General features: G+C 50.8%; 1 protein-coding gene across 2 annotated transcripts; it reads left to right on the top strand.

The window, feature by feature from the left end:
- Positions 1 to 31,658: 31,658 nt before the first annotated feature.
- On the top strand, positions 31,659 to 65,366 carry PLS3 (plastin 3). Of its 2 annotated transcripts, XM_054388816.1 has the most exons (16): positions 31,659 to 31,728; positions 40,834 to 40,997; positions 45,697 to 45,826; positions 47,989 to 48,121; positions 50,523 to 50,604; positions 51,196 to 51,361; positions 53,841 to 53,983; positions 54,825 to 54,851; positions 54,948 to 55,043; positions 56,686 to 56,881; positions 58,066 to 58,144; positions 60,069 to 60,183; positions 61,082 to 61,215; positions 62,641 to 62,764; positions 63,671 to 63,795; positions 65,214 to 65,366. In XM_054388816.1, exons 1-16 carry the CDS (start codon positions 31,662 to 31,664, stop codon positions 65,344 to 65,346), a joined length of 1,914 nt encoding a protein of 637 aa, XP_054244791.1. In that variant the 5' UTR covers positions 31,659 to 31,661; the 3' UTR covers positions 65,347 to 65,366. The 2 variants fall into 2 exon arrangements, with proteins under 2 accessions (XP_054244791.1, XP_054244790.1); XM_054388815.1 differs by lacking the exon at positions 54,825 to 54,851.
- The last annotated feature ends 2,654 nt before the right edge of the window (positions 65,367 to 68,020 follow it).

Genomic DNA, 68,020 nt, shown 5'->3' with positions numbered 1-68,020 from the left:
TATTGCCCGTGAGCTCAAGGGAATAATTTGCTCATTTTTCCCCCCCCCCTCTTATTCCCTCTTCCTCACCCACCTCTTTGTGCCTTTCACATTTAATAAAGTGGGTGACTCAGTCCTAAATATAAAGCCTGCTTCCGGCATCATCTGCCTGTGGCTCATTTCCTGGAGCTGACATCAGTGGAGCCTCCGATTTCCTTATGAAATGGTGAGACATGAGATCTCCTTCTCCCCATGTTCTGGCCATCCTTTGCTGACTCTTTGCTGACTGCCTGGCTCCTTGCTCCAAGCTGTGAACAACTCTTTTTTTTTTTTTTTCAGTTAATTGCTAAGCTGAGCCTCGTTGGAGTGCGGGGGGTAAAAGCCGAGCGAGTCCTCGGATCTGTCCTGCTCTGCACAATCAGAGCTCTGCTTTGCAAATCCTTTTTTAATTTTTTTATTATTTTCCAAAGCACTGCAGTCCCCTGCTTGCATATGCAAGGTTTTTATTAAATAAGCATGAGCCTGACTAATGTCTTGCTTTCTTCCAGATGACAGGGTGGCTGAAAGAGCTGCTCAGGAAGCTTTTAGGGAGGAGCAGTGGTGGTGGTGGGGGGAAATGTAGGCAGATGTTGTTGTTTTGTTTGGAAGGTTTTCTTCAAAAGACTGAAAAATTGAGGAGTTCAGGTCAAATGGTTGCTAAACCTCAGCTGTCAACTCCTTCCATAGCTGTTGGCATTGATAGAAGGCACTCTGCAGGTGGGTCACAACTTGAAGGTGAAGGCAAGAAGTGTGTAAGCCTTCAACCTGCATTAAGAAAAGCCCAGGAGAGGCTGCTTGTATCCATCTGTGCATGATGGCATTAAAAGCCTTGTCTTAAAAAGGATAAAACTGGAGGAAGGGAGTGGCTGGCATATGGCAAATGGTCTCTGATCCCAGTCCAAAATGGGATGGTGGCTGGTCCCTCAGCTTTGCCCTCTAAAGCCCTGGCTCACCAAGAGTGGAGCTTTCTTTCTGATGGAGTGCACTAGGGTTAGATATTGTTTCAGATGAGATGAAGAGTATTAGCACAGAATGGAATTATTCAGAAGGGGTGGATAATTTCAACCCACCACACCTTGTTTCTCTTCCAGCTATAACCAACTATAATCTTTGACCTTGTCCCTTCTCTCTTTTTTTTTTTTTATTACTTTTTTTTTTTTTTTTGATAGAGGGAGTGTGCTCCTGAAGATGCTTGATATGCAGCACCACAACAGGCAGGGCCAGGCAAAGGCAGGAGCCTGAGCCACCTTCACCACTCCTGGAGGCCTGCTGAGGTCTGCTGATGCTCTGCTGGCTCCATGGCCCACCCCTCTGGCCATGGAGGTTCTCTAGCATGGGTATGCTGGAGGGGGCCAGCATGCCCTACAGCCTCATGGCTGGATGGTAGTGGAGTTGGCTGTATCCCAGTAAGAAGCTCTTGTAGGCAGGAGCTAGAGGTGCTTACAGGCAGCCCCTTTCCCATTAATCATGAGGGCTGATGTGGCATGCCAGGGACTTCTGCATTGCCATGGGTTTCATTAGTGTCTTGTACATAGGACCAGAGGATGTTAGGGGTTGGAAGGGACCTCCAGAGATCTTCCAGTCCAACCCTCCTGCCAGAGCAGGACCAGACAATCCAGCACAGGTCACACAGGAACACATCCAGATGGGGCTGCAAAGGCTCCAGAGAAGGAGACTCCACAACCTCTCTGGGCAGCCTGCTCCAGGGCTCTGGGACCCTCCCAGTGCAGAAGTTCCTCCTCATGGTGAGGTGGAACCTCCTGTGCTGGAGTTTCCCCTTGTTCTTTCTCCATTGCCCCTTGTCCTGACCCAGGGTGCAACTGAGCAGAGCCTGTCCCTGTCCCCTCCCTCCTGACCCCCAGCCCTCAGCTATTGATAGACATTGATCAGATCCCTCTCAGCCTTCTCCTCTCCAGACTAAACAGCCCCAGGGCTCTCAGCCTCTCCTCCCCAGGCAGTGCTCCAGGCCCTTCAGCATCCTTGGAGCCCTCCCTTGGACTCTCTCCAGCAGATCCCTGTCCCTCTGGAACTGGGGAGCCCAGAACTGGATGCCATATACCAGGTGAGGCCTTACCAGGGCAGAGTAGAGGGAGAGGAGAACCTCCCTCGTTTACAGCTTGCAATATTAGAATGGCATCTCTTGCCATTGCTAACTAGGGGTGGAAAAGTCTACTTCTGGAGCAGGAAGGAGAGCCTGGTGTCCAGGAGCCCTCCTGGGCAGTGAGACTGACTGGGGACAGCAGTGGGGCTGCACGGCTCACTGTAGCCAAAAGCCAGTGTGTTGGATGTGCTCCCTTTCTCCTCCAGAGCTTTGCCAGAGGGGCTGTTCTTGAAGGCAAGCAGGGAGAGGGACCAGGTGACTCCTGGATTTACTCTCTCTGCTCCCTCATCACCTGGAAGGCAGCAGCTGCGGCTCCCACAGCTGTGCCTGAGTCACCTCTGGAGGGTGAACAGGTATTAGTGGCCTCCCAGTGAAACTTGGCAGCTGGAGCTGGGGAGGAGTTGTGTCCTTGCTCAAGGATGTGCTGGAGGAGGTGCTGGCAGCCCCTCCTTGCGTGCATGGCTCCGTGCCCCGTGCAGGGGAGCGGAGGTGGCACCTGAGCAGAGCACCTTCTGAGCACCTCTGGGCAGGGTGTGCTTCCCTAAAAGGCTTTCTGAGGAAGAAGAAAACGCAGCGTGCTCTGCTGGCTTGACCAGGAAACTTCCTATTTTGGCAAAGGGCAGGGGGAGCAGTGCGCTGTGTGAGCTGAGCAGGCAGGCTGGAGGAAGCGTGCTGGGAGTGCCCGGGGAGCTGCACGTCCGCTGCCTGCCGTCACCACACCCCGGCCCGGCCAGTCTCGGGGCGTGGGGCGGGGATGGGTGGTGCTGGCACTGCCAAAGAGCTATTTTAGGTGTGAGTGTAATTGCAGGTTGGGCTGACAGGCTGGATTTGGGAGGATGGGGGGGAGAGGAGGAGTGCTGCCACTTGCTCCTCTGCAAGCAGGGGAGATGTGCTCTGTGTGTACCCCAGGGGAGCTTCTCCTCGTGGTGGAACTGCTCAGGAGCACTGCTGAGGGGGTTGGCAGTGCCCTTGCCCTTCCCAGCAGGGGGGAAGGAAAAGAGCTGCCAGCCCTGGAGGATGCATTGTGCTTACCTGAATAAATAGAAAAGGAGGCAAGCAGAGATTTGAAGATCCACGGGCTAGTGGCTGTCGGGGATCTGCTCTGCAGCTCCCTTCTCTCACCTGCACACCTGCAGGTGCTGCTACTCTATTCAAATAACACAGATGCCAGTGACATGGAGAGGAGGTTCTTCTTTTCTCCCCCTAAAGCAGGCACTGCACCTGTTGATAAGCATTCACAACCTCATTTGGAAGCTGGGCTTTCACAGAATCAGAGAACCATTTGGGTAGGAAAAGCCCTTTCAAATCATCCAGTCCAACCATTCTCTAACTCTACCAAGGCTGGGGCTAAACCATGGCCCTCAGCACCATATCTCTGCTTCTTTGAAACACCTTCAGGGATGGGGATTCAATCACCTCCCTGAGCAGCCTGTTCCAGTCTTTGAGAACCCCTCCAGTCAAGACTTCTACTATCTGACCTCAACCTCCCTTGGCACAACTTGAGGCCATTTCCTCTTGTCCTATCCCTTATTACTACAGAGAAGAAACCAGCCCCCACCTAGCTCCAACCTCCTCTCAGGGAGCTGTAGAGAGCAATGAGGTCTCCCTCAGCCTCCTCTTCTCCACACTGAACACCCCCAGCTCCCTCAGCTGCTCCTCCCCAGTCCTGTTCTCCAGCCCTTCCACCAGCTTTGTTGCCCCCTTCGGTAAGCTCTCACCAGGACCTATCAAGCCCCAAAAAGCCTCAGCATTTCCTTAACCTCACAGGATGAACTGACACTGTACAATGTGCTCACACAGAGCAAAAAGTGGAGGAATTTAAACTTCCTGGGATGTCTTCAGTTGTTCCTTAAGACTTTGGATGGTCACTGGTTTGAAACAGAACAGTCAGGTGGGCTTCTTGCACCCAGGGTCTGAAACCAGTTGCCACAGAGCCCTGGAGCAGGCTGCCCAGGGAGGTTGTGGAGTCTCCTTCTCTGGAGACTTTCAAGCCCCATCTGGATGTGTTCCTGTGTGACCTGTGCTGGATTCTATGGTTGGGGGGGGGTTGGACTTGATGAGCTTTGAAGGTCCCTTCCACCCCCTAACATCCTCTGAGCCTGTGAAACAGAGTCAGGGTTGCTCTCCCTTGGAGCTTGTCTGATGCACAGGCAGCCTGATTTTGGTGGAGTGCAGAAGAGTTTTTTCAAGCCAACTCCTTTCCTTTCATGTTACAGCTGCAGTTTTGGGCACAAACCCTTCTATTTTAGTTTCCATTCTCTTTACCATCCTGAGGAAGCTACTGGCAGGTTGTGGGTTTCAGGTTTGGTTGTGTTTTTTTGTTTTTTTTTTTTCTTAATATATATTGTTTGAAACTTTATAGCTGGAAGCTGGATTTTCAGGTGATAGCCAAGGAATGGATCCAGGCAATGATTCACTTTCCTGGCAGGCATGATTGTAAAAAAAGAAATAACACCCACCCACCCCCACCCCCCACCCCCTCCCCAAGGACCCTGGTGGTCAAATGGTTTTAATTTTTAGAACAGCCATGGCTTCTTCAAATTCTTCACTAACCCCTTGCATTGTGTTGATTACTGACATCTTTTCCTTTCAGTTAGGGGAGGGCTCAAGCATTATGGGCTTAGGAGGAGCAGAAATTCCTGGAATGTCACAGAAGCACAGAATGCATTGGGTTGGAAGGGACCCTCAGATGGCATCTTGTCCAACCCCCCCCCTTGCAGTCAGCAGGGATATCAACTAGCTCAGGTTGCTCAGGGGTACAGCAGCTTGACCTTGAATGTCTCCAGGGATAGGGCTTCCATCACATCCCTGTGCAACCTGTTCCAGTGCCTCACCACCCTCATTGTGCAGAACTTCCTCCCAATGTCCAACCTACACCTGCCCTGCTGCAGTTTCAAACCCTTGTCCTTAGTCCTGTCACTCCAGGCCCTTCTAAACAGTCTCTGCCCTTCCTGGAGGTCCCCTTCAGGTACTGGAAGGCTGCTTTAAGTTCTTCCTGGAGTCTTCTCATCTCCAGGCTGCACATCCCCAGTTCTTTCAGCCTGACTTTGTAGGTGAGGTTCTCCAGCTCTCTGATCATCTTAATGGCCTCCTCTGGTCCCACTCCAACAGTTCCATGTCCTTCTCAGGTTGGGTGCCCCAGAGCTGGACACGGCCTCACCTGGAGTACTTCTTGAGCAGGGCAGAGCAGAGGGGCAGAATCCCCTCTCTTGATCTGGTGGCTACTTAACCTTTTTGGTGCTTGATTGTGCTTCAGTGCTTTACATCAGCACCACCATAGTACATGAGGTTTCCGTTGCTTGTGTCTTCCTGGTTGGTAGCAGATGCTCTGAACTCTGCATTTGCCACCCTTAGGACCACTCTCTTTTTTTTTTTTTTTTTTTTTTTTTCCTTTGATGAGGAACTGTGGGGTGGAAGAGCAGGTGGCATCATCCTTCAGTGTGTACTGAGACTCTCATGTTCTGTTTGCAAGCTGCTGGTGGTTTTAAAGGCATCCATCTCTCAAAATAAGACCATAAACTGAAATACAAGCTCTGTATTGGGTTGAAAATAGCCCTGCAGAAAAAGCCTTGGGGGTGCTGGGTGCTGAGCAGCTCCCCAGGAGCCAGCAGTGCCCTCCTGCAGCCCAGCAGGCAGCTGTGTGCTGGGCTGCAGCCAGAGGAGTGTGGGCAGCAGGGCAGGAGAGGGGATTCTGCCCCTGGGCTCTGCTCTGCTCAGACCTCACCTCCAATCCTGCCTCCAGCTCTGGGGTCCCCAGCAGAAGAAGGACACAGAGCTGCTGGAGTGAGTCCAGAGGAGGCCACAAAGATGCTCCAAGGGCTGGAACAGCTCTGCTGTGAGGCCAGGCTGAGGGAGCTGGGGGTGTGCAGCCTGGAGAAAACTCTGGAGGGACCTTAGAGCTGCCTTCCAATGGCTGAAGGGATCCTGCAGGAAGGCTGCAGAGAGACTTTTGCTGAGGGTGTCTAGAGACAGGCCAAGGGGGAATGGTTTGAAGCTGAGGCAGAGCAGGGTTAGACTGGAGCTGAGGAAGAAGTTCTTCAGTATGAGAGTGGTGAGACTCTGGCACAGGCTGCCCAGGAAGGCTGTGGCTGCCTCCTGCCTGGAGGTGTTCAGTGTCAGGTTGGATGAGACCTTGAGCAACCTGGGCTAGTTGAGAGGTGTCCCTGCCCATGGCAGGGGGGTTGGAGGAGATGATCTCTGAGGTCCTTTCTATCCTAAACCCTTCTGTGTTGCTCTTTGGCTGAGAGAAGACAAGCTGAGAGCCAGCAACCCAAAATGTATTTAATTTAAAATATTCAAGGCAAAAGAGTTTTGTTTGGTTTGGTTTTTTTTTTTTTTTTCCCAGTAATAAAATAGTTTGCTTACCTCAAAAGTTTCTTATCTTTCTGCCTGCTGTTCCCTCTAAAAGAAACAAAAGCTGGATGGCTCTTGGGGGAGGATCCCTCATCCCAGCTGCCTGTCCCTCTGTGCCTTCCTTGCGACGCGTCTCTTGCTCCATGGCCATGACCGCATCCCTTCTGTGGCTCTCGAGAAGCGACCTCCCCTTTGCTGGGCGGGGATGGTGGGAGGAATGTTGGCTGTCTAGATCCCCGCTGTGGGCGTGCGAGAAGCTTCAGCGCTCGGCTCGGCTTGGCTTCCCCGGGAGAGGAGGAGGAGGAGAGGTAAGGGGATGGAGGAGGATGCTGCTGGTTGCTGCTGCTCGGGGCTCTGGCTGGCTGCGTGGATGCCGGCTGCACGCCAGGGGCTGTCCTGAAGCCGTTTGTTTTGCTTTTATTTTCTCAGGGAAACGTCTCAGGGATTCCTAATGCTGTTGTGGGGAAGGGGAAGTAGGCAAAGATGAATTTTTGGGTGTGGATGGGGTTTAAATTTGGGGTTTTCCCTGCAGTGGTCTGAGCAGTGCCTGCAAGCGGAGCAGCAGCAAGAGCTGCCCCTGACTTTGCAGCACCGAGCACTGAGTTTTTTCAAGTGAGGGCTGAGGGTGTGTCTGCTCAGAAATCTCAGTCTGGGGCACAGCTTGGCCCATCTCAGGCTTTTGAAAAGCAGAGCTGCTTCAACTTGCATGTTAGAAGTGCTAAATAATTAAAGCTTTGCCTGAGGAGCTCAGAGTACTGCTGGGAAATGGCTGCAGGCTGCTGCTACCTAACTTTTTTGTGGGGTCTTTCACCTGAGGAGGCTGGGCTCTGGGTGCTGCTCTGATGGGAATGGCATGTGGCATCACAGCCTGCAGGGAGTTTTGTTTCCAGTGTTTGGTAAATGCTGTACGTGATGCTGGAAGCCTATCTCCATATGCTTTAGCAGTTGCTACTGTCTTAAACACTTCTATATACTAATTCCTTTTAAGTATTGGACTGAAATGCTGATTTTTTTTTTTTAAAGTTTTTTTTTGGGGGTGCTGAAAAACTTAGGCTTGTCTGCAAACCTGTAAAACTCATCTAGTGTAGCTTCTCCATATCCAGATTTTGCTTGCACCCAATGCGTCGCTCTGAGGTTTTGCTCAGTTCTGTTTTACCCTCCATTTACTCTTTGCAAAACATCTGGCTGTGAGGAGTGATTTCCACAGCTGGAGGACTTTCACAGCCTCCTGAAATTCAGAGTGGCAATGAGGCTGTTTACTGTGCACACAACCCTTCAGCCACTACATCTGTCCTAAGGGTAATGGGCAGTGGCTGAACTGCTAAACCGAGGGAGGAGAAAGAGGTGGAGGCAAAGCAGCTCGAAGGGACCTAATGAGAAGTTAATTCTTGGCTCCAGAAGTGCTGGATGCACCTTGGAGATCCTGCTTGGCCTTGAAACCTGCTAATTAGAGTTCATTTAGCAGGAATTATTAATGCTTGTCCAAAATCCAAGAGTCACAGAGTAGAGGTTTGCCTGGTCCTGGACTGGAGGCTTTTGCTTCCTCCTGGGGTTAGGTGAAATGACACAGAAGTGTGTAGGGAACACCCTGCTGGCAGAGCAAACCCTGCTGGCACTGGCTGGGAGGTTTCTGGGAGGCAAAGGCAGCAGCTCCCCTGCTCTTCTAGCTAATTCACATTAATCTTTGATTAATGTTTCTGCTTTTTTTTTTTTTTTTTTTAAGAATAGGTAGCATCTGTCCCATCTTCTCTAGAGGAAAGGGGTGTGGAATTTACAGGGTTTTCTTCTGCTTCCAGAAGCAGCTAGCAATAGCCACACAGTGACAATGATTTATTGCAGCCTACTGTTCCTTACTTGCCCTCAAATCAAATTATTTTGGCTTTTCCTTTTTTTTTTTTCTTTCTTTCTTTCTTTCCCCAAGTGCTTTCTAAACAAGTTTGTAAGCAACAGGAGAAGGATGGGAAAGGGTTTTTCTTCTTTTATCTGTAGCTCTTTCTATTTACAGCATCATGGAATGGTTTAGGCTGGAAGGGACCTTAAAGATCATCTAGTTCCAGGGACACCTCCCACCAGCCCAGGTTGCTCAAGGCCTCATTCAGCCTGAGAGGGCATCCACAGCCTCCCTGGGTAACCTATTGAGAGAAGTTGCTGAAATTGCTGGCTTTTAAAAGACTTTTAAAACGCAATTCCAAGGCTTAGAGTATGGTTTGTAGTTTCTAGAGGTTTGTTTCTTATTTTAAGCAAGCATTTGTTGACACACTTCTCTGGCTGTTTTATCTCCTGGGCAGCAGCAGCCTCCTGCTGTTGGGATCTCACCCCTGGCAGTGCCATTTCAGGTCACCTCTGTTTGCCTTCAGACTGATAGAAGAGTCTGCAAAATTGCTCCACCAAAGCTGTGCCTTCTCAGAGGTTGCACAGATCCCACCCTGCCAAAGTGAATTGGTGAGACTCCCTCTTGTCCAGCTCACCAGGGACTGGCACCATCACGCTGGGGGTTTGGCTTGCAGCAGCTTGTTTGCTGGCATGGAGCAGGCAGTGACTGTACTGGGATGGAAGTTAGGCATGGGGCTGATGCCCATTCCTGGGCTGGAGGGAAGTTCAGCAAACTGAGTAATGCTTCCTGCTTTACCATGGCATTGAATATCAGTCTCTTATCTGCCAGTGTGTTGAGGTCTCTTTACCCACAGTCGTAGCAGGTTCAACAAGGCCAAGGGCTGGGTCCTGCACTTGGCTCACAACCAACCCCAGGAAGGCTCTAGGCTTGGGACACAGTGGCTGGAAACTGCCCAGCAGAGAAAGACCTGGAGGTGCTGGGTGACAGCAGCTGAAAATGAGCCAGGATGTGGCCAGGTGGCCAAGAAGGCCACCAGCAGCCTGGCCTGGATCAGCAATGGTGTGGCCAGCAGGATGATTGTCCTCCTGTAATCAGCACTGGTGAAACCACACCTGGAGTACTGCAGAGCTAAAGTTTGGGTCCCTCACTCCAAGAAGGACATTGAGGAGCTGGAGCAGGTCCAGAGAAGGGCAACAAAGCTGGGGAAGGGTCTGGAGAACAGGGCTGGGGAGGAGCAGCTGAGGGACCTGGAGGTGTTCAGTGTGGAGAAGAGGAGGCTGAGGAGAGACCTCATTGCTCTCTACAGCTCCCTGAGAGGAGGTAGGAGTGAGGTGGGGGCTGGTTTGTTCTCCAAAGCAGGTAGCTATAGAATGAAAGGAGATGGCCTCAAGTTGCACCAGGGAGGTTTAGGTTGGAGATTAGGAAAAATGTCTTTGCTGCAGGTGTGGTCAAACATTGGTACAGGCTGCCCAGGGAGGTGGTGGAGTCCCCATCCCTGGAGGTGTTCAGAAAGCATCCAGACATGACACTTGGGAACATGGTGGTGTGGGCAAGATAGGGTTGGGTTGGGTGTTCAGAGGGTTGGTGTTGGTGCTGATGATCTTAGAGGTCTTTTGCAACCTTTATGATGCTGTGATTCTACCTGAGAGTGGAGGCTGGAGGTGAAGAGGGGTGTGGGCTGCATGGGAATTGACTGCCTTGGAAGGGCTTTATCCAGGTGCTGGGAACTAGGGCACAGGCTGAGATCTGCAGCTCACCCCAGTAAGGAACTGGGCTCCTTTTGGGCTGAACATTGGGAAATGGACTCATGCTGAAAGCATCTGGAGGGTGAGCTGCAGGTCTCAGCAGGCAGGTCCGAATCGCTTCAGGGGAAGGATATTCAAAATGATTCAGCCCTGGGATCCTCATCCCTCCTCCCTTATGCAGGCAGAGGACCTGTTGCCCTGGGAGGTGAGAGGTGGGTCCTTTCTTGGAGTCATGTATGGTTAGGATGGTAAGCAGGAGGAAGTGTTTAATGCTCCTTTTTATTTGGGAGGCTACACAAAGAATTACTATCAGTGTAAGAATTTCCTGAGAGGCTAAGCATGATTTTTTTTTAATCTGAGCCAGAGCCAGGAATATAAATGGAGCTTTCTGAGTCCATTAGCTGACATCTGACCCCCTGCCTGCCCTCTCTTTTGCACTCTTCTTGCACTTAGGTTTAAAGTATTCCAGAACATGACTTGCTTTTGCAGCCCAGGCAGGATGGGTGTTCAGCTTTTCCTGTTCCTTGAGAGCTCCTGGAAGGATCACCTGTTTGATGATAGAGTGATTGGTTAATAATGGGAGCAGTATTGCTGTTTCCACTGATGGGAGCAACCTCTTGAAATTTAAAAGTGAGCTGAACCACTCTGATGGGTGATGGTCTCTAATCCTGGAGTGGTTGCTCTGCTAAACTTGGTGGTGTGCCAAAAGGCATCCTTCAGGAGAAGTATCTGGCAGAGAGGCTTAAAAGCCTCTTTGTCAGATGCTTCTCCTAAATGTTGCATTAGTGCCTGATCATTAAGGCCTCAAGCAGGATTTTATCTCTTTTCTACTGGGCCCTACAGGTTCTGAGTACTCTGTAGATGGATGTATCAGAGTGGGAGCAGCAAGCTGGTTGGTACTGCCTGGCCATGAATCTGCAGCTTGCTGTGTGTGTGTGAGTGCAGCTGCAGGCTCTAGCAGGCAGCTGCCCTCCTCAAAAGCTGGCACAGCCCCTGCTTGGAGCATCCATCCAGTCCACCTCAGCCTGCTCTTCCATGTTTAGGGGGATATCAACTCCAGCACAGGAGGTTCCACCTCAACATGAGGAGGAACTTCTTGACTGGGAGGGTCCCAGAGCACTGGAGCAGGCTGCCCAGAGAGGTTGTGGTTGAGGTCTGGAGCCTTTCCAGCCCCATCTGGATGTGTTCCTGAGTTATCTGTGCTGGATTCTCTGGTCCTGCTCTGGCAGGGGTTGGACTTGATCTTTGGAGGTCCCTTCCAACCCCTAACATCCTGTGAGCCTCTGATTCTGTGAGGCTTCAGAGTGTAGGGCTGCAGAAAACCTTCTGTGCTTCTCCCTTCCATTTAAGTCCCAAACAGGTTTTACCTTTCTGTCTGCCCAACCTCCTTGTAGTAAATACTGATCATGGGAGCAGGCAAGCATCAAACTGTTTGCTTCAGGATTCTGTGCCAAACCTTCATGGGCAGCATCAGGGACAGCTCTGGCTCTTAGTCCTTCAGGGTTGGATGGAGCTGTGTTGGGAGGACTGCACTGAGATCTAGGGAAGCTTTGTGGTTTGGGTTTTTATTGTTGTTGGTTTGGTTTTATTGTTTGTTTGGGGTTTTTTTTGTGTTGTTTGTGTTGGTTTTGTGTTGTTGTTTTTTTTTTCCCCCCTCCCATGTGCAGCTGAAGTGGAGACATTTGTGTTACTCCAGCTTGTGCTCTCCTCCAGCCTTTGGGCAATCTGATATCAGGTGGCTGAGCATCCTCAGCTGCCTGCTCTCCCTTCTGTTTCCTGTGTCTGCAAGGCAGTGATTTGTGTACTCATCCCTCCACCTTTCTGTGGCATGTCCCCAGCCTTCAGTGTTCTGGGTGCTGCCCATGGCTTTCCTGGGCTTTTAGCAAGGGGCTGATTCTTATTTGGTGCTGTGAGGGGGTTTGGTGCTGATTTGGGGTTTTCTGTGGCTGTAGCTTGGTTCTGGGTCAGGGTGCTGAATGTGCTCACCATTATCCAGACCTAGCTGCACCCCAGAAAGTCTCCTTGGCTGTGCAGGGGGGTAAGAGGCATGGGAAGTGGCTGATGGGGCAGCAGCTGTTTTGAAGAAGGGTTTAAGATGACTGCAGCTAATGAATTTGTTTCTGTCTTGGAAGGAGAGAGGACACTTTGAGCAGCATGCAGACAGTGAAGGATCAGGGTGTCCAGGCTGTCCATGGATGTTGGGGCAGCAGCTGCAGTCTAAGCAGAAAGCATAGGAAAGCTTGGCTGGTGGTTCTCCTGTGTGGCCTGCCCTGGGTGACCCTGCTTTGGCAGGGGGGGTTGGACCTGATGATCTCTGGAGGTCCCTTCCAACCCCTACCATTCTGTGATTCCCATACCAATGGAGCGCCCCTGCCTCTGTGTGGCCCAGATCCCTGCTGAGCACCTACCCGAGCACTGATCAGGAAAAGCTCTGGGGTTCTCCTCCCTAGGTGAATTTCTCTTCCCTAGGTGAATTTCTCCTCCCCAGGTGAATTTTCCCCTCCTAGGTGAATTTTCCCCTCCTAGGAGAATTTTTCCTCCCTAGGAGAATTTTTCCTCCCTAGGAGAATTTTTCCTCCCTAGGTGAATTTTCCCTTCCTAGGAGAATTTTTCCTCCCTAGGTGAATTTTCCCTTCCTAGGAGAATTTTTCCTCCCTAGGAAGAATTGGGTTTTTAAGCTGGACCTGCTGGAGGGGAGGGTACATGTCCAGAGGTGGATACCCTACAGAGACATTGCTTCCAAATCCAGAGAGAGCTGCTGGCAAGCCAAGAGTGGTGACTAAGTCCAGCATTTGTCTCTGCTCCTGATGTGTTTAACAGATCTTTTCCTTTGCAGTGAGTTGTGTAACAACAGGGGCAAAGCCTCACAGTCTGCTCCCAGGTGAAAACAAGCCTAGCAGGGAGCCTGCCTCTCCCTGCAGGCCAGCTCCAGCTTCCTAATGAAATATTATTTCATATTTGAAAGAATGTAAAGCAAAACTTCCTCACAGGAATTCTGCTGGTTCAGAGATGCTTCAAAAGTAGCAGCAGGAGATAATCTCCACATGACAGAATCACAGAATTGTCAGGGTTGGAAGGGACCTCAAGGCTCATCCAGTTCCAACCCCTTGCCATGGGCAGGGACACCTCACACTACAGCAGGTTGCTCACAGCCACATCCAGCCTGGCTGCAAAAACCTCCAGGGATGAGGCTTCCACCACCTCCCTGGGCAACCTCTGCCAGTCTCTTACCACCCTCATGGGGAACAACTTCTTCCTAACATCCAATCTGAATCTCCCCACTTCTAGTTTTGCTCCATTCCCCCCAGTCCTATCACTCCCTGACACCCTCCAAAGTCCCTCCCCAGCTTTCTTGGAGCCCCCTTCAGATGCTGGAAGGCCACAAGAAGGTCTCCTGGGAGCCTTCTCCTCTCCAGACTGCACAACCCCAACTCTCTCAGGCTGTCTCCAGAGCAGAGCAGCTCCAGCCCTCTGCTCATCCTCATGGCCCTTCTCTGGACACCTTCCAGCACCTCCAGATCCTTCCTGTAACAGAGGCTCCAGAACTGGACCCAGAGCTCCAGGTGTGGTCTCAGCAGAGTGGAGCAGAGGGGCAGAATCCCCTCCCTGGCCCTGCTGGCCACACTTCATATGGGGCTAGGAATTGCTATGTGTGGTTCTGGTCCTTGCCCTGTGGCTGTACAGCAGATGAGGAGTGGGCTGCACAATCAGCATGGATGATCCAAAGTGTGTCCTGGGTGTAAAGGCAGCAGCTTGAGGCAGCAGGAGAGCTGGGAGGTGAGAGGTGCTTCCTTTGAACAGCAAGGCAAGCTGAAAGGAATTCAGTGTGAAAACTCGGATTGTGTGTACTTGCTCCTTGGCCTGATGAGGTGAGTAGCTTGCTGTGTGCATGGGCAGGGAAAGCTGGGTTAACAAGGGAGTGAAGGTGAGGTGGGATGATGGCTCTGCAGGTGTTGGCTGCCTGCTGTTCAGTAGCTAAAACACTGCAGAGTTGTAGTTCATCTGCTTTGTGCCCAGCATGCAAGGGGCTGGGGAAGCTTGGTTGAAGGGGAAGATGAATATCAAAATAATCCAGGCCAGGAGGTGACTCTTCCCCTCTGGTCCACTCTGGAGAGACCTCACCTGGAGTACTGTGTCCAAGTCTGGGATTCTCAGCATCAGGAAGACCTGGAGCTGTTGGAGCAGGTGCAGAGTTAGGCCACAAAAGTGATGGAATTATGAGGACAGGTTTATTTGTAGCAGGGTAAGGGGTTCAGACTCAAGAAGGGTAAATTCTAACTAGACATGAGGAAGAAATGTTTTACAGTGAGAGTGGTGAAGCACTGCAACCAGAGTTGCCTAGAGAATTGGCAGATGCCCCATCCCTGGAGACATTCGAGGTCAGGCTGGATGAGGTTCTGAGCAACCTGATCTAGTTGAAGATGTCTCTGGTTATTGCAGGAAGGCTGGACTAAATGACCTTTCAAGGTCCCTTCCAACCCAGACTGTTCTCTAATTCTATGAGGGATGCAGCTACTCAGCCAAGTCTGGCACTGCAAAGAAATCCCTGCTCAAAGCTTTGTGCAGCCCTCTCCTCACAGGCTCACAGGATGTCAGGGGTTGGAAGGGATCTCTGGAGATCTTCCAGTCCAAGCCCCCTGCCAGAGCAGGACCAGAGAATCCAGCACAGATCACACAGGAACACATCCAGGTGGGGTTGGAAAGTCTCCAGAGGAGGAGACTCCACAACATTCTCTGGGCAGCCTGCTCCGGGGCTCTGGGACCCAAAGCTGTGTGCTCCAGGTGAGGCAGGCAGAGGAAGCAGCTAACAGCAGTTGATAGGAACACCTCTGTTTTGCATGCCTGAGCACCACATCCATGCAAAGAGCAAGAGAGAAGTGATCTGTGGGGGTGCAGTGGTTTGCAGCAGAGTCATGCTCTTGGTAAAGGTGCTGGCCAACCACAGCAGTGCAGTCTCTGCAGGTGGGGAAGCATCTTCTAATCACTGCTCTGATCAGGAGAGGCACTTACCACGGTGGGATGGAAAGAGGAAGTGTGGCCAAGGTCTGGTTCACCCTCTGCCTCTGACTTGTCTGCAAAGGAATCGCTAAATAGAAGTTTGTAAGGCGATAGAGACTGGGAGAGAAGGGGATAGAAAGCAGCCCTGAGGAAAAGGGCTTGGGGGTGCTGGTGGGGGAGAAGCTGGCCAGGAGCAGGCAGTGTGAGACTGCAGCACAGAAGGCAAATCACAGCCTGGGCTGCATCCAAAGCAGCATTGCCAGAGAGCCAGAGAGGTGATTCTGCCACTTTGCTCTGCTCTGCTGAGACCTCCCCTGGAGTGCTGTGTGCAGGTCTGGAGCCCTCAATACAGGAAGGACCTGGACCTGATGGAGAGGGTCCAGAGGAGGGTCATGAAAATGCTCAGGGGGTTGGAGCAGCTCTGCTGTGAGGACAGGCTGAGGGAGCTGGGGGTGTTCAGCCTGGAGAAGAGGAGGCTCTGGGGAGACCTAATAGCAGCCTGCCAGGACCTGAAGGAGGCTACAAGAAGGCTGCAGAGAGACTGTTTGCAAAGGCCTGCAGGGACAGGACCAGGGGCAATGGCTTCAAACTAGAGCAGAGCAGATTGAGATTGGATATCAGGAAGAAGTTCTTGACTATGAGGGTGGTGGAACACTGGAACAGGTTGCCCAGGGAGGTGGTTGAGGCCCCATCCCTGGAGATATTCAAGGTGAGGCTTGATGGGGTCCTGGGCAACCTCATGTAGGTGGGGATGTCCGTGCTGATTGTAGAGAGGTCAGACTGGATGAGCTTTGGAGGTCCCCTCTAGCCTGGACCATGCTATGATTCTGTGTGCTCCCAGCAGCCTGGTGCTTGGCTACTAACCACCACAAGTAACCAGTGGGTGATGTCTTGGAGGGAGGGGAAAAAAGCCAACATTGTTTGAAACACACAAACTGATTGTGAGCAGCAGAGGATGGATTGCATAGTGGCTGCTCATTTACAGGCCACCAATCCCTGAACATCCCTGTCTCCCCTCAAAGCAGTGGGAAATGTCTTGGGGGAACTCATCAGATCAAGCCTCTACACCATGAGCTTTCAGATCTTGTTGTTGTCAAGTTTGAAGAGGTCTGTAAAACCCCCAGGGCTTTGCTTTGGACTGGAGCAGAAAAAGGAGCCAGCAGAGCTGCTGGCTGCAGCTGACAACGGTGGTGGTGGGGGAGGGGATGTGTGCTCTCCCCTCCTGCAACTGGGCAAACCTACAGCTGCCCAGTGTCCATGGAGGAGAGGTCCTGCAGTGCCAGGAGATCCCTGCAGCATCCCAGTCACCTGGGAAGGGATGCACAGCATCCTCAGGCTTTAGCACTCAGCAGGGGCTCTCTCCCCTCACTGCTTTGCCCTGGACAGAGTGGCTGTCCTGGGCTGGCCCAGCCGCTCTGCAGCTTGCAGAGGCATGGCAGGGGTTAGCCACTGGCCTGGTGGAAGGGCTCTGTGTGGCAGTGGGGGAGCAGCCCCTGCAGCAGAGCATTTTGTGGTCACCCACAGCTTGTGAAAGGAGCTGGGAGGGGTGAAGGGGGGCAAAGGAAGCAGGGGAGTGTGGATGGCCACACCATTCTCTGATGTCCAGCCCTGCCTGCAGGACAGGGAGGAAGAGGAGGATGGGGTGAGCCACAGGAAGCCTGAGGGCTGAGTCCTACGTCAGCTGAATGACAGAATGGGTTGGGCTAGAAGGGATATTAAAGCTCATCCAGTTCCAACCATCCTGCCACAGGCAGGGACACCTCCCACCAGCCCAGCTTGCTCAAGGCCTCCTCCAGCCTGGTTTTAAACACCTCCAGGGGTGATGTGTCTGCAGCCTCCCTGGGCAACTTGTTCCAGTGTCTCCCCACCCACACTGTTAAGAATTCCTCCCTAATCTCCAGTCTCAATCTCCCCTCTCCCAGCTCAAAGCCATTGTCCCTCATCCTGTTACTCCTAGCCCTTGGCAAAAGTCCCTCCCCAGCTCTCCTGGAGTCCTTTCAGGTCCTGGAAGGCTGCTCTGAGTTCTCCCTGGAGCCTTCTCTTCTCCAGGCTGAGCAGCCCCAACTCTCTCAGCCTGTCACCATAGGGAAGGTTTTCCAGCCCTCTGATCATCTTCCTGGTGTTCTCTGGACCCTCTCCAGCAGGTCCGTATCCTCCTTATGCTGGGGGCCCTGGAATCACCTGGATTCTCGCCAGGATCCCCTCCAAGTTGTCGAGGTGGCTGTGGCAGAGCTGCAAGCCTGGGGTTCTGGCCATGGGTTGCAGGGGCATTGGGTGCCTGGCAGTGCCCTTCATAACTGCTAAAGCAAGCCTGAGGTGTGCTGGGGTAGTGGTCAGGGGTCTGGGGGTTTTGAAGTAGCTTTAATTAGCTAATGCTGACTGAGTTGGCTTCCTGTGTCTGGAGCCCTGTTCATGGGAAGGCAGCAAAACCACAGGTTCCTCTGGCAGGGGGAATGCAGAGGGGGTGAGTCACTGCTCCAGCCTGGGCCTGGTGCACTCTTTTTTTTGTTGTTGTTGTTTAAATTGAATGGAAAAAGGAGATCTTAATTGCTTTTTGTTGACACTTCAGTGTGTCTCTGGGATTGCCTGCTGGAGCACACAAATGGGTGCTGTTCATCAGTCAGCTGTAGAGATCCTGGAAGAGGGCAGGGCTGGAGGGGACAGGTTGGGCTTGGCTCTTCACAAGCTAACACCAAGCTGCTAGGAAAGCAAATTCTTCCATTTGAATCAGCAGCAAATTCCAGCTCTGTTTCTGTTGGAAGTGCTCAAGTGGCTGTCAGGAAATACTTGGTTGCTGTGTGCTTTCAGGATCCAACCAATTCTCCAGCTCTCAAGGAGATGTGCCAGTGCCTGGATGCTCCTTTCCTTTGCCCTCCCTAATTTTTTCCACCCATCCCTGTGCAGGATGCATCTCCTCCTCTTGGGAAAGAGCCCTGGGGACTTTTTCCTCCCCCCCTTTCTCTGGGCTTGAATGCTTTTAAGTTTCTATCTCAGCAGCTAATCTACCCAAGCGACCTGGATATCTTCTGTCACTCTGCGGGAAGCACTGAGTGCTGCCATCAGTGGCATTCCTCCCTCCCTTGACAGTCCCCAGTGGTGTGTCTCCAGGTGGCTTACAGCTGTTTAAACCACACTGGGGTTTAACAGTGGCTGGGGCAGCTTTCTGTGACCTGCCTCTCTTGCAGTTCAGTCTGGAGAGCAAATAAACTAATCCCCCTTCAGTTTAGAAGCTGTAAAAGTTGTTTGCACTGAAACTTACACAGCCCCTCTCTGGGAAGGGAGTCGAGATTTGCAAACCTGCGGTGCCCTCAGAGCAGCTCTGAGCTGCTGCACCAAGTCTGCAGAGGACAGGGATGATGCAGGTGACACCCAGCTGGGGCAGGAGCCGTGATCTGCTCGAATGTAGGAAGGCTCTGCAGATGGACAGCCTGAAGTCAGTGGCATGAGACTCAGCAAGCCAAGTGCCAGCTCACAGCCACCCCAGGAATGCTCTTGGGAAGACACAGTGGCTGGAAACTGCCCAGCAGAGAAAGACCTGGAGGTGCTGGCTGCCAGCAGCTGAGCATGACCCAGGGGTGCCCAGGTGGTCAAGAAGACCACCAGCAGCCTGGCCTGGATCAGCAACAGTGTGGCCAGCAGGAGCAGGGCAGGGATTGTCCCTCTGGACTCAGCACTGGTGAGGCCACAACTGGAGTACTGCAGAGTTCAGTTTTGGGTCCCTCACTCCATTGAGGGGCTGGAGCAGGTCCAGAGAAGGGCAACAAAGCTGGGGAAGGGTCTGGAGAACAGGGCTGGGGAGGAGCAGCTGAGGGACCTGGGGAGGAGCAGCTGAGGGACCTGGGGGTGTGCAGTGTGGAGAAGAGGAGGCTGAGGAGAGACCTCATTGCTCTCTACAGCTCCCTGAAAGGACTTTGGAGTGAGGTGGGGGTTGGGCTCTTCTCCAAAGTAGGTAGCTATAGGATGAGAGGAGATGGCCTCAAGTTGCACCAAGGGAGGTTTAGGCTGGAGATTAGGAAAAATGTCAGTGGTCAGGGATTGGCACAGGCTGCCCAGGGAGGTGGTGGAGTCGCCATCCCTGGAGATGTTGAAGGAAATGTGTGGCCATGGCACCTGGGGCCATGGTTTGGTGCCATGGTGATGTTGGGTTGCTGGTCAGTGCTGATGGTCTTAGGAGTCTTTTCCAACCTTAATGATTCTATAAATGGGCAGCGTTCTGCCATCCCCTCTCTTCTGTGAAGCTGCTTTTGTGTACCCATGTGTGGTGGAGTGGCTTTGCTTTGTGTCCTGCAGGTTGGGGGATGAAGGCAGGAGCAGGATCTGAAGTGGGAGCTGCTTTCTTAGACACTCTGTTTATGTGCACTGGCTGATTTGGCAGGAGAGTGTAAAATAGGTGTGGGATCTTTGGCTCACTGCTGTCTCTCCTTTCACAGCATCACAGAATTCACCAGGTTGGAAAAGAACTTTGAGATCATCCAGTCCAACTTATCACCCCACACCACCTGATCAACTAAACCATGGCACTGAGTGCCTCATCCAGGCTTATTTGAAACTCTTCCAGGGACAGTGACACCACCACCTCCCTGGGCAGCACATTCCAAGGGCCAATCTCTCTGTCTGGGAAGAATTTCTTCCTCACACCCTGCACAAACCTCCCCTGGTGCAGTTTGAGACTGTGTCCTCTCCTCCTGTCACTGGTGCCTGGGAGAGGAGACCAACCCCCACCTGGCTACAGCCTCCCCTCAGGGAGTTGTAGAGAGCAATGATGTCTGCCCTGAGCCTCCTCTTCTCCAGGCTGAACACCCTCAGCTCCCTCAGCCTCTCCTCATAGGGTTTGTGCTCCAGACCCCTCCCCAGCCTTGTTGCCCAGACCCCTCCCCAGCCTTGTTGCCCAGACCCCTCCCCAGCCTTGTGCCCCAGACCCCTCCCCAGCCTTGTGCTCCAGACCCCTCCCCAGCCTTCTTGCCCTTCTCTGGACACCTTCCAGCATCTCAACATCTCTCCTGAACTGAGGAGCCCAGAACTGGACACAGCACTCAAGGTGTGGCCTGAGCAGTGCTGAGCACAGGGCAGGATGACTTCCCTGCTCCTGCTGCCCACACTATTCCTGATCCAGGCCAGGATGCCATTGGCTCTCCTGGCCACCTGGGCACACTGCTGGCTCCTGTTCAGCTGCTGTCACCCAGCACCCCCAGGTCCCTCTCTGCCTGGCTGCTCTCCAGCCACTCTGTCTCCAGCCTGCAGCACTGCCTGGGGTTGGTGTGGCCAATGTCTAGAACCTGGCACTTGGACTTGTTCAATCTCATGCCCTTGGGCTCTGCCCTTCTGTCCAGCCTGTCAAGGTCCCTCTGCAGAGCCCTCCTGCCCTCTAACAGCTCAACTCCTACTTCCAGCTTGGTGTCATCTGCAAACTTACTGATGATGGACTCAATCCCCTCGTCCAGATCATCAATAAAGATACTAACCAGGCCCCTCCCCCGCCTTGTTCTCTCTGCCTTCCCCTGGCACGGGTCTGTGTGTGTGGTTTGTCTCTGGCTGTCAGGGGCTGGCCTGGCAGAGGCAGGAGGGGTGAAGGTGCTGTTTGGAGGCGTGAGCATCGTGGGGCTGTGCTGCCCCAGGGCTGGGCAGGAGGCAGCTGCTGTGTGAGCCCTGTGGCAGCCTGATGAAAGAGCTTTTCATGCCCCTGGAGACAAAGCCTCTTGTTTGAAAATGCAACTGAATGAAAAACAGGATTCTGAATGCCCTCGACTCAGCTATTAAAAACAAACAATCCCTCCTCCTCCCCCCCCTTAAAAACCCACCACAACCCCCCCCCCAAAAAAAAACCTGAAAAGCTTCCCCAGCAAGGCCAGTGTGCCAATGCTGCTGTCACAGCTCTCAGTGCAATACAAAACAACCAACCCAAAGAGCTTGGAGAGCTTACAGTTCCTTGCCAACCTGGAATAGGTTGCCCAGGGAGGTGGTGGAATCCCCGTCCCTGGAGGTGTTCAAGAACTGTGTGGCCATGGCACTGTGGGCCATGGTTTGATGGCGCTGGTGGTGCTGGGTTGATGGTTGGGCTGGATGACCTGAGAGGTCTCTTCCAGTCCAAACAATTCTATGATCTACTATGATTTAAGATACTTTTCCCCTTTCCAGACAGCTTTCATGGCCATGGCACTTGGGGACATGATTTGATTGCCCTGATGGTGTTGGGCTGATGGTTGGGCTGGATGACCTGAGAGGTCTCTTCCAACCCAAACAATTCTATGACGTTTTGTTTTGTTATAAAATACTTTCCCCTTCCCAGACAGCTTTCATACAGTCAGGTGTCTGGTTTTTCTATGTTGGTTCAGATTCTCTTCTCCTCTCTTCTCCTCTCTTTCTTCTCCTCTCTTCTCTCTTTCTTCTCCTCTCTTTCTTCTCCTCTCTTTCTTCTCCTCTCTTTCTTCTCCTCTCTCTCTTCTCCTCTCTTTCTTCTCCTCTCTTTCTCTCTCTCTTCTTCTCCTCTCTTTCTTCTCCTCTCTTTCTTCTCCTCTCTTCTTCTCCTCTCTTTCTTCTCCTCTCTTCTTCTCTCTCTTCTTCTCCTCTCTTTCTTCTCCTCTCTTTCTTCTCCTCTCTTTCTTCTCCTCTCTTTCTCTCCTCTCTTCTTCTCCTCTCTTTCTTCTCCTCTCTTTCTTCTCCTCTCTTTCTTCTCCTCTCTTTCTTCTCCTCTCTCTCTTCTCCTCTCTCTCTTCTCCTCTCTCTCTTCTCCTCTCTTTCTTCTCCTCTCTTTCTTCTCTCTTCTCCGTCTTCTTTTCTCTTCTCTCAAGCAGAGAAGAAAAACAAAAAAGAAGAAATGATTTGGGGAAAAAAAACCAAGAGTGGTAAACCTGTTTTGTAGAATTCCTGAGTGAGCTGAACAGCACAGGGGCTGGAAAGGAGATTTGTTTTGAAGTGAAGTCCAATAGAGAAAGCTCTCAGCTCCTGCTGGTGCTTTGCTGCTTGTTTTGGTGTTGGAGATGTTAAAGATAGTCAGCAGCAAAAGAAATTCTAATAAAGTGGTTAGCTAATGATGCTTTTGGAGATCCCTTTTCAAGGGAAATCCTCATGGTTTGGAAATGAATTGGTGCAAATGAGGGATTAGGAAGAAGACAGGAGTTGTGTGGGAGGGTTGGCTGAGTTTTCAGTCTCCTAGCTCAGCCTGTCCTGCCTGGCAGCTCATGCCACCTGCCTGTGCAGTCAAAACTCTCTGTTCCTGAGAGTGTTCCCCAAGTGTTTCTGCCAGTTGTGAAATCTGCCACTTGTAGCATGCACTGGACCTGCTCAGAGCTGACTTTCTTGCTGAGCAACTCCTTTATCCTCTGGAAATAACAGCCAGGTTTGGCTGCCACTGAGGCTTGGGCTGCTGGGGCACCTGTGGTGTGCTGCAGGGAAGGGGCTGTGCCAGGAATGGGATTCATAGATTCATGGAATGGTTTGGGTTGAAGGAACCTTTAAAGATCATCCAGTTCCAATACCCTGTTGTGTACAGGGACGCCTTTCACCAGCCCAGGTTGCTGAAAGGCCTCTGGGATAGGTCCCAGAGCAGCAGCCTGGGCATCCAGCAGGATGGGCAGTGCTGCCCCCAGCAATTCCTGCACCAGCAAAGGACCTGCATGGTAGCACTTCCTGAGGCAATTATCTAACTTACCAAAACAGTATAAACAAACTCACCCTGGTTCCTCCCTTTTATTGGTGTTCTGTGCCAGTCTGATGCAGTTTGGCTGCAATTCCTACCCCTGCCCCACTCCTGCAGTACCAGCCCTTGGCTGCCTTGCTGCTGGTGGCTTTTCCTGCCTGTGTACCACCTTGCCCTGCCTGCTGGCAGCTCAGCAGAAGCTGGGAGGTGGGGTCTGATGTGCTTGCCTTCATGTCTCTGCAGTGAGGCAACTTCTTGTTGACTTTCTGTGCTGCTGGCACCTGTCTGAGCTGCTTTCCCAGGCAGCCACACCTGCCCCTTTGCTCTCATCTCCAACAGTTTCTTTCCTCCCAGACCCACTGAAGTGCTACAGAAAATGAATATTTGCAGCTACAGGCAAGGCTGTGTTCCTAAGCTAGCAGGTACTGGTGAAGGCAGCCCAGAGCCTCAGACAACAGAGGCTTTGCTAAGCAGAGCCCAGGCATTTGTGAAGCTGAGTCTCTTTCGCCTTGCTCAGCAAGCCAGCTCTAGCCAGTCCCCTGCCTTCTGACAGGCTGGAAACCTGGAGTCACCCCTCTTGCATGGAGCAGGACAGGTTGGGGACTGAGCTGCCGGAGAGCAGTGAAGGGGAAAGGGACCTGGGGGTCCTGGTGTATGGGAGATTGACCATGAGCCAGCAATGTGCTCTGGTGGCCAAGAAGGCCAACTGGCATTTGGCAGGGGGGTTGGGCTACATGATCTCCAGACCTGATGCTGCTGTCACAAATGCCATGGGAAAGGGATGTGGGCAGCCCTTTTGGCCATCTTTATGGTGATACCTCCTGCACAGACTGCTCAGGGGACACCTAATCAGTACTGGGAAAGGAGGATTACAGCAGATGAGTGTAGGAACTCCATGCTTCATCTCTTCCTGCTTCTTAACCACCAAGCAGATCTGGTCAAAGCAGAGTTTCAGCATCCTTGAGGGTGTGAGTGTAGCCAGTGCTTGCTGTTCTTCCTTGGCTGGTGGTGCTCTTGCTGGGGCAGGGGGGATGGGGGGAATGGAAGGGTGAGTGGTTGTGCAAACAGCTTGTGGCTAGCAAGGGTTGTTGAGAGGCTGACTGGGGAAGCAGGTTAAGTGTTTGTGCAAACAGGTTGCTTGTAAGGAAGCAGGTTGTTTTGCTTGCCACAAATGATGTCAGGTATACAACTTGGTGGGAAGGGAAGGGGAAAAGGAAAGGAAAGGGGAAAGAGGAAAGGAAAAGCAAAGGAAAGAGGAAAGGAAAAGGAAAGGAAAGAGGAAAGGAAAGGAAAAGGAAAGGCAAGAGGAAAGAAAAGGAAAAGGAAAGGCAAGAGGAAAGAAAAGGAAAAGGCAAGGCAAGAGGAAAGAAAAGGAAAAGGCAAGGCAAGAGGAAAGAAAAGGAAAAGGCAAGGCAAGAGGAAAGAAAAGGAAAAGGCAAGGCAAGAGGAAAGAAAAGGAAAAGGCAAGGCAAGAGGAAAGAAAAGGAAAAGGCAAGGCAAGAGGAAAGAAAAGGAAAAGGCAAGGCAAGAGGAAAGAAAAGGAAAAGGCAAGGCAAGAGGAAAGAAAAGGAAAAGGCAAGGCAAGAGGAAAGAAAAGGAAAAGGCAAGGCAAGAGGAAAGAAAAGGAAAAGGCAAGGCAAGAGGAAAGAAAAGGAAAAGGCAAGGCAAGAGGAAAGAAAAGGAAAAGGCAAGGCAAGAGGAAAGAAAAGGAAAAGGCAAGGCAAGAGGAAAGAAAAGGAAAAGGCAAGGCAAGAGGAAAGAAAAGGAAAAGGCAAGGCAAGAGGAAAGAAAAGGAAAAGGCAAGGCAAGAGGAAAGAAAAGGAAAAGGCAAGGCAAGAGGAAAGAAAAGGAAAAGGCAAGGCAAGAGGAAAGAAAAGGAAAAGGCAAGGCAAGAGGAAAGAAAAGGAAAAGGCAAGGCAAGAGGAAAGAAAAGGAAAAGGCAAGGCAAGAGGAAAGAAAAGGAAAAGGCAAGGCAAGAGGAAAGAAAAGGAAAAGGCAAGGCAAGAGGAAAGAAAAGGAAAAGGCAAGGCAAGAGGAAAGAAAAGGAAAAGGCAAGGCAAGAGGAAAGAAAAGGAAAAGGCAAGGCAAGAGGAAAGAAAAGGAAAAGGCAAGGCAAGAGGAAAGAAAAGGAAAAGGCAAGGCAAGAGGAAAGAAAAGGAAAAGGCAAGGCAAGAGGAAAGAAAAGGAAAAGGCAAGGCAAGAGGAAAGAAAAGGAAAAGGCAAGGCAAGAGGAAAGAAAAGGAAAAGGCAAGGCAAGAGGAAAGAAAAGGAAAAGGCAAGGCAAGAGGAAAGAAAAGGAAAAGGCAAGGCAAGAGGAAAGAAAAGGAAAAGGCAAGGCAAGAGGAAAGAAAAGGAAAAGGCAAGGCAAGAGGAAAGAAAAGGAAAAGGCAAGGCAAGAGGAAAGAAAAGGAAAAGGCAAGGCAAGAGGAAAGAAAAGGAAAAGGCAAGGCAAGAGGAAAGAAAAGGAAAAGGCAAGGCAAGAGGAAAGAAAAGGAAAAGGCAAGGCAAGAGGAAAGAAAAGGAAAAGGCAAGGCAAGAGGAAAGAAAAGGAAAAGGCAAGGCAAGAGGAAAGAAAAGGAAAAGGCAAGGCAAGAGGAAAGAAAAGGAAAAGGCAAGGCAAGAGGAAAGAAAAGGAAAAGGCAAGGCAAGAGGAAAGAAAAGGAAAAGGCAAGGCAAGAGGAAAGAAAAGGAAAAGGCAAGGCAAGAGGAAAGAAAAGGAAAAGGCAAGGCAAGAGGAAAGAAAAGGAAAAGGCAAGGCAAGAGGAAAGAAAAGGAAAAGGCAAGGCAAGAGGAAAGAAAAGGAAAAGGCAAGGCAAGAGGAAAGAAAAGGAAAAGGCAAGGCAAGAGGAAAGAAAAGGAAAAGGCAAGGCAAGAGGAAAGAAAAGGAAAAGGCAAGGCAAGAGGAAAGAAAAGGAAAAGGCAAGGCAAGAGGAAAGAAAAGGAAAAGGCAAGGCAAGAGGAAAGAAAAGGAAAAGGCAAGGCAAGAGGAAAGAAAAGGAAAAGGCAAGGCAAGAGGAAAGAGAAAGGAAAAGGCAAGGCAAGAGGAAAGAGAAAGGAAAAGGCAAGGCAAGAGGAAAGAAAAGGAAAAGGCAAGGCAAGAGGAAAGAAAAGGAAAAGGCAAGGCAAGAGGAAAGAAAAGGAAAAGGCAAGGCAAGAGGAAAGAAAAGGAAAAGGCAAGGCAAGAGGAAAGAAAAGGGAAAGGCAAGGCAAGAGGAAAGAAAAGGGAAAGGCAAGGCAAGAGGAAAGAAAAGGGAAAGGCAAGAGGAAAGAAAAGGGAAAGGCAAGGCAAGAGGAAAGAAAAGGGAAAGGCAAGGCAAGAGGAAAGAAAAGGAAAAGGCAAGGAAAGAGGAAAGAAAAGGAAAAGGCAAGGCAAGAGGAAAGAAAAGGAAAAGGCAAGGCAAGAGGAAAGAGAAAGGGAAAGGCAAGGCAAGAGGAAAGAGAAAGGAAAAGGCAAGGCAAGAGGAAAGAGAAAGGAAAAGGAAAGGCAAGAGGAAAGAGAAAGGGAAAGGAAAGGCAAGAGGAAAGAGAAAGGAAAAGGAAAGGCAAGAGGAAAGAAAAGGAAAAGGAAAGGCAAGAGGAAAGAGAAAGGAAAAGGAAAGGCAAGAGGAAAGAAAAGGAAAAGGAAAGGCAAGAGGAAAGAAAAGGAAAAGGAAAGGCAAGAGGAAAGAAAAGGAAAAGGAAAGGAAAGAGGAAAGAAAAGGAAAAGGAAAGGAAAGAGGAAAGAAAAGGAAAAGGAAAGGAAAGAGGAAAGAAAAGGAAAAGGAAAGGAAAGAGGAAAGAAAAGGAAAAGGAAAGGGAAAAGGAAAAGGAAAGAGGAAAGAAAAGGAAAAGGAAAGGAAAGAGGAAAGAAAAGGAAAAGGAAAGGAAAGAAAAGGAAAAGGAAAGAGGAAAGAAAAGGAAAAGGAAAGGGAAAAGGAAAAGGAAAGGAAAGAGGAAAGAAAAGGAAAAGGAAAGAGGAAAGAAAAGGAAAAGGAAAGGGAAAAGGAAAAGGAAAGGAAAGAGGAAAGAAAAGGAAAAGGAAAGAGGAAAGAAAAGGAAAAGGAAAGGGAAAAAGGAAAAGGAAAGGAAAGAGGAAAGAAAAGGAAAAGGAAAGGAAAGAGGAAAGAAAAGGAAAAGGAAAGGAAAGAGGAAAGAAAAGGAAAAGGAAAGGAAAGAGGAAAGAAAAGGAAAAGGAAAGGAAAGAGGAAAGAAAAGGAAAAGGAAAGGAAAGAGGAAAGAAAAGGAAAAGGAAAGGAAAGAGGAAAGAAAAGGAAAAGGAAAGGAAAGAGGAAAGAAAAGGAAAAGGAAAGGAAAGAGGAAAGAAAAGGAAAAGGAAAGGAAAGAGGAAAGAAAAGGAAAAGGAAAGGAAAGAGGAAAGAAAAGGAAAAGGAAAGGAAAGAGGAAAGAAAAGGAAAAGGAAAGGAAAGAGGAAAGAAAAGGAAAAGGAAAGGGAAAAGGAAAAGGAAAGGAAAGAGGAAAGAAAAGGAAAAGGAAAGGAAAGAGGAAAGAAAAGGAAAAGGAAAGGAAAGAGGAAAGAAAAGGAAAAGGAAAGAGGAAAGAAAAGGAAAAGGAAAGGAAAGAGGAAAGAAAAGGAAAAGGCAAGAGGAAAGAAAAGGAAAAGGAAAGGCAAGAGGAAAGAAAAGGAAAAGGAAAGGCAAGAGGAAAGAAAAGGAAAAGGAAAGGCAAGAGGAAAGAAAAGGAAAAGGAAAGGCAAGAGGAAAGAAAAGGAAAAGGAAAGGAAAGAGGAAAGAAAAGGAAAAGGAAAGGAAAGAGGAAAGAAAAGGAAAAGGAAATGGCAAGAGGAAAGAAAAGGAAAAGGAAAGGCAAGAGGAAAGAAAAGGAAAAGGCAAGAGGAAAGAAAAGGAAAAGGCAAGGCAAGAGGAAAGAAAAGGAAAAGGCAAGGCAAGAGGAAAGAAAAGGAAAAGGCAAGGCAAGAGGAAAGAAAAGGAAAAGGAAAGGCAAGAGGAAAGAAAAGGAAAAGGCAAGGCAAGAGGAAAGAAAAGGAAAAGGCAAGGCAAGAGGAAAGAAAAGGAAAAGGCAAGGCAAGAGGAAAGAAAAGGAAAAGGCAAGGCAAGAGGAAAGAAAAGGAAAAGGCAAGGCAAGAGGAAAGAAAAGGAAAAGGCAAGGCAAGAGGAAAGAAAAGGAAAAGGCAAGGCAAGAGGAAAGAAAAGGAAAAGGCAAGGCAAGAGGAAAGAAAAGGAAAAGGCAAGGAAAGAGGAAAGAAAAGGAAAAGGCAAGGAAGAGGAAAGAAAAGGAAAAGGCAAGGCAAGAGGAAAGAAAAGGAAAAGGCAAGGAAAGAGGAAAGAAAAGGAAAAGGCAAGGAAAGAGGAAAGAAAAGGAAAAGGCAAGGAAAGAGGAAAGAAAAGGAAAAGGCAAGGAAAGAGGAAAGAAAAGGAAAAGGCAAGGAAAGAGGAAAGAAAAGGAAAAGGCAAGGAAAGAGGAAAGAAAAGGAAAAGGCAAAAAGAAAGTAAAGGCAAAAGGAAAGTAAAGGCAAAAGGAAAGTAAAGGCAAAAGGAAAGTAAAGGCGAAAGGAAAGGAAAGAGGAAAGGAAAGGAAAAGGCAAAAGGAAAGTAAAGGCGAAAGGAAAGGAAAGAGGAAAGGAAAGGAAAAGGGAAAGGAAAGAAAGGCAAAGGAAAGTAAAGGCGAAAGGAAAGGAAAGAGGAAAGGAAAGGAAAAGGCAAAAGGAAAGTAAAGGAAAGGAAAGGAAAGAGGAAAGGAAAGGAAAAGGCAAAAGGAAAGTAAAGGCGAAAGGAAGGAAAGAGGAAAGGAAAGGAAAAGGCAAAAGGAAAGAAAGGAAAAGGCAAGGAAGAGGAAAGGAAAGGAAAAGGCAAAAGGAAAGTAAAGGCGAAAGGAAAGGAAAGAGGAAAGGAAAGGAAAAGGCAAAGGAAAGTAAGGCGAAAGGAAAGGAAAGAGGAAAGGAAAGGAAAAGGCAAAAGGAAAGTAAAGGCGAAAGGAAAGGAAAGAGGAAAGGAAAGGAAAAGGCAAAAGGAAAGTAAAGGCGAAAGGAAAGGAAAGAGGAAAGGAAAGGAAAAGGCAAAAGGAAAGTAAAGGCGAAAGGAAAGGAAAGAGGAAAGGAAAGGAAAAGGCAAAAGGAAAGTAAAGGCAAAGGAAGGAAAGAGGAAAGGAAAGGAAAAGGCAAAAGGAAAGTAAAGGCGAAAGGAAAGGAAAGAGGAAAGGAAAGGAAAAGGCAAAAGGAAAGTAAAGGAAAGGAAAGGAAGAGGAAAGGAAAGGAAAAGGCAAAAGGAAAGTAAAGGCAAAGGAAAGGAAAGAGGAAAGGAAAGGAAAAGGCAAAGGAAAGAGGAAAGGAAAAGGCAAAAGGAAAGGAAAGGCAAAAGGAAAGTAAAGGCAAAAGGAAAGGAAGAGGAAAGGAAAGGAAAAGGAAAGGAAAGGCAAAAGGAAAGTAAAGGCAAAAGGAAAGGAAAGAGGAAAGGAAAAGGCAAAAGGAAAGGAAAGAGGAAAGGAAAAGGCAAAAGGAAAGTAAAGGCAAAAGGAAAGGAAAGAGGAAAGTAAAGGCAAAAGGAAAGGAAAGAGGAAAGGAAAAGGCAAAAGGAAAGGAAAGAGGAAAGGAAAAGGCAAAAGGAAAGGAAAGAGGAAAGGAAAAGGCAAAAGGAAAGGAAAGAGGAAAGGAAAAGGCAAAAGGAAAGTAAAGGCAAAAGGAAAGGAAAGAGGAAAGGAAAAGGCAAAAGGAAAGTAAAGGCAAAAGGAAAGGAAAGAGGAAAGGAAAAGGCAAAAGGAAAGTAAAGGCAAAGGAAAGGAAAGAGGAAAGGAAAAGGCAAAAGGAAAGTAAAGGCAAAAGGAAAGGAAAGAGGAAAGGAAAAGGCAAAAGGAAAGTAAAGGCAAAGGAAAGGAAAGAGGAAAGGAAAAGGCAAAAGGAAAGTAAAGGCAAAAGGAAAGGAAAGAGGAAAGGAAAAGGCAAAAGGAAAGTAAAGGCAAAAGGAAAGGAAAGAGGAAAGGAAAAGGCAAAAGGAAAGTAAAGGCAAAGGAAAGGAAAGAGGAAAGGAAAAGGCAAAAGGAAAGTAAAGGCAAAAGGAAAGGAAAGAGGAAAGGAAAAGGCAAAAGGAAAGTAAAGGCAAAAGGAAAGGAAAGAGGAAAGGAAAAGGCAAAAGGAAAGAGGAAAGGAAAAGGCAAAAGGAAAGGAAAGGAAAAGGAAAGGAAAGAGGAAAGGAAAAGGCAAAAGGAAAGAGGAAAGGAAAAGGCAAAGGAAAGTAAAGGAAAAAGGAAAGGAAAGAGGATAGGAAAAGGAAAAAGGAAAGGAAAGAGGAAAGGAAAAGGCAAAAGGAAAGAGGAAAGGAAAAGGCAAAAGGAAAGGAAAGGAAAAACTAAAGGAAAGAGGAAAGGAAAAGGCAAAAGGAAAGAGGAAAGGAAAAGGCAAAAGGAAAGTAAAGGAAAAAGGAAAGGAAAGAGGATAGGAAAAGGAAAAAGGAAAGGAAAGAGGAAAGGAAAAGGCAAAAGGAAAGCAAAGGAAAGAGGAAAGGAAAGAGGAAAGGAAAGGAAAAGGCAAAAGGAAAGCAAAGGAAAGAGGAAAGGAAAGAGGAAAGGAAAGGAAAAGGCAAAAGGAAAGCAAAGGAAAGAGGAAAGGAAAGAGGAAAGGAAAGGAAAAGGCAAAAGGAAAGCAAAGGAAAGAGGAAAGGAAAGAGGAAAGGAAAGGAAAAGGCAAAAGGAAAGCAAAGGAAAGAGGAAAGGAAAGAGGAAAGGAAAGGAAAAGGCAAAAGGAAAGCAAAGGAAGAAGGAAAGGAAAGAGGAAAGGAAAAGGCAAAAGGAAAGTAAAGGAAGAAGGAAAGGAAAGGAAAGGAAAATCAAAAGGAAAGTAAAGGGGAAAGGAAAGGAAAAGGCAAAAGGAAAGTAAAGGAAGAAGGAAAGGAATGGAAAGGAAAAGGCAAAAGGAAAGTAAAGGGGAAAGGAAAAGGCAAAAGGAAAGTAAAGGGGAAAGGAAAAGGCAAAAGGAAAGTAAAGGGGAAAGGAAAGAGGAAAGAATGGAAAGGAAAAGGCAAAAGGAAAGTAAAGGGAAAGGAAAAGGCAAAAGGAAAGTAAAGGGGAAAGGAAAGAGGAAAGGAATGGAAAGGAAAAGGCAAAAGGAAAGTAAAGGGGAAAGGAAAAGGCAAAAGGAAAGTAAAGGGGAAAGGAAAGAGGAAAGGAATGGAAAGGAAAAGGCAAAAGGAAAGTAAAGGGGAAAGGAAAGAGGAAAGGAATGGAAAGGAAAAGGCAAAAGGAAAGTAAAGGGGAAAGGAAAGAGGAAAGGAATGGAAAGGAAAAGGCAAAAGGAAAGTAAAGGGGAAAGGAAAGAGGAAAGGAATGGAAAGGAAAAGGCAAAAGGAAAGTAAAGGGGAAAGGAAAGAGGAAAGGAATGGAAAGGAAAAGGCAAAAGGAAAGTAAAGGGGAAAGGAAAAGGCAAAAGGAAAGTAAAGGGGAAAGGAAAGAGGAAAGGAAAGGAAAGGAAAAGGCAAAAGGAAAGTAAAGGGGAAAGGAAGTAGGAAAGGAAAGGAAAGGAAAGGAAAAGGCAAAGGGAAAGTAAAGGGGAAAGGAAAGGAAAGAGGAAAGGAAAAAGGAAAGCAAAGAAAAAAGAAAATGAAAGGAAAAAGGAAAGGAGAAAGGAAAGGAAAGGAAAAAGGGTCTCCTTGGAGCCTTCTCCTCTCCAGGCTGCACAGCCCCAACTCTCTCAGTCTCTGGAGATCAGAACTTTTCTGACCTGCAGCACTCACTGGGTAGCAGCAGGTACATGAACATGTCCAGAAGAGCATAGCCCATAAAACAAATAACCAGGGGTAAATATTAATGAGGCTAATAGCTTTTTGGACTTGTTAAGGAGTGCATTTCCCATCTTCCAGCTTCACACATCTGTTTGCTGAGTGGAAAGATAAACGTGGCTCCAGGAGCTGGAGTGACCTTGGTGCTGGTTGTTGCTGTCCTGCTGTTCAGAGCTGGAGGTGTCTCAGTGGTAGCCTGGTTTCACTCAGTGTCCCTTTCTCTCCCCTTTTAGGTACTCCCTAAATTCATGAGATGGCCAACACCACACAAATCTCCAAGGATGAGCTGGAGGAACTCAAGGAGGCCTTTGCTAAAGTTGGTAAGTCACAGTGAGGACTGCACCTCGCTCCTGTGCTCAGCACTGGTAAGACCACAGCTTGAGTGCTGTGTCCAGTTCTGGGCTCCTCAGATCAGGAAAGATGTTGAGATGCTGGAAGGTGTCCAGAGAAGGACAACAAGGCTGGGGAGGGGTCTGGAGCAGAAGGCTGGGGAGGGGTCTGGAGCACAGCCCTGTGAGGAGAGGCTGAGGGAGCTGGGGGTGTTCAGCTTGGAGAAGAGGAGGCTCAGGGCAGACCTCATTGCTCTCTACAACTCCCTGCAGGGAGGCTGTAGCCAGGTGGGGGTTGGGCTCTTCTCCCAGGCACCAGTGACAGAAGGAGAGGACACAGTCTCAAGCTCTGCAGGGGAGGTTTGGGCTGGGTGTGAGGAAGAAATTCTTCCCAGCAAGAGAGATTGGCCATTGGGATGTGCTGCCCAGGAGGTGGTGGAGTCACTGTCCCTGGAAGCGTTTCAGATAAGCCTGGATGAGGCCTTTGGTACCATGGTTCAGTTGATCAGGTGGTGTTGGGTGACAGGTTGGACTGGATGATCTCCAAGGTCTTTTCCAACCTGGTGAATTCTGTGATGCTGTGATTCTGTCTGCTGTGACTTTGACATGGATTCATCCCAGCCCTGCCAGCAGGATGTGGGCAGTCTGCTGCTTTTGTGGTCTCCTCTGTGCCAAGGAGTTGCCTTGGCAGCCTTCTTGCTTCTGGCTTGTCAGCTCCGGACAAGGAGCACAAAGGGAGGGACTCTGGCAGTCTGGCTGCCACTGAGCCTTGCCCCCTTGCTCCAGGGTGGGCTTTGTGGATTCCTGAGGGCAGGAGAAGCATCCCAACAAGTACTGCATTCCAGGCAGCACTTCAGGGCTTGCACAGTGCTTGGGTTTGATGCTGTTGTTTGGGCAGGGTGGCTGAGCCATGTAAGTGGAGCTGCTGCCTTTCTGGTTTGTGCAGGGGCGTTTGAGGCACTCTGCTTGGTGAGCTTGGAGGCAAAGGCTAATGGGTGTCTGGTTACCTGGCCATTAGGCAACTGCTTGTGGTGCCAATCCAATGCTTTGTGGCTGCCTTGCATGTGCATTGCCCTCTGGTGGCTCTCTTTCTTCTCTGGTTCTCACTTCCCTAACAGACACTTGGGTGCTGGAAGGGTTGCACAGCCCGAGTTGCTCTGCCTGCCTTCCAGCTTTGGCATTGCAGAGGTCTCTTGGCCTGGCATTGCAAGAGGTCTCTTGGCCTGGCATTGCAAGAGGTCTTCTGCCCTGGCAATACAGAATTCTCCTGTCCTGGCAATGCAGAGGTGTCTTGGCCTGGCATTGCAGAGGTCTTCTGCCCTGGCAATGCAGAGGTCTCTTGGGCTGGCATTGCAGAAGTCTCCTGGCAGGCTGCTGCAGGAAGCTGAACTGGGCAGCAAACTGACATCACGGGGAAAATAGTTTTCTGCTGATTGAGTTTCTTGATATGGCTTAGAGGAGGGTCAGAGGAAAGCCAGCGAGGGGTGGGATGGGAGGTGGACCTCAGCAGCATGGACTGAGGTCAGTGTATGCAGCTAAGGAACCACACCCAGGACTGGCACAGGCCAGGAGTGAGTTGCACAAGTGATGAGAGGCAGTGTTTTGTTTTCTTAAGTGGACATCTTTGCTTGAGCACTGGTTATAAACACAGGCTGGGCACTGCCTGGCAGCTATCTGGGCTGAGCTGCCCTCTGGAGCAAGGTGGCTCTGAAAACTCTTCCAGCAAGTTCAGTTTGCAGTCTGTAGGGAGAAGCAGGAATTTTCAGAGGCAGCTGATTGTCAAGGAGCAGTGCACCCTGCTGGGACTTGCTTCAAGCTGCATGTCAGGCAGTTCCCTTTCCCTCTTGCCAGGACGTCTCCAGCAGGTGGAAGGGAGCTGCTGCAGAAGGAGAGCATCGTGCTTCTCACTGCCTAATCTGCCTCTGAGTGCCAGCCTTGATGAAGCTGGGATGTAGGAAGCCCACTCTGTCCTTGGATACACTTACCTTGGCTGGAATGTGGTGTTAGTGTGTGTGGAAATTATGGAGATGAGCTTGGCTGGCTGCCTTTGCACTGGAAGCATGGAGAAGCCCAAGTCAGGTCTTGCTTTGTGTTAGGGAACCAGCTTGACCTGCTCAGGAGGTGGGTCCTGCCCTGGTTTTTAAATGATAAAAGCAGTGTCAAAAGCTGGCTGTTAGCTGAGCAATGGGACATCCCCACAAGTGAGATCAGATCTGCTAGTCCTCCTCAGCTGCCTCCTGTTTTGTGTGCTTTAGGCATGCCACAGCCCCCAGGCCTTGCTGAGGGATGTGCCTGGCAGGAGAGTCTCTGACAAGAGCAGAGTCCTGCACCTGGACAGGAAGAATAAACTGCAGCAGGACAGGCTGGGAGAGGATCTGCTGGAGAGCAGCCCCAAGGAGAAGGAGCTGGGAGTGCTGGTGGGCAGCAAGTTCTGCATGGGACAGCAATGTGCCCTGGGGGCCAAGAAGGCCAAGGGGGTCCTGGGGGGCATTCAGAGGAGAGTGTCCAGCAGAGCCTGGGAGGTTCTGCTGCCCCTCTGCTCTGCCCTGCTGAGACCTCACCTGGAATATTGCATCCAGTTCTGGGCTCCCCAGTTCAGGAGGGACAGGGATCTGCTGGAGAGAGTCCAAGGGAGGGCTCCAAGGACGCTGAAGGGCCTGGAGCACTGCCTGGGGAGGAGAGGCTGAGAGCCCTGGGGGTGTTTAGTCTGGAGAGGAGAAGGCTGAGAGGGATCTGATCAATGTCTATCAATAGCTGAGGGCTGGGGGTCAGGAGGGAGGGGACAGGGACAGGCTCTGCTCAGTTGCACCCTGGGATAGGACAAGGGGCAATGGATGGAAACTGCAGCACAGGAGGTTCCACCTCACCATGAGGAGGAACTTCTGCACTGGGAGGGTCCCAGAGCCCTGGAGCAGGCTGCCCAGAGAGGTTGTGGAGCCTCCTTTTCTGGAGCCTTTGCAGCCCCATCTGGATGTGTTCCTGTGTGACCTGTGCTGGATTCTCTGGTCCTGCTCTGGCAGGAGGGGTTGGACTTGATGATCTCTGGTGGGCCCTTCCAAACCCTAGCATCATGTGAGCCTGTGACTTCCCAGGTGTATGTCTGTCCAGCTGGACCAGACTGAGACATCTGGGGGTGCTGGAAGGCAGTGAGCTGTGTTGCTGTGTACTCTCTTACCATTGGCTCTCCATGACAGTTGAAGAGAGGCTGCCCAGAACGTTTGTGGAGCCTCCTTCTCTGGAGGCTTTCAAAACCCACCTGGATGTGTTCCTGGGTGGTTTACTCTGTGTGATCCTACTCCAGCATGGGAAACAGACAGGATGGTCTTCAAGACCATCAATTCACGCCATTGTGTGACCCTCTGAGAAACCATGGTCTGAAGTCTGCTACAGTTCAGACAAGCAGCTCCCAGCATCCTATGGCCAGGTATTTGTATTGGAAATACTCCAAATGGTAAACAGTAGTGGGGAAAAAAGGCAGTTTAAAATCTGAAAGAAAGTAATTGAGTGGGGGCATGAGGACCATTGAGGCCTTGAATGACCTGCAGGGTAGTGGGAGAAGAGCAAGGACACTGAACTGCTGGAGTGGGTCCAGAGGAGGCCACAAGGCTGGAGAACCTCCCCTGTAGGGACAGGCTGAGAGAGTTGGGGCTGTTCAGCCTAGTGAAGAGAAGTCTCTGGGGAGACCTCAGAGCAGCCTTCCAGTACCTGAAGGGGCTCCAGGAGAGCTGGGGAGGGACTTTTGCCAAGGTCTGGGAGTGCCAGGATGAGGAACAATGGCTTTGAGCTGGGAGAGGGGAGATTGAGACTGAAGATTAGTAAGAAATTCTTTGCAGTGAGGGTGGTGAGACACTGGCACAGGTTGCCCAGGGAGGTGTTCAAGGCCAGGCTGGATGAGGCAGGAATATTTACAGTCCTGTTGTGTTTGTAATGCAAAGGGAAGCATTGGCCTAATCAACACAGACAAGGAACTGTTTGAGCAGGTCCAGTGGAGGCCACCAAGATGATCAGAGGGCTGGAGAACCTCCCTATGGGGACAGGCTGAGAGAGTTGGGGCTGTTCAGCCTGGAGAAGAGAAGGCTCCAGGGAGACCTTAGAGCAGCCTTCCAGTACCTGAAGGGGCTCCAGGAGAGCTGTGGAGGGACTTTTGCCAAGGTCTGGGAGTGCCAGGATGAGGGACAATGGCTTTGAGCTGGGAGAGGGGAGATTGAGATGAGGAAGAAGTTCTTTAGAGTGAGGATGGGGAGACACTGGCACAGGTTGCCCAGGGAAGTGTTCAAGGCCAGGTTGGATGAGGCCTTGAGCAACCTGGAGTAGTATGAGGTGTCCCTGCCCATGGCAGGGGGGTTGGAACTGGATGATCTTTAAGATCCTTTCCAACCCAACCCATTCTGTGGTTCTCTGCACTCTCAGCTGGTTCCAGAACCTGTCCTGCAGAGCAGGTGCCTGTACAGACATGGCCAGAGAGTGGCCCTTGGTAGGGCAGGCATGGCAGAGCAGAATCTGCAGTTTTGCTCTATTTCTTGGTCCTCTCCCTGCTCCACTAGCAGAGATAATCGTCTCCTCCTTCTGGAAACAGGCAGTACTTAAAAGCTGAACACTTTGTTCACTGCTGCTGCTGCAAGGTGGGAAACAATGCCCTGAGCCTTACGGGGCTCTGCGATCCGGCTGGAGTGTGTCCTGCTCAGCCTTTCTCCTTAAAAGGCAACGTGTGGGTTACTTTCCCCTCACATCCTGTTATTTCAGCTATTTTAAGGACTTGTTGGGAGGAAGCTGAGCCAGAGCTGGCAGCAGCTTTGGGGTTTTAGTTGCTGCAGCCCCGGCAGATGGGCAGGAGGTGGTGGCCGCGCGGCGCTGCGGTGACCTTTCCCGGTGCTGGTACCCCGGCAGGCATGCATCTTTCAGTGGAAATAGGAACCTTCTTGCTGTGCTGTACTTTCCTTTCCACCAGGCAGATTGCCATGGAGCCAGGCTGGAGCTTGCCTGCTAAAACCATTTTCAGTTTCTTCCATTAGTAATCGTGGGATGAGCGTCCCCGTTCTGGACAGCTTCTGTTCTGATAGCCTCTGCAGCTGTCCAGCACCGTGTCAGGCTTTGTCAGGCAGGGCTTTTACACCACCTCTTGCCTGAAGGCTGGCCCTGCTGCAGGACATCCAGCAAGGTCCATGTCCAAGTGGAGTCCCTCAGGGATCAGCACTGGGACCAGGCTTGTTTAATTTCTTTGTTGGTGCCATGGACAGAGGCATTGAGGCAGCCTCGGCACCAAGCTGTGTGGTGCAGCTGACAGCTGGAGGGAAGGATCCATCCAGAGGGACCTGCACAGGCTGCAGAGCTGGGCACAAGCACTGTGTCAAATTGGCAGAGCCTGTGGCAGAATGACTTTTGCACCTCCACCTCCTCAACCCACCGAAGTATTCACAGAACCAACCAGGTTGGAAGAGACCTCCAAGATCACCAAGTCCAACTGAGCACCCAGCCCTAACTAATTCACCAGGCCATGGCACTGAGTGCCTCATCCAGGCTCTTCTTGAACACCTCCAGGGATGCTGACTCCACCCCCTCCCTGAGCAGCACATTCCAAAGGCAAATCTCTCTGTCTGGGAAGAAATTCTTTCCAAGATCAAGCCTAAACTTCCCCCTGCACATCTTGAGACTGTGTCCTCTTGTTCTGGTGCTGCTTGCCTGGGAGAAGAGCCCAACCCCCACCTGGCTACAGCCTTCCCTCAGGGAGTTGTAGACAGCAATGAGGTCTGCCCTGAGCCTCCTCTTCTCCAGGCTGAACACCCTCAGCTCCCTCAGCCTCTCCTCACAGGGCTGTGCTCCAGACCTCTCCCCAGCCTTGTGCCCCAGACCCCTCTCCAGCCTTGTGCCCCAGACCCCTCCCCAGCCTTCCTGCCCTTCTCTGGACACCTTCCAGCATCTCAACATCTCTCTTGAATTGAGGAGCCCAGAACTGGGCACAGCACTCAAGGTGTGGCCTGAGCAATGCTGAGTACAGGGGAAGAATAACCTCCCTTGTCCTGCTGGCCACACTATTCCTGATCCAGGCCAGGATGCCATTGGCCTTCTTGGCCACCTGGGCACACTGCTGGCTCCTGTTCAGCTGCAGTCACCCAGCACCCCCAGGTCCCTCTCTGCCTGGCTGCTCTCCAGCCACTCTGTCCCCAGCCTGTGGCACTGCCTGGGGTTGGTGTGGCCAAAGTGTAGAACCTGGCACTACAGTAGCATTCCCCACGAGCAACAGCAGCCCAGGGTTGGTATCTCCTCATGGCTCCAGCCCTGGGGAGGAGATGGCAGCTCAGGCACTGAATTAACCTCCCTGGGCTGTCTGTAGCACTTGGCTGCAGCAAAGGGTTACCAGTGAGTGCTGTCAGTGGCTCAGCACTACAGAGCACTAACAGCACAAGATGCCTTAAGTCTCTGCCTCAGAACATGCTGGAGGGTCCTGCCTGCACCTTTGGCTGTGAATCTGGACCATCTGACTGCTTCAAATGCTCTGGCTGCTTGCAGACCCAGCTCTGCTGAAGTCTGAGTGCCAGCCACGCTGTGTACCCTCCTGTCTGCTCATCTTGGTCACCCTGGGAGGCACCCAGCTCGTGCCTGGCCATGGTGGCAGCAAAATGTTCCTTGCCTGAAGAAAGGCTGGGGCTTGGGGGGTTTGCCCTGTGCATTCAGTGGATGTGCTGATGTCCCTGAAGGGGTTCTGATGTCTCTGAAGGGGTCAGGGTTTGTTGATGTGGAAAGGAGCAGGTTCATGCTAAATTCTCATTCTCTTTCTCCCCAAATCTAGTAAGGATCATGCCCCACCAAGCTTGCAGTGCAGCTGTGGCTTGGTGGTGGTTGGGTGTCAAAGCAAATGTACCTGCAGAGCATTGTTGGGCAGCATGAAAATATCTGCATGCAGTTTTCCATCAGTGATAAAGAGAAGGCTCCAGGCTGACCTAACTGCCACGTTTCAGAACCTGAAAGGGGCTACAAGAAGGCTGCAGGGGGACTGTTTGCAAAGGCCTGCAGGGACAGGACAAGGGGCAATGGTTTGAAATTATGAGGAGAGCCTGAGGGAGCTGAGGGCTCTGGAGCTTGGAGAGGAGGAGCCTGAGGGTGACCTCATTGCTGGTGCTAAAGATGTGCAGGGGGAGTGCCCAGAGGCTGGAGCCAGGCTCTGCTGGGGGATGCCCAATGCCAGCACCAGGGGCAGTGGCAGAAGCTGAGCCATAGGAAGTTCCATGGAAACAGGAGGAAAGATTTTGTCACAGTGAGGGTGACAGAGCCCTGGAACAGGCTGCCCAGGGGGGTTATGGGGTGTCCCTCTCTGGAGATATTCCAACCCCACCTGGATGTGTTCCTGGTTGCCCCTGCTCTGGCAGGGGGGTTGGATTGGATGAGCTTTGGAGGTCCCTTCCAACCCCTAACATTCTGTGATTAGAGCAGAGCAGATTTAGATTGGATGTGAAGAGCAGGTTCTGTACAATGAGGGTGGTGGAACACTGGAACAGTTTGCCCAGGGAGGTGGTTGAGGCTCCATCCCTGCAGATATTCAGGCTGAGGCTGAACAGGGCTCTGGGCAACCTGATCTAGTTGGGGATGTCCCTGCTGACTGCAGGGGGGTTGGACTGGGTGACCTTTGGAGGTCCCTTCCAATCCAGGCCATTCTGTGCTTCTATGACACTGAAGTGTAGGTGTGGAGCTGCCCTGGGGTTTTCAGTTCCTCAGTGAGCAGTGCTGTGTCTCATGGCTGTTTCAACATGCTGCAGTTGAGTGTAAAAAGCAGTGCCCTGGGGATCCTTCCTGAAAGCACAGGTGCTCTGCTGTGGAACTTCCACTCCCAGCTTGGTCATCTCTGCTGAGAGCTCTGCTGGGCAGCTCTGCTTTGAAGCTGCTCTTGCCCAAAGCTGGGGAGATGATCTGGACTGAGCTGAGCTCCTCTCTGAGGAGGTGCTGAGCCTGCTTGCCACACAACCTGTGCTTCCTGGTGTGTTCTTGGGGGTGCCCACTGAGCAGTGTACCACTCAGCCTTGGTATTTGGGGTGAGCATCCCCTGGGGTGTCTGAGATGAATGCTCCCCACAGGGTGCCCCCAGAAAGGGACAGCACTGTGCCCTCATGGCCAAGAGGGCCAAGGGGATCCTGGGGTGCATCAAGAAGAGTGGGGCCAGCAGGTCAAGGGAGGGTCTCCTCCCCTTCCACTCAGCCCTGGTGTGGCCACATCCGGAGTGCTGTGTCCAGTTCTGGGCTCCTCTGTTCAGGAGGGACAGGGATGGACTAGAGAGTGTCCAAGGGAGGGTGTGGGGGTGAGGAAGGGACTGCAACATCTGTGTGTGGAGGAAAGGCTGAGAGCCCTGGGGCTGCTGAGCCTGGAGAAGAGAAGGCTGGGAGGGGATCTGATCAGAGTGGGTGTCAAGAAGGGGCCAGGCTCTTTTCAGTGATGTCCTGTGATAGCACAAGGGGCAATGGACACAAAGTGGAGCACAGGAAGTTTCATCTCCACGTGAGGAGAACCTTTTTTGGTTTGAGGGTGCTGGAGGCCTGGAGCAGGCTGCCCAGAGAGGTTGTGGAGTCTCCTTCTCTGGAGCCTTTCCAGCCCCATCTGGATGTGTTCCTGTGTGACCTGTGCTGGATTCTCTGGTCCTGCTCTGGCAGAGGGGTTGGACTGGAAGATCTCCAGAGGTCCCTTCCAACCCCTAACATCCTGTGGTACTGTGATTCAGTGTGCACAGCTTCTTTTCAAGTCTTTTGTAATTCTTACCTTTTTCAAGTTTGTTCCCAGTCTCCTCCTCTGGAGAATTTTAAGCCCCACCTGGATGTGTTCCTGTGTGACCTGCCCTGGGTGCCCCTGCTCTGGCAGGGGGCTTGGACTGGAAGATCTTTCCAGGTCCCTTCCAAACCCTGACATTCTGTGACTCCATGAGTCTATGCTGTGAGAGGCCAAACTAGGAGATTCCTTCTTACCTCCAGATGTTGTAGACATCCCTGGTGCACAGATTGCTCTCCAGGAAGCTCTTTTGGGCACAGGGGCTGTGTTTCTGCCCTGCTTTCTGGGGCTGGTCTGATAAGGGTTACTGGGTTCCTAAAACCTTCTCCTGTCCTTTCTCCTCCTCAGACCTCAACAGCAATGGGTTCATCTGTGACTATGAGCTGCATGAGCTCTTCAAGGAGGCCAACCTTCCTCTGCCTGGGTATAAAGTGAGAGAGATCATCCAGAAGCTGATGATTGATGGTGACAAGAATAAAGATGGGAAGATCAGCTTTGAAGAGTTTGTCTATGTAAGTGGTGTCTCTGAATTGCCTGGGGGACAAAGCTTTGAAGCAAAGCTAAGGAAGGGAGGACTGACAGACCCACCATATGAAGAAAGGCTGAGATTCACTGGGGTTGTTCAGCCTGAAGAAGAGCAGGCTCAGGGGAGACCTTATCCCCATGGAGCAGGACACAGAGGGTGGCTGCCAGCAGGATGGAGACTCCCTTTGTACAAGGAGTGCCATGGAACAGACAAGGGGGGATGGGGACAAGTTACTGCTGGGGACATTCCCTTTGGACTGCAGGAGAAAATGTTTGCCATGAGCAGAGTCAGAGCCTGGAATCATCTCCCAGGGGCAGCAGTGGAGTGCCCTGCACTGGGCAGTTTGAGACTCAGCTTGCCAGGGTGCTGAGCCAGCTCATGGCAACTGCACTGTCACCTAGAGAGGTTGGAGCAGAGGATCCTTGGGGTCCCTTCCAAGCTGGCAGTCTGGCATTCTATGAGCTTGAACCTGGCTTCTCAACCCCTTAACCTAATCCTAGTTTTCCTTCTCCAAACTGATCACTTCTGAGGACTTAACCATCTAAAAATTAGTTCCTTGGGCAGGTCTCTGCCTATGACCAGTCCTTTGTGCCAGCCTTTAGATCTGGCCAGAGGGCAAATATGTGTTTTTTACACAAAAGCCAGAAAGATCCACATGCTTTTCCTGAATGAACATGAGGTGACAACTGGAAAAACAGACTTCTAGTTCTGCAGGCTTCCAGTGTTGACTGGGAACTGCTTTTTTCCAGGCACACAGAAGTATTTCCAGGGACTTAGAAGTATTTGCTAAAGACTGGAGAGGGCCTTTCAAGAGGCAGCTGGAGATAACCAAGCTGTGTGCTGAGCTGGACTCACTGGAGGGCAGGGATGGCATCCAGAAGGATCTTGAGAAGAGGCTTGAGAAGAGGCCAGGGTCAGCTGCAGGAGGTTCAACAAGTCACAGGGCAAGGTCCTGCAGCTGGGCCAACCCAGGCACCAATCCAGGCTGGGTGCTGAGTGGGTTGAGAGCAGCCCTGCAGAAAAAGCCTTGGGGGTGTTGGGTGCTGAGCAGCTCCCCAGGAGCCAGCAGTGCCCTCCTGCAGCCCAGCAGGCAGCTGTGTGCTGGCTGCAGCCAGAGGAGTGTGGGCAGCAGGGCAGGAGAGGGGATTCTGCCCCTGGGCTCTGCTCTGCTCAGACCTCACCTCCAATCCTGCCTCCAGTTCTGGGGTTCCCAGCACCAGAAGGACACAGAGCTGCTGGAGAGAGTCCAGAGGAGGCCACAAAGATGCTCCAAGGGCTGGAGCAGCTCTGCTGTGAGGCCAGGCTGAGGGAGCTGGGGGTGTGCAGCCTGGAGAGGAGAAGGCTCCAAGGGGACCTCAGAGCTGCCTGCCAGGACCTGAAGGGATCCTGCAGGAAGGCTGCAGAGAGACTTTTGCTGAGGGTGTCTAGAGACAGGCCAAGGGGGAATGGTTTGAAGCTGAGGCAGAGCAGGGTTAGAGTGGAGCTGAGGAAGAAGTTCTTCAGTATGAGGGTGGTGAGACTCTGGCACAGGTTGCCCAGGGAGGCTGTGGATGTCCCTTCGCTAGAGATGTTCAAGGCCAGGCTGGATGAGACCTTGAGCAAGCTGGGCTGGTGAGAGGTGTCCCTGCCCATGGCAGGGGGGTTAGAGTAGATCATCTCTGAGGTCTCCTCCAGCCTAAGCCATTCTGTGGTAAGTGTTAGATGCTGATCTAGAAAAAAATCAGTTATGTTTGTTGCCTCAAAAGAATGGAACAGGAGTAAGGGGATAGAAGTTGGAGAATAAATCTAACCTTCAACCTTTCCCCTCTAAAAAGAGGTGAGAAAAGAATTTAATTTGCTTTATTTTCACAGAAGCACACCATTTCTCCAGAGCTACTGGTTCCATAACCATCCCTTCATCCTTTCCATCCTCTGATGACTGAATACTGGGCAGTCCCTTTGAGGTTTTCCTCTCAGCTAGCAGTTTTCTTGACATTTCTTTCTTTGTCTTCACCTTCTGAATTGTTTTCAGAGCCTCTGAACCTTTTGAGTTCGGAGGAGCCACCTCGTAAGTTGGAGCCTGTTTGCAGTCTGTCCACACCTGCATGCTGGGTGCATGTTTGCAGCTGGTGGTTTGAGCTGGGCCATGACTCTTCAACTGTCCACTAGGAAGGAAGAAATCAACCTCTTGTGCCTGCCTTGGAGTGGTAGCAATGGTCTGGTGAACGTCTTGGAGATGCCTCAAGCCAAGCAGTAGGAAGCAATGGTTGGAGGATTTTGAGGACCAGAGCTGTCGCTGCTTGCTAACCCTCAGCACTTCCCCTGGGGTCTGGGGTACAAAGGGAGGACATTTCAGTTGTGTTTGCAGCCTGCTGGAAAATAATTTGGTTAAGTTTTCAGGGGGGGTGGTTTGGTTCTGGAGCAGAGAAGGCTCTGCAGAGGCTTCATAGTGGAATTTCAGTATCTGAGGAGGACCTACAGGAAGGGGTCTGTGGGGAGGGACTGTGCAGAAAGGGTTTGGAGTGACAGGAGGAGGGGCAATGGTTTGAAAGTGGAGCTGGGCAGAGTTAGGTTGGACATCAGGAGGGAGTTGTGCACAGTGAGGCTGGTGAGACACTGGAACAGGCTGCCCAGGGAGGTGGCTGAGGCTCCATCCCTGGAGACATTCAAGATCAGTCTTGATGGGCTCTGGGCAACCTGATCTACTTGGAGATATGCCCCTGGGCTCAGCACTGGTGGGGCCACACCTGGAGTCCTGCGTTCAGTTTTGGAGCTCTCACTCCAAAAAGGTCATTGAGGGGCTGGAGCAGGTCCAGAGAAGGGCAACCAAGCTGGGGAAGGGTCTGGAGAACAGGGCTGGGGAGGAGCAGCTGAGGGAGCTGGGGGTGTTCAGTGTGGAGAAGAGGAGGCTGAGGGGAGATCTCATTGCTCTCTACAGCTCTGAGAGGAGGCTGCAGTGAGGTGGGGGTTGGGCTCTGCTCCCTAGATATCAGGTGATAGGACAAGAGGAAATGGCCTGAAACTGTGCCAGGGGAGGGTTAGGTTGGAGATTAGGAAAAATGGCATCACTAAAAGAGTGGTCAGGGGTTGGCACAGGCTGCCCAGGGAGGTGGTAGAGTCCCCATCCTTGGAGGTGCTCAAGAAACCTGTGGCCATGGCACTGTGGGACATGCTTTGGTGGCCATGGTGGTGTTAGGGTGGTGGTTGGATTGATGATGTTAGAGAGCCTTTCCAACCAAAACAATTCTGCCATTTTCTGTCCCTGTGCACTGCAGGGGGCTTGGACAAGATGACCACCTTGGGTCCCTTCCAACCCAATGCCTTCTGTGAGCTGCAGCAGGCTTTCAAGCCACTCAATGCATTTTTTGACCCTCACAGCTTCTTAGCTCTGTAGGACCTCAGGGCCAGCAAGAATTAAATACAAGCTGTTCAGGAGCAGCTTCAGTCCTTCTGCACTGAAGCATCTCCTCTGCCCTCAAGGCTGAAAATATTTTGACAGCTAGCCCAGGCCTGGTTTTAGGGGAGGGGGAACTCTTTCCCTGTTTTTAGGGGAGGGGGAACAGTTTCCCTGTTTTTAGGAGAGGGGGAACAGTTTCCCTGTTTTAAGGGGAGGGGGAACTGTTTCCCTGTTTTAAGGAGAGAGGGAACTGTTTCCCTGTTTTTAGGGGAAGGGGAACTGTTTCCCTGTTTTAAGGAGAGAGGGAACTGTTTTCCTGTTTTTAACAGAGGGGGAACTGTTTCCCTGTTTTTAGTGGAGGGGGAACTGTTTCCCTGTTTTTAGGGGAAGGGGAACTGTTTGCCGGTTTCTAGGGGAAGGGGAAATGTTTCTCTATTTTAAGGGGAGGGGAAACTGTTTTCCTGATTTTAGAGGAGGGAAGAACTGTCTTTCTCCCCTTGTTTTTAGGGGAGGGGAAACTGTTTCCCTGATTTAAGGAGAGGGGGAACTGTTTGCTTGTTTTTAGGAGAGGGGGAACTGTTTCCTTGTTTCAAGGGGAGGGGGAACTGTTTTCCTAGTTTTAGAGGAGGGGAGAACTATTTTCCTCCCCTTGTTTTTAGTGGAGGGGGAACTGTTTCCCTGTTTTTAGTGGAGGGGGAACTGTTTCCCTGTTTTTAGGAGAGGGGGAACTGTTTCCCTGTTTTTAGGGAGGGGGAACCTTCCCCTGGAGCACTGTTTCCCACCTGTTTGCTGCAGAGCCGACTGTTGCCTTGTCCTTGGGTTTGTGGCCCCAGTCTTGGGTGTGAACTAAAGTCACATTGACAGGAGTGGCTGCTTCCACAGGGAGGTTCCTGCACAGCAGCTTTGTCACCTGGGGTCCTGCAGATCCTCTGCATGTGTAACCTGCTCTGACTGCTGAGGGCTTCACCTTTTTTGTCTCGTGGCCTTTTGGGGTCTCCTCGGCCGGGTGACTGCGTGTGAGCTCACCTTCATGCCTGATGCTTCTTGGTTTCAGCAGGCACCTGCAAGAGGTTGGAGAAGGTTTGGGATGACTGCCCCACTGTCCATGTTACAGCTAATACTGCTGCACCCTTGCTGTGCCATCCACCTTTGCTGATGGTTTGGTTGTTGTGGGTTTTTTATTATTTTTTCACTACAAAGCTTGCTGTGAAGCCGAGAAGAAATGGCTGCTTCTGTGGTCCTTCTCCTGGTATGGAAGAGAGGTTTGTTTTTTTTTTTCCTTTACCTAACAGAGCCCTTTGAATTGTAGATTTTCCAAGAGGTGAAGAGCAGTGACATTGCTAAGACCTTCCGAAAAGCCATCAACAGGAAGGAAGGGATCTGTGCCATCGGGGGCACCTCCGAGCTCTCCAGCGAGGGCACGCAGCACTCCTACTCAGGTACCACCCCCTTCCCCCTCCTCTCTTGGGCAGCTGGAGTCCACATCTCCAAAGCAGGACATCTCTACACCTTCCTGCTCCTCTCTTGGGCAATTGGAGTCCATAACTCCAAACTAGGAGATCTCTACACCTTCCTGCTCCTCTCTTGGGCAGCTGGAGTTCCACATCTCCAAAGCAGGACATCTCTACACCTTCCTGCTCCTCTGCTGGGCAACTGCAGTCCAGATCTCCAAACCAGGAGATCTCTACACCTTCCTGCTCCTCTCCTGGGCAAGTGGAGTCCATATCCCCAAACTAGGAGATCTCTACACCTTCCTGCTCTTCTCCTGGGCAAGTGGAGTCCATATCCCCAAACCAGGAGATCTCTACAACTTCCTGTACCTCTCTTGGGCAATTGTAGTCCAGATCTCCAAACCAGGAGATCTCTACACCTTCCTGCTCCTCTCCTGGGCAACTGGAGTCCATATCCCCAAACCAGGAGATCTCTACAACTTCCTGTACCTCTCTTGGGCAAGTGGAGTCTAGATCTCCAAACCAGGAGATCTCTCTACTGCCCTGCCCTGTTCTCTGCTAGCTGAATGATCTCACGTCAAGGTGAGAGCAGGACAGAATGAGAGAGTCTTTCTGCCTGGCCATTCTCCAGCTGCTCTGTCCCCAGCCTGTAGAGTGGCTGAGAGCAGCCAGGCAGAGAGGAACCTGGGGGTACTGATTGACAGCAGCTGAACAGGAGCCAGCAGTGTGCCCAGGTGGCCAAGAAGGCCAATGGCATCCTGGCCTGCATCAGCTATAGTGTGGGCAGCAGGAGCAGGGAAGTCATCCTGCCCTGTGCTCAGCACTGCTCATGCCACACTTTGAGTGCTGTGTCCAGTTCTGGGCTCCTCAGTTCAAGAGAGATGTTGAGATGCTGGAAGGTGTCCAGAGAAGGGCAATGAGGCTGAGGAGGTTTCTGGAGCACAAGGCTGGGGAGGGGTCTGGAACACAAACCCTATGAGGAGAGGCTGAGGGAGCTGGGGGTGTTCAGCCTGGAGAAGAGGAGGCTCAGGGCAGACCTCATTGCTCTTTACAACTCCCTGAAGGGAGGCTGTAGCCAGGTGGGGGTTGGGCTCTTCTCCCAGACAAGCAGCAGCAGAACAAGACACAGCCTCAAGCTGTGCAGGGGAGGTTTAGGCTTGATCTTGGAAAGAATTTCTTCCCAGACAGAGAGATTGGCCATTGGGATGTGCTGCCCAGGGAGGGGTTGGGGTTGACATCTCTAGAGGTGTTCAAGAAGAGCCTGGATGAGGCACTCAGTGCCATGGACTGGGTGATTAGTTAGGGTGGGTGATCAGCTGGACTTGGTGATCTTGGAGGTGTTTTCCAACCTGGTTTATTCTGTGGTAATGCAAGGTCAGCAGTGTGTAAATTCAGTGTATATTTCCTTGGTTTGTTAGCTGTGCTTGCTGATGAAGTTCTTGTGTCACCAGGGGGACACAGGGAAACCTCATAACTACATTTCAATATCTGAAGGGGACCTACAGGAAGGCTGGGGAGGGACAGTGCAGTGGTAGGATAAAGGGCAATGGTTTGAAAGTGGAGCAGGGCAGAGTTAGGTTGGACACCAGGAGGGAGTTGTGCACAGTGAGGCTGGTGAGACATTGGCACAGGCTGCCCAGGGAGGTGGTTGAGGCTCCATCCCTGGAGACATTCATGATAAATCTTGATGGGCTCTGGGCAACCTGATCTAGTTGGAGACATGCTTCTGGACTCAGCACTGGTGAGGCCACACTTGGAGTCCTGGGTTCAGTTTTGGAGCCCTCACTCCAAAAAGGACATTGAGGGGCTGGAGCAGGTCCCTGTGCAGCCTGCTCTAGCTGGAGGTGTCCCTGCTGCCTGCAGGGGGGTTGGACAAGATGCCATTTGAGGATCCCTTCCAACCCAGTGCAATCTGTGACTCTTTGCACTTGGCTGTAGTAAAGTTGTGGAGTAGTAAGTAAATGGCAGGAATATTATGGGAACTGGAAGGGAGAGTCAGATCCCTTTAAACTTGGTGTGACTAATCAGTGCAGGGGAGGCTTATCTCCCTGGGCTGTTGTACACTGATTCTTTGGGGAAAAAGCTTTGCCAAAGGTAACTTAAAAAGTAAAAAGGTTAAGATTTTAAAATGTGCAATTGCTTACCTTTAGAGGAAGAAAAATATGCCTTTGTGAACTGGATCAACAAAGCCCTGGAGAACGATCCTGACTGCAGGCACGTCGTGCCAATGAACCCCAACACAGATGACCTGTTCAAAGCTGTGGGAGATGGCATTGTGCTGTGGTAAGTCATGCTGGCACCTCAACTGAAGGGGGGAAAAAAAAAAAAGAGGCAGAAAAGTCCCCAAACTCACTTCCCCAAGCTGTTGTCAGGAGAACTTTCAACCTCTCTCCCCTGCTTTGGTGCCTGCTGGGTATCTGCAGGAGCTGGGTCAGCCAGGCTTTGGGGGATGCTGCAGCTCTGATGCCAGCTTCACAAGCTGGTAGTTTGGTTTGGTGTCCTTGGTAGGGCTTGAGACTGGGTTTGCTGAAGGGGAGAAGGTGCTCTGTGGGAGCAGAGGTTGTCCTGGTGCAAACTGAGCACGATGCTCATAGGTAGCTTGGGGGAGGCTGCTGTCTTCCTCTCTTCCTTTCCCCCTCCCCTTCTTCCTCTTTTCCTTTTCCCCCCTCCTTCTTCTGTTTATTTTCTCTCTAGTTTGTGAGTTTTGTTTGGGTTTTTTTTTTTTGTTTTGCTTATTTTACTTCCCCACTTTTCAAGTCACTCAGCACTTCTGGCACAGAGCAGGAAAGAGCTCAGGCTCTCAAGTGAACCCTTGCCATGGTTTTTTTGGTGCCTCAAAAGTGATTGCACTGCTGTGTGCCTCCCACCAAGCCCTGCAAGCTGCTGTCTTGGATCTTTAGAGAGACAGTGACCTCTGTGGGAGTGTTAGGGACCCTCAAAATTCACCCAGAAATCCATTTTCTGGCCACCCTCTTGCTGCTTGTGATCCTAGATGCACTAAAGTTACTGAAGGGAACTTATTTTGCTGCATGCTGAAAAGAGAAAGCATCCAGAGCTGCTTGACACCAACTGCTTTTTAGGTGGAGGGGTTCTTTGGGGTTGGTGCTTTGGGCCTGGTGTTTTAATGCAAGTGAATTAATACAGTGGAGAACTTCAGTATCACTACTCAAAAGATGCTTAGTAAGCTTTGTGGGACCTTTCTTTTTTATCTTCTTTTTTTTTTTTCACCTTTTTTTTTTTCTTCTTTTCACCTTTCAGCCTTTTTTTTCTCTCCCTTCTGCCTCTTTTCATTTTCCCCTCTTTCTGACTCTTTTTCTTTTTCCCCCTTCTGCCTCTTTTTCTTTTCCCCCCTTTTTCCTTTTCTCCTTTTTGCCTTTTTTCTCCCCCCCTTCTGCCTTTTGTCCTTTTTTCCCCTTCTGTCTTTTTTCTTTTTTTTCCTCCTGCCTCTTTTCCTTCCCCCTCCCTTTCTGCCTCTTTTCCTTTTCCCCCTGCCTTCTGCCTGTTTTCCCTTTCCCCCCCTTCTGCCTGTTTTCCCCTTCTCCCTTTTCTGCCTGTTTTCCTTTTCCTCCCCCTTCTGCCTCTTTTCCTTTTCCTCCCCCTTCTGCCTCTTTTCCTTTTTCCCCCTTCTGCCTCTTTTCCTTTTTCCCCCTTCTGCCTCTTTTCCTTTTTCCCCCTTCTGCCTCTTTTCCTTTTCTCCCCCTTCTGCCTCTTTTCCTTCCCCTCTTCTTCCTCTCTTCCTTTCTCCCTCCTTCCTCTCTTCCTTTCTCCCTCCTTCTTCCTCTCTTCCTTTCTCCCTCCTTCTTCCTCTCTTCCTTTCTCCCCCCTTCTTCCTCTCTTCCTTTCTCCCCCCTTCTTCCTCTCTTCCTTTCTCCCCCCTTCTTCCTCTCTTCCTTTCTCCCCCCTTCTTCCTCTCTTCCTTTCTCCCCCCTTCTTCCTCTCTTCCTTTCTCCCCCCTTCTTCCTCTCTTCCTTTTTCCCCTTCCCCTTCTTCCTCTTTTCCTTTTCCCCCCTCCTTCTTCTGTTTTTTTTTTTTTTCTCTCTAGTTTGTGAATTTTGTTTGGCTTTTTTTTGTGTGGTTTGGTTATTTTGCTTCCCCACTTTTCAAGTCACTCAACACTTTTGGCACAGAGCAGGAAAGAGCTCAGGCTCTCAAGTGAACCCTTGCCATGTTTTTTTTTTTTTGGTGTCTCAAAAGTGATTGCACTGCTGTGTGCCTCCCACCAAGCCCTGGAGGGGGGGTTGTGCTTTCCTGCAGCAGCTTCTCCTTGCCAGCAGCAGGACATCCTTACACCAAGAGGGAAACACCTCTGCACTGGCTGTCACAAGGAGGCTTCACCAGTTCAGTGCCTGCACTCTGAATAATTCACATGCTCTTCTTGCTCCAGCAGCTGAGATCAGGAGTGGAGTGGCCAGGCAGGTGTTTAAGGTTTCAGGCTTAGCTCTTAGTTACCAACACATTCTTGGGCATGTAAATATTAACTCCTGATTTGCACAACCTTGATTTTAAACCAAACCCCACAAAGCACGAAAGCCCACAGAAAAAAAAAAAGGAAAGGCACTGTGGTGAATGTTGTAAGGAGTCCTTTGAGTTTTGCTGAGGTGAAATATTAAATATTGATTACATATTATTGGTTTTGGTTTGGGTTTTTTGGTTATTTGGGTGTTTTTTTTTTGCTTCCTGCCAGCAAAATGATCAATCTTTCTGTTCCGGACACTATTGATGAGAGAGCAATTAACAAGAAGAAACTGACCCCCTTCATCATTCAGGTATTTCTCTTGTTGGTGCTGAAATCCACTGTCAGAATGAATGCAACCAACCTGCTGGCTTCAGGCATTACTGTGGAAGCCTGGAAAGGAAGCAGGGTTTATAACTCGTATTGAATTATTCAAGGCAGCTTTGTGGCAGTGCTGTTGGGGACAGTTCAGAAGATAAAAATGCTCAGCTTCCTGGCTGCAGCTGGTGCTGCTGTGGTCATGCTGGGGAGTGCTGCCCCTTTCCAGCACTGTGGGTTGTGGGGTTGGCTCTCTGAGTCACTCCACAGTGCCACAGGTTGGTGTTGGGGGGGGGGAGGGGGTGTGCCTATCAATGAATACTTCTCCGGCCTTATCCTCCTTGGCACCACTGGATGCAACTAACTCAGAGGCTGAAACTAAATACCAGAGGCTGAAATTAAACCCTGCTGCCTGGTTCAGTTCCTCTTGATTCAGCCTGCTCCCACCACAGCCCTAACTTCAGCTGACCGTGGGGAGCCCTGGAGCAAGACTGAGGGAGGGGAATCTCTGCTCTGTGGTGCTAGATGAAAGGCAAAGCAGCACCTCCCCTGGCTGTGTCTCACCCAGCTCTGCTGCTGTCCACAGGAGAACCTGAACCTGGCACTGAACTCCGCCTCGGCCATCGGCTGCCATGTGGTCAACATCGGGGCAGAGGATTTGAGGGAGGGGAAGCCCCACCTGGTCCTTGGGCTCCTCTGGCAGATCATCAAGATCGGCTTGTTCGCAGACATCGAGCTCAGCAGGAATGAAGGTGAAAGAGAGGATGAGGAAGGGAGGTGGGAGGCACCAGTGGGTCCTAAGCCACTGTCTCAGGCTGCCCAGGGAGGTGGTGGGGGTTGGTCTCTTCTGACACGCAGCAAGTGAGAGGATGAGGAAGTGGCATTGAGTCGTGCCTGGGGAGGTTCAGGTTGGGCATTAGCAGAAATTTCTTTCCAGCAAAGGTCCTCAGGCACTGCTGTCCCAAGCTGCCCGGGGAGGTGGTGGGGGTTGGTCTCTTCTCATGTGCAGCAAGTGAGAGGAAAAGTGGAAATGGCCTTGAGTCGTGCCTGGAGAGGTTCACTTTAGGCATTAGGAGAAATCTCTTTCCAGCAAAGGTCTTCAGGCATTGTCCCAGGCTGCCCAGGGAGGTGGTGGGGGTTGGTCTCTTCTCACATGCAGCAAGTGGGAGGATGAGGAAGTGGCCTTGAGTTGTGCCTGGGGAGGTTCAGGTTGGACATTAGCAGAAATTTCTTTCTAGCAAAGGTCCTCAGGCACTGTCCAGGGAGGTGGCCTTGAGTCCTGCCTGGGGAGGTTCAGGTTGGGCATTAGGAGAAATTTCTTCCCATCAAAGGTCCTCAGGCACTGTCCCAGGCTGCCCTGGGAGGTGGTGGAGTCACCACCCCTGGAGGGGTTTAAAACCTGGTCGAAGGTTTGTGGTGTGAATGAGCACATTGCTTTGTGATGCCTGGGGCTGGGGGCAGGCTTTCCTGGTGGGCTTCAGCCACAGGTACATAATGGTGTTGGGAGGGTGGCAAAAACTGCTTGCTGATTAGAGGCAGCTACACATCTTCAGTAGCTGTAGGGGGGTGCAGGAGAGCCAGGCAGGGTCTTTTGACAAGGGATTGTACTGACAGGATGAGGGAGAGTGGCTTTGAGCTGGAAGAGGAGAGGCTGAGACTGGAGATTAGGAAGAACTTCTTTAGAGTGAAGGTGGTGCTGAGAGAGTTGGGGGCTGTTCAGCCTGGAGAAGAGAAAGCTCCAGGGAGACCTTAGAGCAACCTTCCATTACCTGAAGGGGCTACAGAAGAGCTGGGGAGGGACTTTACCAAGGGCTGGGGGTGACAGGATGAGGGACAGTGGCTTTGAGGGGTAGGAGGAAAGATTGAGACTGGAGATTAGGGAGAAATTCTTGAGAGTGAGGGTGGTGAGAAACTGGAACAAGTTGCCCAGGGAGGCTGTGGCTGTCCCCTCCCTGGAGGTGTTCAAGGCCAGGCTGGATGAGGCCTTGAGCAAGCTGGGCTGGGGGGAGGTGTCCCTGCCCATGGCAGGGGGTTGGAACTGGATGAGCTTTTAAGGTCCCTTCCAACTCCAACCATTCAATTATTCAATGATCTTCCTTAATAACAAAACAAAACAAAACAAACCCCACAAAACAAACCAACCAAACAAAAAACCCCCCAAAGAACCAAAGGAGGTCTCCATCTCTTTGGGAATGTGTCTGAACTGGCTCAGTTCTCCTGAACCCCTCCTTGCTGCTGTCAGTGGTGCAGCTGAGCTCTTGCTTTGGTTTTGGTGTTTTGAGAGCAGTGCTGCAGCTCCCTGCAGTGCTTGCTTGGTCCTGCACCACAGCCTCCCAGAGGCTTTTCAAACCTTTCCCAGAGCTCTGTTGTTCCTGCATGGGCAGTCAAGAGCACCCAGCTGGATGGAGGAGCTTTGGTGTCCCTTATTGAAGCTTCCCAGCTGTGCAGTAGTTTGGCTTAGATGGGAAATGCAAGGCAGGGGGAGCAAGGGGTAGCTGAAGGGACATTTCTCTTTGTTTCTTCACTTTTTCAGTCAGGCAGGAGCACATTGACATTTAGCCTGCTCTCATCAGTTTGAAAGGCTGCATGGAGAAGCCAGGGAATTGTTGTTCTCTGAGAAAATGGAGAATATCCCTGACACAGTTTTCTAAGTTGGGAAAAACTCCACCAGTACTCAAGATTATTTTGACTTAACCAATAGTTGGTATTGTCCTCCCCTTTCCCACCTGAAATGCTGCTGTAACTCTCAATTCTGCTGGGCAGGTTTCCTTCCTTCCTTCCCTCCTTCCTTCCTTCCCTCCTTCCTTCCTTCCCTCCTTCCTTCCTTCCCTCCTTCCTTCCTTCCCTCCTTCCTTCCTTCCCTCCTTCCTTCCTTCCCTCCTTCCTTCCTTCCCTCCTTCCTTCCTTCCTTCCTTCCCTCCTTCCTTCCTTCCCTCCTTCCCTCCTTCCTTCCTTCCCTCCTTCCTTCCTTCCCTCCTTCCCTCCCTCCCTCCTTCCCTCCCTCCCTCCTTCCCTCCTTCCCTCCTTCCCTCCTTCCCTCCTTCCCCCCTTCCCTCCTTCCCCCCTTCCTTCCCCCCTTCCCTCCCCCCTTCCCTCCTCCCTTCCCTCCTCCCTTCCCTCTTCCCTCCTCCCTTCCCTCCTCCCTTCCCTCCTCCCTTCCCTCCTCCCTTCCCTCCTCCCTTCCCTTCTCCCTTCCCTCCTTCCCCTCACAAGGAATTTCTCTTTCCCTAGCCCTGGCTGCCCTGCTTCGTGATGGGGAGAACCTGGAGGACCTCATGAAGCTCTCCCCAGAGGAGCTGCTCCTCAGATGGGCCAACTTCCACTTGGAAAACGCAGGCTGGCACAAGATCAATAACTTCAGCTCAGATATCAAGGTACTGAGAGCTCTCCTGGCTGGCAAAAGAAAGCAAACAAGGGCCTCCTGTCCATTGCACTGGGCTGAGAATGGGAGTGCAGGGATTTGCAGCTGGTTTTCCCCCTGAGGGGGGTGGCCCTTTTGTCTCAGCACCAGTGAGAAATGGAGGGTGGTAGCTCCTGCTCAATCTGGGCTTTGGTTTTGGGGTTTGTTTTTTTTTTTTTTCTGGACACTGACCTCAGCAGTTTTGAGGAGGAGAAAGAGAACTGAAGGTTAAAGGGCTGTTGGGATGGAAAGAAAATCCATTGATAACTGAGGTGCCTGGGGAGCCCAGAGCCCACCCCTCTGCATGTGCCTGCATGCACACATGGGCACTCTGGTTTCCAGCTTCAAAACTGCTCAGCAGCTTTGCTGAGAACTGTTGGCTTCTCTGGTGCAAGCCACAGGCTGTGAGGATGTGCTGAGGTCCTTCTTAGTGCTGAGGACTAAAAGGACTTGTAGCTGATCAATCATTAGTGCAGCTCTTTGCTCCTCCTAGTTTGTGCCAAGCCCTGGCTTCTCTCCTTTAAGGAGTTCCTGCTAATGGGTAGGCACAGGAGAAGACTTTCAGACCTTTTAGAATCAGCTTTGTCTTTGTGGGGCCATTGGCACTGTTGCTGTAGCCTTCTTTAGGGGTTAGAGCTGCCTTGGGGTACCTGGCAGAAGGAGCAGCATGGGGTCACTGCCTCTTTCAGCTGTGACCCCAGAGCTTGCAGCAAATAGTTAAACTCCATCATTTTCATCTTGGCTGTTTCTAACCTTTTCCCTTTCTCTTTCCTTTCCTGCTGCCTGGATTTCTTCCTCTTGTGCTTTCCTTTAAGCTCACAGATTTTGGTAACTCAGTAAAGGTACTCAGCTGTGCACAGTGACTTGTTAAAATGAGCCTGCAGGGAATGGTTGTGCTGATGTTCACCCCTGAAGTTTGGTTTTTCATCTCTTTCCAGGATTCCAGAGCCTATTTCCACCTCCTCAATCAAATTGCACCCAAAGGGCAGAAGGAAGGAGAGCCTCAGATTGATATTAACATGTCTGGTTTCAATGTAAGTGTCCAGGGCTGTCCTGTCCTCCTGCCACAAACCACCTCTGCCCTATCCCTGACCTCTAGCTAACCTGGCAGCTGAGTTTCTAGAGTGTCTAAAGTGTCAGTGGACCTGAGCACACCTCAAGTGTGTGCTAAAGGAGTGCTTGGTGCAGGCCTGGTCACTGTCTGCCAGGTAACAAACAGGGCTGGGAAAGCAATTGTGGGTTTGCTCCACCTGGGAGCTTGCTGCCTTCTGCTTTTGAACACCCAAGGGCAAACAGCAGAAGAGGTAGAAAGCACAGAAACTTGGAGAGTCAGAGGATCACAGGATGTCAGGGGTTGGAAGGGACCTCTGGATTGAGCCCAACCTCTCTGCCAGAGCAGGTCACCCAGGGCAGGTCACACAGGAACACATCCAGGAGGGGGTTGAAAGTCCCCAGAGAAGGAGACTCCACGACCTCCCTGGGCAGCCTGCTCCAGGGCTCTGTCACCCTCACATCAAAGAAGTTTTTCCTGATACTGAGATGGAACTTCCTGGGTTCCAGTTTGTGTCCATTGCAACCAGACTGGGGAAGGGACTGGAGGGAAAGTCTGATGAAGAGAGGCTGAGGGAGCTGGGAGTCCCCAGCCTGCAGAAGAGGAGACTCAGGGGGGACCTTCTCACTCTCTACAACTACCTGAAGGGCAGTTGTAGTAAGGTGGGGGTCAGGCTCTGCTCCCAGGCAGCTTGTGACAAGAGGAGAGTGCATGGCCTGAAGCTGTGCCTGGGGAGGGTTAGGTTGGATGTTAGGAAGCAATTCCTCATGGAAAGGGGAATCAGACACTGGGATGGACTGCCCAGGGGAGTGGTGGAGTCACCATCACTGGAGGTGTGAGGTTATGGTTGGATGTGGCACTCAGTGCCATGGTCTGGTCAGGGTGGTGGTGTTAGGTCATAGGCTGGGCTGGATGAGCTCAGAGCTCTGCTCCAGCCTCAGTGATTCTGTGTGATTCTGATTCTGTGTGGCATCATCCCACACAGCAAGTCAGGAGCTTGCTGACCCAGCAAGGGTCCTCAGGCACTGTCCCAGGCTGCCCAGCGAGGTGGTGGAGTCACCACCCCTGGAGGGGTTTAAAAGCTGCATGGATGTGGTTCAGTGGCAGGGGCTTAGCAGTGGTGGGACTGTGAGCTCTGGGTGAGCTTGGACTTGATCTCAAAGGTCTGTGAAAGTCTGTGAGGCTTTTTAGTCTGGAGAAGACTGAGAGGGGATTTAATAAATGTCTATCAATAGCTGAGGGCTGGGGGTCAAGAGGGAGGGGGCAGGGACAGGCTCTGCTCAGTTGCACCCTGGGATAGGACAAGGAGCAATGGATGGAAACTACAGCACAGGAGGAACTTCTTCATTGTGAGGGTCCCAGAGCCCTGGAGCAGGCTGCCCAGAGAGGTTGTGGAGTCTCCTTCTCTGGAGCCTTTCCAGCCCCATCTGGATGTGTTCCTGTGTGACCTGTGCTGGATTCTCTGGTCCTGCTCTGGCAGGGGGTTGGACTGGAAGATCTCCAGAGGTCCCTTCCAACCCCTAACATCCTCTGATCCTGTGATCATCATCACTCCACACAGCAAGCCCAGAGCTCCCCATCTGCTTTGCTTTGTGTCCTGACCTCTTGCCTGGCTGCCCTGGCAGGAGAAGGATGACCTGAGGAGGGCAGAGTTCATGCTGCAGCAGGCGGAGCGCCTGGGCTGCCGGCAGTTCGTCACTCCGGCCGACGTGGTCAGCGGCAACCCCAAGCTCAACCTGGCCTTCGTTGCCAACCTCTTCAACAAGTACCCAGCACTTACCAAGCCTGAGAACCAGGACATCAACTGGACCCTGCTGGAAGGTGAGGGCCCTGTGCCAGGCGCAGCATTGGGCAGCAGAGGATCCTTGTGGTCCCTTCCAACCCTGACTGATTCTATGATTCTATGAATGGCGAAAGGAAGAGCCTTTGGGTCACAGGAGGCTGTGGCCGGCTCCACTGCAGTGGGTGTTGACTAGCTTGGGGTGGATGAGGAGGGCACTTGACAGCATGTTTAGCTGCTCTGGCCCTGATGTGGGGCATGAACCTGTTAGGAGCGCTGCCAGCAGCCTGTCAATCCCCATGCCAGGGCTTAGGATGGTTTGTCATTCCCTGGGATGGGCAGGAGCACCTCAGTAATGCAGCAAGATCATAGAATCATGGAATTGTCAGGGTTGGAAGGAAGCTCAAGGATCAGCAAATTCCAACCCCCTGCCATGGGCAGGGACACCTCACACTACAGCAGGTTGCTCACAGCCACATCCAGCCTGGCTGCAAAAACCTCCAGGGATGAGGCTTCCACCACCTCCCTGGGCAACCTGTGCCAGTGTCTCACCACCCTCATGGGGAAGAACTTCTTCCTAACATCCAATCTGAATCTCCCCACTTCCAGTTTTGTTCCATCCCTCCCTGACACCCTCAAAAGTCCCTCCCCAGCTTTCTTGTAGCCCCCTTCAGATCCTGGAAGGCCACAAGAAGGTCTCCTGGGAGCCTTCTCCTCTCCAGACTGCACAACCCCAACTCTCTCAGGCTGTCTCCAGAGCAGAGCAGCTCCAGCCCTCTGCTCATCCTCGTGGCCCTTCTCTGGACACCTTCCAGCCCCTCCAGATCCTTCCTGTAACAGAGGCTCCAGAGCTGGATGCAGTGCTCCAGATGTTTGTGGGAGCTCTGGTTGCTGCAGAATTGGGGTTAGGTCTTTGTCTGCCTTGGCTCCCAGGCAGCAGTTAGCTGACACCCATGGAAAAGACCTTCCTGTTGCTTTTTCTTGCATCAAGTGCAAAAATCAAACTCTTCTAAGGCCTGGAGAGGTCAAACTGGTAGCCAAAACCAGGCATCAGGGCAACCTGGTTCCTTTGAAGGAATTGACAGGGAAAAATACCCATTTGCTGCTCAAGAATCTAATCCATGAAGCTGTGCTGCTCAAGGCTGCCTGCCTGCCTTGCAAGGTGGAAAAGTCTGTGGCACTCTGAGGTTGCTGGTGTGTGATGAACCTGTCCCCTCTGACCTAGGAGAGACCCGCGAGGAACGGACCTTCCGCAACTGGATGAACTCCCTCGGGGTCAACCCCCACGTCAACCACCTCTATGGGTAAGTGCCAGGCTCTGGCACAGGCACAGCTAGGGGGCAGAGGAGAAGAGGAAGAAGGGGGGAAAAGAAAAAAGGCAGAAGGGAAAAAAATAGGCAGAAGGGGGGAAAAGAAAAAAGGCAGAAGGAGGAAAAGGAAAAAAGGTAGAAGGGCAAAAAAAAGGAAAAGAGTTAGAAGGGGGAAAAAGGCAGAAGAGGGGAAAAGAAAAAGAGGCAGAAGGAGGGAAAAGAGAAAAGGCAGAAGGGCGAAAAAGGAAAAGAGGCAGAAGGGGGAAAAAGAAAAAAGGTAGAAGGAGGAAAAGAAAAAAGGTAGAAGGGGGAAAAAAGGAAAAGAGGCAGAGGGAGAAAAAAGGAAAAGAGGCAGAAGGGGGAAAAAGAAAAAAGGTAGAAGGGGGAAAAAGAAAAGAGGTAGAAGGGGGAAAAAAGGAAAAGAGGCAGAAGGGGGAAAAAAAAGGCAGAAGGAGGAAAAGAAAAAAGGTAGAAGGGAAAAAAGAAAAAGGGCAGAGGGGGAGGAAAGGAAAAGAGGCAGAAGGGGGGAAGAGAAAAAAAGGCAGAAGGAGGAAAAGAAAAAAGGTAGAAGGGGGAAAAGAAAAAAGGCAGAAGGAGGAAAAGGAAAAGAGGCAGAAGGGGGAAAAAGGAAAAGAGGCAGAAGGGGAAAAGAAAAGAGGCAGAAGGGGAAAAGAAAAGAGGCAGAAGGGGGGAAAAAGGAAAAGAGGCAGAAGAGGGAAAAAGATGAAAGGCAGAAGGGGGGAAAAAAGGAGAAAAGAGGCTGAAGAGGGGGAAAGGAAAAGAGGCAGAAGGGGGAGAAAAGGAACAGACCCAGCTATGTCAGGCTAGAGCTGTACCCACACTGGTGTCCTCTTGCTCACAGTGCTGAGCCAAGAGCTTGAGCAAGGATGATGGCAGGAGTGGGAGCTGCTTGCTGTGCCCTGCCTGCAGTCCCTAGCTTAGGGATTTCTGAGCACTTGGCACACCAGCAGCTTGCCTTAAGGGGCTGAAGGTGCTTTGTTTTTTTTTCCCTGTTTTGTCTAAAGTGGTTCTCTGAGATCCCAGTCCATTTAGACCTTCCTGAGCAACTGGAAATTCATTTCCTGTCACCTAATTTGGGAGTTTAACCTGAGACATTAGATTTAGGAGGCAAGATGCTCCAGCTGCTTGTAATCAGTGGAGAGATGTGGCTGCCTTTTGGATTTGGTGTAGCAAAATTCTTCCTTGGATGTGTTGTGGATTGCTGCTTCAGCTCAGCAGCTGGCTGATGTTCAGCTTGGATCATTTACGCTGCCCTGAAAACTACAAAATATTTTGCCTTTTTATTTTTCCTATCTATAGAATGGTTTGGGTTGGAAAGGACCTTAAAGCTCATCCAGTTCCAACCCCCTGCCATGGGCAGGGACACCTCCCCCCAGCCCAGCTTGCTCAAGGCCTCATCCAGCCTGGCCTTGAACACCTCCAGGGAAGGGACATCCACCACAGCCTCCCTGGGCAACCTGTGCCAGTGTCTCCCCACCCTCACTCTCAACAATTTCTTCCTCATCTCCACTCTCAATCTCCCCTCTCCCAGCTCAAAGCCATTGTCCCTCATCCTGGCACTCCCAGCCCTTGTCCAAAGTCCCTCCCCAGCTCTCCTGCAGCCCCTTCAGGTACTGGAAAGCTGCTCTAAGGTCTCCCTGGAGCCTTCTCTTCTCCAGCCTGAACAGCCACAACTCTCCCAGCCTGTCCCCATAGGAGAGGTTCTCCATCCCTCTGATCACCTTTGTACCCCCCCCGGCCCCTCTCCAGCAGCTCCAGGTCCTTCTCGTGCTGAGTTTCATTTCAGAGTTGTTGAAACTGCAACAACTGTGAAGTGTAATAATTATAATTACTCTTGGTGTGTCAGAGCACATTTAACTCTGGAAACATTTGGCTTAATTGGTGTTTCCCACTTCAGTGACCTCCAGGATGCCCTGGTAATACTGCAGCTGTATGAGAAGATCAAGGTCCCTGTCGACTGGAACAAGGTTAACAAACCTCCATACCCTAAGCTGGGGGCAAACATGAAAAAGGTAAGAGTTTCAAAAGCCTTGAAAAGAAGCTGTGCACACTGAATCACAGGATCACAGATGTTAGGGGTTGAAATGACTTCTGGAGATCTTCCAGTCCAACCCCCCTGCCAGAGCAGGAGCAGAGAATCCAGCACAGGTCACACAGGAACACATCCAGATGGGGCTGCAAAGGCTCCAGAGAAGGAGACTCCACAACCTCTCTGGGCAGCCTGCTCCAGGGCTCTGGGACCCTCCCAGTGCAGAAGTTCCTCCTCATGGTGAGGTGGAACCTCCTGTGCTGCAGTTTCCATCCTTTGCCCCTTGTCCTATCCCAGGGTGCAACTGAGCAGAGCCTGTCCCTGTCCCCTCCCTCCTGACCCCCAGCCCTCAGCTATTGATAGACATTGATCAGATCCCTCTCAGCCTTCTCCTCTCCAGACTAAACAGCCCCAGGGCTCTCAGCCTCTCCTCCCCAGGCAGTGCTCCAGGCCCTTCAGCATCCTTGGAGCCCTCCCTTGGACTCTCTCCAGCAGATCCCTGTCCCTCTGGAACTGAGGAGCCCAGAACTGGATGCAATATTCCAACTGAGGTCTCCCTAGGGCAGAGTAGAGGGGGAGGAGAACCTCCCAGGCTCTGCTGGACACTCTCCTCTGAATGCCCCCCAGGACCCCCTTGGCCTTCTTGGTCCCCAGGGCACATTGCTGTCCCATGCAGAACTTGCTGCCCACCAGCACTCCCAGCTCCTTCTCCTTGGGGCTGCTCTCCAGCAGATCCCTTCCCAACCTGTCCTGCTGCAGTTCATTCTTCCTTCCCAGCTGCACTGAAAACCCTTCTTTGAGTCTCCCACTCAAGTGAGTGTACCTGGGAGTGATTTTTCTGTTTAAACTCTTTTTTGCTTTTTTTTTCTCTTCCTGTGTAGTTAGAAAACTGTAACTATGCTGTAGACTTGGGAAAGCATCCAGCTAAATTCTCTCTGGTTGGCATTGGAGGACAGGATCTGAATGATGGAAACCCCACTCTGACCCTGGCCTTAGTCTGGCAGTTGATGAGAAGGTAGGACCTGACTCAAGCATGGAAGACTTGTGACTGGAGTACAGAGAGTTTGGGAAGGATTTGTTTGGGTTTTTTTTTAGCCGCTAGAGCACTGCAGCACCAGAGCAGATTGTAAAACCTATGTCCCTGGGGGAAATCCTGGGACAAAAGTGTGGCAGAGCTGATCCTGCTGCATGTAGAAGCCTGGAGCAGAGCCCACCAGAGGAGCTGCTGGTGGAGCTGTGAACATCCTGCTGCCTAGCATCAGCTCTCTCTCACCTGCACAAATTTGGTCCACATGCAGAAACCCTAAGCAGGGACATTTCCACAACTTTCTTGGTCTGTTTTCTGATTGGGAATTGAGAGAGGAACATTTCCAAGGCTGCTTTAGAAATATCTCCTTTCTGCATTGGAATGGGGGGGGAGGGAGAAAACTTAATGAGAGGTAAAGTTGATTGGCCTTTTTCTTGCTATTTCTGAGGAATTCTAAATTGATGCAAATATACCAGCAAAAGAATCACAACATCACAGAATGTCAGGGGCTGGAAGGGACCTCCAAAGCTCATCCAGTCCAAGCCCCTGCCAGAGCAGGGGCACCCAGGGCAGCTCACACAGGAACACATCCAGGTGGGGTTGGAATATCTCCAGAGAGGGAGACTCCACAACCCCCTGGGCAGCCTGCTCCAGGGCTCTGTCACCCTCACAGTGACAAAATCTTTCCTCCTCTTTCCATGGAACTTCCTATGCCTCAGCTTCCACCACTGCCCCTGGTGCTGGCATTGGGCATCCCCCAGCAGAGCCTGGCTCCAGCCTCTGGGCACTCCCCCTGCACATCTTTAGCACCAGCAATGAGGTCACCCTCAGGCTCCTCCTCTCCAAGCTCCAGAGCCCTCAGCCCCTCAGGCTCTCCTCCTAAGGAAGATGTTCCACTGCCTGCAGCATCTTTGTGGCTCTGTGCTGGACTCTCTCCAGCAGTTCCCTGAGGTCCTTCTGGAGCTGAGGGGCCCAGAACTGGACACAATATTCCAGCTGTGGCCTCAGCAGGGCAGAGCAGAGGGGCAGGAGAACCTCTCTCACCCTAGAGCTGGAGAGGAGCTCCTTATTTGCCAGTGGAGTTCAGAATGCTAACTTGTAGGCTGATCCACACCTTCTGGGTAATGTGCTATCCCTATGGATCAGTGGTGGGACAGTTTGACAGGTGTCCTGAGCCCAGGCATTTTTGGAGCTCATATTAAAGGACTTGAAAGCCTCCAACAGAAATCACAATTCAGAGGAGATTGATGCTGATTCCTTTTGGCTAAAGGAGTTTAAACAGAAATAGCCAAGAAAAAAAATCAGAACTGAGACTTTAAAGACTTCCCAAGCTGCCATGGACTCACAGAGCCTCCTGGCTGCCTGCTCACCATGGACTTAGCCTAATCTTCTTTTCTGTCTGCCACTTCTTAGGTACACACTGAACGTCCTGGAGGACCTGGGTGATGGTCAGAAAGCAAATGATGACATTATAGTCAGCTGGGTAAACCAGACCCTGAAAGAAGCTGGCAAGTCCACCTCCATCCAGAACTTCAAGGTACAAGTTCCTCTCTTGCATCCAAAAGGAGAGGGGTGCCCAAAAAAGCATTTCCTTGGCTGGAGGAACAGCAGGAGCATCAGAAAGGGGTTTAAACAGGCCAGGATTCAGTCTGTGCTGGGAGCTACCACAGAGGAGGCTTTTTAGGAATAACACTGGGGCAAGAGAGCTGATGGGTTGGTAGGGGAGGGCAGGATGGTTGGGCTCTGGGGCAGAGGTGGGGGCTGAGATCATACAATCATTGAATTGTTTGGATTGGAAAAGACCTCCAAGATCATCCAGTCCAACCATCAACCCATCTCCACCATGGCCACCAAGCCATGGCCCCAGGTGCCATGGCCACAGCTTTCTTGAACACCTCCAGGGATGGGGACTCCACCATCTGCCTGAGCAGCCTGTGCCAATCTCTGACCACTCTTTTTTTCCTCATCTCCAACCTAACCCTCCCCTGGCACCATTTCAGGCCATTTCCTCTCCTTCTATCACCTGATACAAGGAAGAAGAGCCCAACCCCCACCTCACTGCACCCTCCCTTCAGCTAAGTGTAGAGAGCAATGTGGTCTCCCCTCAGCCCCCTTTTGTCCCCCATGGCAAGCACAGGGGCAGGAGCTGGTGAGCTTGCAGGTGAGAATTGTCCCTCAGGGTGTGCTCAGAGGGACAGAGCTCCTGCTGCTGCCTGCACATCACTCACTGCTTCCCATTGGCAGGGCTCCTGGGGGAAGCTGCAGTAAGGTGAAGCAGCAGTTTGGTTTTCCCTTTGATCCAGCTGGGAATCATCACTGGTGCTGCTGTTTGAAGTGGCCTGATTAAAGCTTCCTTTTTTGCATGTTGCAGGGCAGCCCAGGTGAGGTGAGAAGGGTGCTTTGAGGGTCAGACATTCACCTTTGCCTCTCTTCTCTTCTCTAGGACAAAACCATCAGCTCAAGCTTGGCAGTTGTGGATTTAATTGATGCTATCCAGCCTGGCTGTATCAACTATGACCTGGTGAAGACAGGCCACCTATCAGAAGATGACAAACACAATAATGCAAAGTGAGTTTGCTATCTCCAGAGCTGGTTGGCATTGCAAGAGTGAACCTTCTGTGTGCTGGCCTCAAGCTGCAGCTGTTTTTCCCACACTTCATTGCTGTGGGTTTCAGTTTTTTAATGCTGGACCTTTCAGACAGGCAGCACCTCAGGGAATTTCATAGAATTGGCAGGGTTGGAAGGGAGCTCAAGGCTCAGCCAGTTCCAACCCCCCTGCCATGGGCAGGGACACCTCACACCACAGCAGGTTGCTCACAGCCACCTCCAGCCTGGCTGCAAAAACCTCCAGGGATGAGGCTTCCACCACCTCCCTGGGCAACCTGTGCCAGTGTCTCACCACCCTCATGGGGAAGAATTTCTTCCTAACATCCAATCTCTTAGTGCCCATCATCTGGAACTTGCATGGGATGAATTTCCAGCCAGTGAATCTTCCCATTTCTAGTTTTGTTCCATTCCCCCCAGTCCTATCACTACCTCACTCTCAGGCTGTCTCCAGAGCAGAGCAGCTCCAGCCCTCTGTTCATCCTCATGGCCCTTCTCCGGACACCTTCCAGCCCCTCCAGATCCTTCCTGGAACAGAGGCTCCAGCACTGGACACAGAGCTCCAGGTGTGGTCTCAGCAGAGTGGAGCAGAGGGGCAGAATCCCCTCCCTGGCCCTGCTGGCCACACTTCTCTTGCTGCAGCCCAGGCTCTGCTTGGCTCTCTGGGCTGCAAGTGCTGACTGCTGGCTCCTGTTGAGCTTCTCCTCCCCCAGCACCCCCAAGGCCTTTTCTTCATGGCTGCTCTCAGATGCAGGACCCAGGTTCTGGGAAAGCAAGCAGGGGGGAGGGGAAAGCCCAGAAATAACTGTCAGGTCAGAACCATTTGTCCTCTTGGGAACTGGAATTTCCCAGTGTAGTTTTAACCTGACCTGGTTCAGAACGAGCAGTGCAGAATGAGGATTTCATCACCTCTAGGAAAGGACAACCTGAGTGTTCCCACAGGGAGTAGCAGCACAGCCACTCTTGCCTTACAGGCTCCAGCACTGGACCCAGAGCTCCAGGTGTGGTCTCACCAGAGCAGAGCAGAGGGGCAGAATCCCCTCCCTGGCCCTGCTGGCCACACTTCTCTTGCTGCAGCCCAGGCTCTGCTTGGCTCTCTGGGCTGCAAGTGGTCACTGCTGGCTCCTGCTGAGCTTCTCCTCCATCACCACTTCCTCCTTATGTCCAACCTACATCTCCCCTGCTCCAGTTTCAAACCACTGCCTCTTGTCCTGTCCCCACAGGCCCTTCTCAGTAGTCCCTCCCCAGCCTGCCTGCAGGTGCCCTTCAGCTCTTGCCTTGTCCTTTGTTGCCATCGAGTCGATTTGTCGTTGCTTGGTAGCAGTCTCAGTGCTGACCCCTCCACTCCCCACCCCCCTCCTCCTTTTTCCCCTGATCCTTAGGTATGCTGTGTCCATGGCAAGAAGGATTGGTGCCAGAGTTTATGCTCTTCCAGAAGACCTGGTGGAGGTGAAACCGAAGATGGTCATGACCGTGTTTGCCTGCTTGATGGGCAGAGGAATGAAGAGAGTATAAAAGAGCTGGGCCTTGTAAAGAAATAGATGACCAAAAAGGAAAAGGAAAGAAAAGAAAAGGTTAAAAAAAATAATAAAATAAAATTAAAAAAAAGAAATAAAATGCAGCAAACCCCCAACCTGCCACCCTGGGTGTGTGAGGAGCAGCTCAGCAGTGAGCACACTGGAGTGCTGCTGGCCTGGGGACTGTGGAAGTTTTGGAGGACTTGGGTTTTGCTTTGCAAGACAAAGCTCTTAGCAGTGTTCCCAGGGAGAGGAGTTTGAACCAACAGCCAGGCCCACAGCAGAGCTGAACTTCCCAGGAGCTCACAGAAATGCATTCACACCACACCTGCAGCTTGCCTCTCTTCCAGGACTTTTCGGATGCTCCCTGCATGTTTTGGGGCTTTTAAAAAAAAATTCTTTCTTTTTTTCTTTCTTCGTTTCTTTTTTTTCCTTTTTTTTCTTTCTTTTTTTTCTTTCTTTTTATTTCTTCCTTTCTTTTTTCTTTCCTTTTTCCTTTTTTCTTCTTTCTTTTTTATTTTTCTTTTTCTTTCTTCTTTCTTTCTTTCTCTTTTCCTTTCTTTCTTCTTTCTTTCTTTCTTTCTCTTTCTTTCTTTCTTTTTTTCTTTTTCCTTCTTTTTTCTTTCTTATTTTTTCTTTCTTATTTTTTCTTTCTTATTTTTTCTTTATTTTTTCTTTCTTTTTTCTTTCTTTTTTCTTTCTTTTTTCTTTCTTTTTTCTTTCTTTTTTCTTTCTTTTTTCTTTCTTTTTTCTTTCTTTTTTCTTTCTTTTTTCTTTTTTTCCTTTTTTCTTCCTTTTTTCTTTTTTCTTTTTTTTCTTTCTTTTTCTTTTTTCCTCTTTTTTTTCTTTTTTTTCCTTTCTTTTTTTTTTTAAACCCCTGAGAGCTCTAAAAGGTGGTTGAGTTGTAATGGAAACAAATCCAATTTCTCTCTGCAGTCCATAGGGTCCAAGCTGGCTTTGATTTCTTCCTTAACTTTGCAAATGAAGCTCGAGTACAAGCTGGGAGCTGCAAGCCAGCTCGCAGTGCTCACTGATTAAGGGAAGGTGGGCAGATGTGATCTCCCTCTGGTGCTGGGAAGATGGGATTGGGAGGATGGGATCTTCATCTAATGTTGGGAAGATGGGATTGGGCAGATGGCATCTCCCTCTGGTACTGGGAAGATGGAATTGGGAAAATGGGGTCTTCCTCTGGTGTTGAGAACATGGAATCTTCCCCTGGTCTTAGGAAGATGGGATCTCCCTCTGGTGCTGGGAAAATGGGAGTGGGAAGATGGGATCTTCATCTGGTGTTGGGAACATGGGATCTTCCTCTGGTCTTAGGAATATGGGATCTTCATCTGGTGTAGGGCAGATGGGATTGGGCAGATGGGGTCTTCCCCTGGTGTTGGGAAGATGGAATTTTCATCTAGTATTGTGCAGATGGGATCTTCCCTTGGTGTTAGGAAGATTGGAATCTCCCTTTGGTCTTCTCTGGCCACAGTGCTTTTTCCTACATCTTAACCAATTTCAAGGCAAATACATCCTGGCAGGTTTTTTGGTTTTGCCCTTTTTTTTTTTTTTTTTTTCCCTCTTGCTGCTTACCAAAAGAGGCCTTTGGGGGTTACTTTCTGTTTGATGTTGTGGATTTGGTTTTATTTTTTTTTTGTTCATCCCCTAAAGTTCTCTATGCAAACACCACCACCCCCCTTGGAGCTCTTGCAGAAGAAAGACATCAAGTTGCTGGTGGCAGGGTTGCCACCTGGGAAGGGAAGTGAATGCAGTTTTGGTTTTTGGATGCATCTTGATTCAGTTCTGTGCACCTAGAAAAGAAGTTTTAGAAAAGATCTGCATGAAAACTATTAACTTTTGGGTTGGTTTTGGTTTTTTTTTGGGGGGGTGGGGGTGGGGGGTGGGTGTTGAGTTGCTTGTTTGGATTTTTTTGGTTTTAATTTAAAATGCTGTTGGATAAAAAAACCAAACCAAACCAAACCTGCTTTGGTGGGGGAGGTTTTGTGCTTGAAGAAACCTGCACAGCAAAGGTGCTGGGACAGAAAAAAAAACCCACAACAACCACAAGAACATAAAAAACAAACAGAAAACAACAAACCAACTTATTTTTTACAGATCAAAGGAATTGTTGTCGCCAAAGAAGGGAGCTGCTGTAGCCATAGAATTTAATATTATCTTGCTTTGGCAAGCTCTTGGCTATATTTTTGGAGATCATATTTGCTATTCTGAGCTATTCCAAGTGATGTTAATATGGTGGCAAAGCATTAGTTGAAATGATAAAAAAAAAAAAAATAATAATAAAAAAGAGATTTAAAGACAAGCTTCTGGCCTCATTTACCCTGACCCAGCAGGGGCAGCCTGCCCTGGCATCCAGGTGGGGTTTGGAAAGTCTCCAGAGAAGGAGACTCCACAACCTCTCTGGGCTGGGAGTGCTAAGGTGAGGGACAATGGCTTTGGGCTGGGAGAGGGGAGATTGATGCTACTGAAATGAAGTCCTGATGTGCCTGGGGAGTAGTTGTGGGGAGGAAGCATCTCCATGGGGGTGCTTGAATACAGTAACCCAGGCACAGAGACATTGGTTTGGGCACCTTCATTTCTGGGGGCTTCAAAGAAGATGCTTGGGGTCTCATCACAGCCTGGGCTGCATCCACAGCAGTGTGGCCAAAGGTGGAGAGAGAGAGGAT

The sequence above is a fragment of the Indicator indicator genome, chromosome 17, assembly GCF_027791375.1.
Source record: "Indicator indicator isolate 239-I01 chromosome 17, UM_Iind_1.1, whole genome shotgun sequence".
NCBI classification, from domain to species: Eukaryota; Metazoa; Chordata; class Aves; order Piciformes; family Indicatoridae; genus Indicator; species Indicator indicator.
The sequence above is the reverse complement of the archived record's forward strand: the minus strand, read 5'-3'. Positions and strand labels throughout refer to the sequence as shown.

Excerpts from the sequence above, each read along its gene's own strand:
- PLS3 (XM_054388816.1), top strand. The coding sequence starts at position 31,662 with ATGGCCAACACCACACAAATCTCCAAGGATGAGCTGGAGGAACTCAAG. Across the intron at positions 40,998-45,696 it reads GCTTTGAAGAGTTTGTCTAT|ATTTTCCAAGAGGTGAAGAG; the intron begins GTAAGTGGTGTC and ends TTTGAATTGTAG. Across the intron at positions 55,044-56,685 it reads TTAACATGTCTGGTTTCAAT|GAGAAGGATGACCTGAGGAG; the intron begins GTAAGTGTCCAG and ends CTGCCCTGGCAG.